The sequence below is a fragment of the Podarcis erhardii genome, assembly GCF_964252035.2.
Source record: "Podarcis erhardii genome assembly, chromosome: 10".
Taxonomy (NCBI): domain Eukaryota; kingdom Metazoa; phylum Chordata; class Lepidosauria; order Squamata; family Lacertidae; genus Podarcis; species Podarcis erhardii.
Window position 1 is genome coordinate 49,761,110 of NC_138500.1, and position 72,089 is coordinate 49,833,198.

Consider the following 72,089-nt stretch of genomic DNA (forward strand, 5'->3'; position numbering starts at 1 on the left):
TCATGTCCGACTCTTCGTGACCCCATGGACCAGAGCACGCCAGGCACGTCTGTCTTCCACTGCCTCCTGCAGTTTGGTCAAACTCATGCTGGTAGCTTCAACAACACTGTCCAAACCATCTCATCCTCTTTCCAAGGATGTCCAAACCATCTCATCCACTGTCCAAACCATCTCATCCTCTTTCTCAACCCTTCTCCTTGTGCCCTCCATCTTTCCCAACATCAGGGTCTTTTCCAGAGAGTCTTCTCTTCTCATGAGGTGGCCAAAGTATTGGAGTCTCAACTTCACGATCTGTCCTTCCAGTGAGCACTCAGGGCTTATTTCCTTAAGAATGGATAGGTTTGTTCTTCTTGCAGTCCATGGGACTCTCAAGAGTCTCCTCCAGCACCATAATTCAAAAGCATCAATTCTTTGGCGATCAGCCTTCTTTATGGTCCAGCTCTCACTTCCATACATCACTACTGGGAAAACCATAGCTTTTACTATACGGACCTTTGTTGGCAAGGTGATGTCTCTACTTTTTAAGATGCTGTCTAGGTTTGTCATTGCTTTTCTCCCAAGAAGCAGGCGTCTTTTAATTTTGTGGCTGCTGTTACCATCTGCAGTGATCATAGAGCCCAAGAAAGTAAAATCTCTCACTGCCTCCATTTCTTCCCCTTCTATTTGCCAGGAGGTGATGGGACCAGTGGCCATGATCTTCGGTTTTTTTATGTTGAGCTTCAGACCATATTTTGCACTCTCCTCTTTCACCCTCAATGAAAGGTTCTTTAATTCCTCCTCACTTTCCCTGCCCTAGGAGGCAAAAATGTCTATCCTTTTGACTTAATTTGATTGTAATGTGGTATGCGTCTACCCTGTTCTGATATTCACCTTTCAGAAGGGTAGGCTGGATATGTTTTTTCCATTATTGTTGATGGAAGAACATTCTTGTGTTTTATACTGTGCAATGGCTTTTAAATGTTTGATAAGTTGCTCTGTAGTTTAATGTTTTGCAAGCTGCTACCAGACATTCATCACTAATAATAATAATAATAATAATAATAATAATAATAATAATAATAAAGTATTATAATAATAATTTTCGTAAATAAGAAGTGTAAGTTGTGGCTAAGAAGTTACAGGTACAAATCTTTATTCTGCCATGAGGTCTTCTTCCTCAGCCCCCTCATCTGCAACAGAGGGATACTGACTGACCTACCTCACATGACTTTGTAAGAATTACTGAGAAAATGCATCAGAAGCTCTTTGCCCTATATAAAAAAGCCAAATATAAATACAAGGGCTTCTGTCCACACCCACTTCCTGGGGAGTAAATCCCATTGAACTCAATGAGGCTTACTTCTGAGTAATGTACAAGCATGTGCTGCAAATGATATTTACAGTTTGATTTGCATAAAACTTTTTGTTGTTGTTGTTGTAAGTAACAAAATGCTTTTTCATTGTGTTGAGGGCATTTTCACTTTTAAAACTGAATTTAAAACTGGATTCCCATTTAAAACTGGATTCCCATTTTTCTCTTTGCGCACCCTGGAATATAAGAAAACTAATAGGAAAAATATTGCTGTCATAAACCCAGGAGTATTGGCTGTGGGATGGTGGGGACACAAATAAAAGACCAATAAAGTTTGATGTATTATCTGTACCAGTATATGCAGTAGAGACAGCATGGTTAAGAAATATAAGTGATATTTTTGTGATATTCATTCTGACAAACGTTAGGATGGAATGCATACTTTTTTATTAAAAAGAAAAGAAACACAACAGCAGCCTTCAAATATTGTCTGATATTGAATTCTCTTGAACAGCTTGTGACAATTGTATTGAAATTGAGTAGGAAAAAACCTGAACTTCCACACACAGAGAGAGACAGCAGCATAATAAAGCAAATTAACACTGAAAAACTTCCAAAGGAATTTAGGCTTCCACAATCCTTTCGGTTTTAATCATCTGAGGGCCTCTCGCACAACACAAAAAGAAATGATATATGCAGTTGTGCAACCCCAGCTTCCTGACACAGAGGCCGTACAGTGAATCATCCTGCTCAATTACCAGGTGGGATTCCAGGGTGAGATGGAAAAAAACAAGCCTTAGAATTGTATACCTACTACTACATCCTTGTGCAAGCAAAAAGCACTTCCAGAGAGGTGAGGGGTGAATGATTCACAAGGCAGGGGGCATAATTTTTCCTCCTGGCATTAGATCTTCAAAGCTAAAGCTTCGGAAGACTCCTGACTTTGGGCGGGGGGGGGGGGCTGGTGCCAGAAGGAGGGAGCTGAAATGCTGTTTTGCACAAGAAGAAGTAATTCCCTGCAAGCTAAGAAATGGGTGAGGGTTCATTTCAGCTGTGATGACTAAACAATACCGTTTAGGATGAAGAACTTGAATAGGTAGCATCCTCACATGTATCTGGTTGATTGTTGTGGTTTTGACCCCTGCTTCCATGTGGTCCCTTCCTTCTTTTCAAGGGCTGGGGCACAGTGGTTGAGCACACAACATATCTTAGATTCAAGCTCCGGTGTCTCCAAGCAGGGCTGGAAAACAACTCCTGCCTGAAGCCTGGAGAGCTGCTTCCAATCAATGTAGACATTACTGAGCCAGATGGAACAATTGTATCTCAGTATAAAGGTAAAGGTAAAGGGACCCCTGACCACTAGGTCCATTTGTGACTGACTCTGGGGTTGCGGCGCTCATCTCGCTTTATTGGCCAAGGGAGCCGGCGTACAGCTTCCGGGTCATGTGGCCAGCATGACTAAGCCGCTTCTGGCAAACCAGAGCAGCACACGGAAACGCCGTTTACCTTCCTGCCAGAGTGGTACCTATTTATCTACTTGCACTTTGACGTGCTTTCGAACTGCTAAGTTGGCAGAAGCTGGGACTGAGCAACGGGAGCTCACCCCGTTGTGGGGATTTGAACTGCCGACCTTCTGATCAGCAAGTCCTAGGCTCTGTGGTTTAACCCACAGTGCCACCCGCATCCCTATCTCAGTATAAGGCAGCTTCAGATATCCAGCTATCTTTCCAACAAGCATATGATGGATCCCAAACCAGAATCCCACAGCACAGCTCTCAGACCCTTCCATCTATCAACTCTGCAATGTGTGAACAATTGTCATAACAGATTACGCAAATTGCTCCTAATGTTTTCATTTACACAAAGCAAGCTTTGTCATTCACAAGTGCTGCTTTCACTCAGTAGCCAGTAGTTTTCCTTCAAAAATCAGAGCTAGTGCACTCACTCACTATATAAGTACCGAACATATTTTTTAAAAAATGAACATGCCTCGAAAGGGGTCTCAGAGTGAACATCGTGAAATTAAACAGATAAACCAGACAGTTCAAGCTGATATGCTTAAAATTCGATTTTAACCAGTTTGCAGAGAAGCCCCTTTTCAGAACAGCTAGGGGATTGTCCTTAGCGACTTTGTCTCTGCTGGAGATTCCTCTGCAGTCAGGCAGTAGCAGACAACGAGAAACACAGGACGCTGCTCCAGGAAGAGAATATATCAGGGCTAGGATATCTCAGGGGCCTAGGAGCTGCCACAGTGTGAAAGAGAACGACCACAACAAGCACAATTTGGCTAGCATGTGTCGGGAAAACTGAATGGCTATAAGCACCAGGGCGGAAACAACGAAGCCTTTACAGAGAAGCACTTTGCTGCTTCCTTGAATCAGAACAAGCCTCCCAATGTGGAAATGCACTGAGAACTGGTGTGCATATGCTGCCAAATTGCAGCCAATCAGAGCTTTCCAGCAAGTGCAAGCACAGCAAAACCAAGCATATGTCAACAATAAAAAAAAAGAAGTCATGAGCTATACATGCACTTTGTGTTCACTCAGTCTTTACAGTCTTAACCAATTCCCTCCCCACTCCCTCCTCCCAGATAACTGCAGTGAGGTTATATTCCAAAGATGGTTAAATGGGGTCTAGGCCTTGGTTCTCAGACTGTGGGTTGGGACACCGTATCGTCGGGCTGTAGGCTTGGTGTGGGTTCATGAGACATCTGCAAGGGTTTGGTTGCAAGGCTTGCTGTTATGGGACTGATCCACTGTAGCTGGAAGACAAGTAGTGACTAAGGGAACCTTCACCTTGCCCCCCCCCCAAAAAAAAATTTTTTTTCAGCAATTGTGCAAGCAATACCAGGAGAAAGGAAATGTTCAGTTACTGTCCTGTGAGTTGATGCAAGGCAGGTCCCAGCAATACCAACTAAGGGCATGAGTGAGTGAGGGAAACTGATCAGCACTCATGCCAAAATTGTCTAATACTCCTCCTGTCATAGGCATGTTTATTTCTGGAAGGACCGTAGCTCACTGGTAGAACATCTTTGCATGCAGATGGTCGCAGGTTCAATCTCAGGGAATATCTGAAACCCTGGAGATCCACTGCTAGACGCGGAGCTAGATTAACCAATGGTCTGACTCAGTAAAATTCAGTTTTCTATGCATCTATGCATGTGGTTCCTGGGCCATACAGCTGGTATGGTGCAGGATTAGGGGTCCTGGACAAATAGTGGAGAGGGGGGGATGAGTTTAGAAGAGAAGGTAAATTCAAAAGCCTATGGAATATTTTTTAGGTGCCTAGCTTTTTCTTGTTTGTTTTTTAATGGCTTGAGGGGTGAAGCACGCAATCCCGAGACAAGTGACTAGCCGGGAACAAAACAACAGCCAAAGACCACTGCTCCGTCTGTATGCATTCAGGCGATGTGTTGCGCATTCGCCCTCCAGAGCTGCCAAACAAGTCTCCACCTGGGAGAGGATGCTTTTTTGTTGACATCTCAGGTTGCCCGCTCGCTGCCATTGGTGGGTGGTTTTTTCCCCCCCTGGAAGGGAGGGGTCCGCCTGCAAGCAGAGGCTGGGGATGCTGCCCCCTGTCACATGATGGAAATTTCCACTCTTTCCCGAAAGAGAGGAAAGGGAAGAAAGGCGAGGGAGAGGGTCTCTGCCCACACTTTCTTTGCGCGTCTTCTGAGCAACAACATCCTCATGTCCCAAGTGCCTCTACCTAAAAGAATTCGCCAGCATTCAAGGTGAGTAACTCACTGGAGATTAACTCTCTTTCTCGATGAAATACTAAACGGCTTTAAAGCCCCCCATGAGCCGCTCTATTTTTCTTCCTAAGGAATTACAGACGAGACGGCACAGCCAGATAATTGACGTTACCGATCTACAGGTATCTTTCTGTGTCCCCCGCAGGGAGGCTGCTGGGCGGCTGCAGCTTGGAAACGAGTGTCTCTCTCTCTCGGAATCCCGGGTTGGCTTTTCCTATTTCAAACCATCCCGCGTCGTTGGCGGGGTGGCCGCAGCTGCGTGTGTGTGTGCGCGCGTGTGGACTGCCAACCACGTCTGATCGAGGCTCTCGCGATCAGAGAAGGTGGCGGGGGGGGCGGGTGAGAAGAAGGGGCTTCCAACTGACAGGCAGAGCCCTTGTGGGTGCCTATGTTTCTCAGGCGCGTCGCTCCCCGCCACGAGAGGAGCGGGCGTTCAGACGTAATCGGTTCCGTGTCAACCCTTGAGCTGACGATTGCGCGAGCGTAGAGAGGAAGGAGAGAGGCGCGGAAAGTCGGTGTGGCAAGGAAATGGGGCCAGGGTGCTGGAGAGACGGGGTGCCAGGAACCCAACTCAGTGAGTGGAGACGGAATGGATATGGATGATCCAAAGTATATGGGGAAGCGTAAGGCAAAGTTTAGTTTCGGCCAGACGCTGCCGTGCGATTTAACTAAATACTGGGGTACAGGAAGGCGAGGAAGTCTGCAGCCTGAGCTTGCAGGATGATCCCCCCCAAAAAGCTCCGATTGTCCTTTATTCGGTAAGAAAGGCGCTCAAAAGCAGCAGCAGTTTACTTTGGCAACCAAGCGCAGCCGCAGCTGCCCAGGCTATATATGCGTTTCCCTCGTCTCCCTCCCTGGTCGTGACTCCCGCGAAGCGTGGCTGCCCGCCCGCCCGCCCGCCTTGCCTCGGCGGCTTGACCGCGGATCACGATGCCCCCGACGGCGGAGAGGAGGAGCCTCTCACGGGAAGGTCTCTTGCGCACGCGCTCCTCTCCCAGCAAGCGGGGAGCCCCCTGCGCCTCGCCGCCCGCTTCCTTTGTCTCCGCCCGGGAGACGCTCGCCGCTCGGAGGCCGAGCTCCGTCTGGGCGCGTGGAGCGCGCGGCGGGGAAGCCGCTTTGCGGGCGCGCGCGGCCACCTCTTGGTCAAGGGGAGCGCCGCTTTGCTCCCTCCAAACGGCCCGGGGCAAGCTGAGTTGCGCGAGGGGGCTTCTCCCTCGAGGGGGCGCTGCAGAGCAACAGGCGCCATTTGTTAAAACGCACGCATGGACAGAGGGCCTCGACTAGGGTTGGATGTGCTGCATATCAGCTCCCTCTTGGCCTTCAGGCCCCGAGGGGGACAAGCGGCAGGCTTGCGAGAGAGAGCTGGCTGGCCATTGGGATAACAGAATTCTGCAGGAAATGAGCCTCTTATGTTCTGACATGTGTGGCTTCGCAAGCTGGTAGCCCAGTTTTCATTTGAGTGGAAGGAATATTGCTGGCAAACTAGCTAAGCTTTCCTGGGTAAGAATTGCCCAGCTAGCAGCCTGGGTGTCTTTTCCCTGGGCACCTGAAGGAGAAGAAGGAGTGGAATTGGTGATCATGTGAAAGGTCCTATTATCCCCCACTAGCGATTTGAAGAAGGGACTTGACCTTGACTAGAAAGCAGGTGTGTTTGGGCATTTCCACATATACCCCTGTCTGTGGCTCTGATTTTGCATCAGTTGGTCGGAAACTTGTCCTGCAAGTTATAACCACCGGTGCGTGGTAGCCTTGTTAGATAGGGCCAGTGGAAAGGGCAACAAAAATAGCGCTGCTCCTGCGAAACTGAAACAAAATGATGCATTGCTCCTGCAAAAGCGGAAACAAAATGTTGCACGGCACCCACAAAACAAATAAATGTTGCTCCTTTTAAATGTTCTAGCCACCAAGCCATGTTTTTTCCGCACAACACCCCATTTCACCACCACTCAACAGACTGTCAGTATTTCCTGGCTACTGTACTTTGCATGATCAGTTCTCGCTGGGCTGTTTTGAGGGGGGGGGTCAATAAGTCGTCTCCCATTCCAATCCCACCCCCCACCCCGTTTTGTTTTTAACTTTTGCAAATTAATTGATGTACTGCGAGTCGGGGGGGGGCGGGGGGAGCTACTTTGCACCTGCCATTCCCAGAGCAAATAGTTCCGGAGTAAGAGAAGCTAGTCTTGAGGAAGACTTCTAATGCAATCCTATGCATGTCCTAATGGTGCTGTACCACTACTATTAAAACAATAGTAGCCCATATGTGCATTGAAGGCCTTCAAGAATCCATCCCAAAATACTCAAATGCTCTTCCAGTTTACTGCTACTTATTGTATCAGTCCATCCTGTCTGAAAGGAATTCTTCCTGATTTGCAGTACTAAATTAAATGTTAAGTAAATGCATAAATAGGGATGGAGAAATATGTGTATTAGTTTCTCTTAGTTTCTAATTTTTCCTTTATTAAATTCAGTTTTCCACATTTCCAAGCAATATGCCTTTAAAAAAAAGAATCCTCACAAAAATTCATCAATTTTTGGTACAATTTTCTCCTAATATATTTTTGTACGCAGTTTCAACTAATACACATTTCTGCAATCAGTTTTCCCCAATATAATGCATTTTTATGTAATTGTCATGAATATATGCCTTTTTATTCACACTTGCCCCTAATATATGTATTCGTTGGAGAATGAATAATTTGGAGAAGTGCTAATTTCAAAGGATAGTTGTGTTCACATTTTGGTTTGAGTAGTGCAACTTAGGTAGTTTCTTGTTAAAAGTGCAAATAAAATGGAATGTCTCCCCTGTCCCTATGCATATATAAGGGCATTTTTCTGCTTTGGAGTAAACCTTTACAGAAAAAGGAAACCATTGAGAAAATAACTGGTTCCAGAAGAGGAAGAGAGATAAGAAGGCAAGTTTGAGCCGCAGGATCACTGAAAAGAAACCGAGCCTATTTTTCTGTGTCATTTTTATCTATTTAGTCTGATAGACATAGTTGAAGGAACATTTTCAGGTGTGGTATTGCTATACAAAAGCACAGGTCTTAGCTGAGGAACTAAAATGACAGCAGGCTATATTTTGTTGCATGATGTTTGTATATGTGTGTGTTATATACAGTATCAGTGCCGGGCTCCTTTGACCCTATGCAGGGCTAACTGCTTGCCTCCCTGCAAAAAAATATTATTATTATTTTAATGCTAACTTCAATTTTCAAAAACATGTCTTGTAAAAATGATAAACTTCTTGTAAATTTAAAAGAAAAGCAAAACATTACCAGAAACTTTACAACTAATCGGTATAAAATTGCCCCTCAAAGATCAGTTTCTGCACCACTCTGGGATTTGCGCCCTAGGCAATGGCCTAATGATAGCATGGTCCCTGGTGATCTATAAAATGTGGAAATGATAGTGATCTTTCAAACAGTCCTCTATGTTTCTTCCAAAAGGTCCTCTGTTTCTTAGAAGCAGCATGGCAGCTATGTGATGTGGAGGTTGCTATGGTGAATCCACAGCCTTTATTGAATGCTGTACCAAAGTAAACAGCCACGCCATCGCAGCCATCTCTGTTAGTACTGTTATTCAGTAAGGCTGTCCGCACCACCATCGCTGGTTGCCTCCTCCCACCCCTTGTTTTGATCTGGAAGTTGTCTTCTGGGGAGGTCCAAGCAAAAGAAGAAGAAAGCAGTAGTTGAAAACAAAATCAACACTTTTTAATACAGCCATTATTTTTATAGGTGTTTTAGATATACTTCAGCTTAAAAGATGCAACTTCACCCACTGTTGTTTACGAGGAGACTTGTTCAATATCTCATGCCCCTTCAAATAAAGTAGGCTAGGAATATGATTTGATCTGGTTATATACATTTTTAAAAAGCTGGGTCCACGCTTTCTGTTGGTCCCCCAAGGTAGTGCTCAAGTTATTGGGGGTTGATGGGGAGGAAGAGAATGTAGAGAGAAGATGTAATTAAATTCACAAGCCACACTTCCTCCTCCAGTGTTGACCAACTCACAAGCCCTCCCCTTCCCCAAAATAGTGCCTAGGCAGGCCACTATGAGGGGAGGCAGGTTGCCTCTCCCCTATAATGTGTGGTGGGTGAAAACTTCCCTCCCCTGTGAGAGGATATTCCCAGATATTCTGCCCATTAATTAGCAGGAGGAACTGAACGTTGGGGGTGGAGATGCTGCTTCAGGTATACCTGAACGGTCAAGGCCATTTAGGGCTTTAAAGGTCAGCACCAACACTTTGAATTATGCTTGGAAACGTACTGGGAACCAATGTAGGTCTTTCAGGACTGGTGTTATATGGTCTCAGCAGCCACTCCCAGTCACCAGTCAAGCTGCCACAATGGCCTTTTCACTTCTGGGCAAAGGAAACACGCGCCCTGTCTTCCCCACAAGAGTAACCATAGGGAGGGACATAAAAATATATGAAGAGCACTGTATGGTCAGGCCAATGGCCTGTTATAGTCCAGTGTTCTTTCCCACCACGGCTAACCGTGCATCAGGAGTTAAGTACATCAGCACTCTCCCCATCTGTGATTTTCGGCAGCTGGTTGGAAGAAGAAGATAAACTGCAGTCGTTTTAATGGATACATACTTGTTAATCCATAGTACTGCTTATAAATTTGGATATATTGGGCCGCAATGGGCATGTTTTGTACCTGTGAACTGGCTGCCTAGTGCATATATGTAGAAATGTCTCCTGTGCATTTATGACAAACTTAAAGTCCCGAGCTATATAGAAACTTGAATCTTAAGTGTTCTGAGCTCCATTTGTTTCAAAGGCTCTGGCACAGTGGGTCACTTGGAGAAGTCGGCTGTGAGCTATTATGCATTACTGATACAGTTAATGTGTACTTTCAATAACTATTTAGGCTCTAGAGAACAGTCATAGATTAAATTACATTTTTAGAAAGAGAGCTCTTTATTAGAAATTTATTTTATTAATTTTGGATATGAGAGAGATGGGACATTTTTAGCCAATCCAATGATATTTCTGAGGATTTGTTTTTCTTTTCTGTGAACAAGAGTAAGAGCTGCATATGTTACACAAGTCTTAACAAAGTATTCTTTTCTATATTACCAATAAACATTATTACCAATAAATTTTCCCATGTGAGCTGACATGGGAATAGGCTATGGAGATATATCTAAATCTATCCCTGCTTTGTTCTGGAAAATCTGAATGGATGGAACATGTTGTTTGTTCCATCTGACTATATGGAAAGCTGTTGAAGATTGCTGAGTAAGCCATTCTTTCTCAGCAGTTGGTAATGATGAGCAGAATAGAAGTGGGGGGGGGGTAAGAGGAAGACAGATATTCAGGTAACTCAGGTTTCCCTGATGAAGTCACTTACACAGTCATTGTATGGTGGAACTGGGTCATATGAAGGTTCCCAGTTCCCAGTGAGTGCAGTTTTTTGGAAAGTCGCAGAAAACTACCATAGTGGATTTTTGTCACACCTCATATCGCTCCTAAGACAGGTAGCTAGGCATGTCTCTGGTACTCCTATACAGTCAGAAACATGCAGAATTCCAGATTCTATAACCTGGTCTAATTTACCTAGGTAGGAATCTACCAGGATTCTAGGTAATATTCACTCAACCACACTCACTGCTTCACAGGCACCTGACGTGAGGCTATGTCCACATACAGTATCAACCATGGTTCTTTTAGGGGTTCTGTTATCACTAAGGAATCATGCTACATTTATACAGGCACAAGCAAAAGTAATTTTTGTATTATGATAGGATTTTTGGAAAAGCGACTTCTAAAAATAGTAATATGTATTCTTAAAAATTGCACTGCCCATTTTGTTTTCCATTTTCTTAGTGAAATTTAAGGTTTTCTCACACTTTTTTTTTTTTTAGCTTAGCAAGTAAACCCCACCACACATCACTGTTTGGTACTTATCTTCAAAAAGCATTGTCTAGGATAAATGGTCAACATACACCCGTTAATGATTAGCTTTGTTGATTCATAAAATAAATGCATGCTCTGTCCTGGGAAGTTCATTGTGAAACTGATGGAAGAAGAGAGATGAATCTTGGGTCCAACACAGGGAACCCCAGAATATGACCAAATAATGTACTACACAGGGACTCAGTCATGCATTTGTTCAACTGACAGTGTGCATGTCTGTTCAGAAGTCCCATTGAATTTAATGGGGCTTACTCTCAAGCAAGTGTACATAGGCCTTCAGTCCAAATTGTGCTTTATCATGTAACTGCAAGCACATTCTTAATAAGATGCTGATTTTAAATAATAGATGAGTATGAACATAATTTGCATTGCATTACAATATATAAATGAGTCAGACCGTGCTATGATTTGTTCATATTTGTTAGCAAATATGAATTTAATGGAATAAGCTTTTAATAAATGCATTTTAGACACAATGACACTTGCCTTCAATAGATCATTTAATAAAGCATTTAGAAAAGTCACCATGCAAATTAGCTTATACCCTCTGGTGGCTAAAGATTGTACATTGCTAGTCCTGAAAAGCAAATCATCCCCTCCTGCCTATCCTTTCAGTTTTAGCAATCTGTTCTGATGCAAAACAGGAATGAGGAAGCTCCCAGCACAACTGCCAACCTGCCCATCAACAGAGGGGTACACTGAGTCTGCTACCAAAATAAAACCATCTGCAAATATCAGAGAACAGATTTTGAAGGAGGCCCATTCATATGTAGCCATGAGAACTGGCTATATCCAAGACCATGAAATGTAACTGTTCCAGCCTAAAGAGTCTAACCTCCACATTAACATACCAAATGCCACTCACAACATACATTCTTTTTTTCCATATTGTGGCAGTGATGTGGAAGAGCTTCCTAGTCCAGAAACTCTTCTTTGCTATTGTCACTTTCTTGCTTTCCTATCTCAACTCCTGCCACTTGGAATGAGAAACACATGCCATGTGTGATATTCCTATCACATTTCAAATTAGACACATGCAGCCCATCAACAGTCTCTATATACAGAAATCTTTCCCTTTCCTCACAAGCCCATGGTTCCTCTGTCACAAGCGTTTTAGAAATAATTTAAAGTAGGAATCCTAGGGAATAAAACAATACCTGAAAAATAAAATAAATTAATGAGTGGAAAGTGTATCCAACACACTAGTTTTAAAGCGAAATGTAACTCACCATGGATTACTTCTTGCTATTGATAAAAACACCTGTGAAGACTTTTTTTGATAGGCAGGCTAAGCACACACACACACACACACACACACACACTGGTGTATCACATCATATTTAAATAGTGCCTCTGAGAAAGGATTCAGGAACAAATATGTACCAAAGCACTGGGCAGACGTACTTGTGGAGTTCAAGCTAAGCAAACATCTGTTGCAAAGTCTCATAATGGGCTTGTTTTCTTAGATCCACCCCCCCCCCAAGGGGGTCATGGACACAACCTTGCAAATTGTGTTTTTGAGATTTACGAAATTGCAAATCAGCATTAGCACAAAATTACACCATTGTGTCATAAACGCAGTGCAAGGGCTTCCTGATACGTGAAAATGCGTTTGCTACCGAGAGATCCTTGCTCATTTTTCTACTTATTTTTTTGCATAGGTCATTTGAGCAGGGCACCCATTTCATGATGATCCATTGCTACATGACTACAAAAAAAATAATAATACAATTCAAAGACATTGGGCCTCTTTTTATTATAATCTTTCCTTGAAAAAAACAAGCAAACATTGTCCTGTCAAAATATGGAAAACTTGCTTAACAATAGTTGCAAGGGTGCATTTTCGTGGACATTTCTCCCACATGATCATTGCAAATATTATTGTGGCTTGGATGGTAGCCACAGGAAGCACACCTGCATCTTAACTATCTGGCTCCATCCTCTTTCCCCACCCTACAAATGTTTGCCAAAGCTGTGGTGGTGGGTGGAGGGGAAGTAAATATCGTGTGGCAGAAATAATGGATGGAGAGGGGCATGAGAAGGGTAGTAGGAGAGACAGGATTAGAACCCTCCTCCTCCTCTTTTCTTTTTTTAAAAATCCCCAGTTTCTCTGTAAAAAAAAAACGCTATTGTTCAAGTTCCTATACGCCTGGCACATTCTGCTAAGCGTAACCAGTAGAATTATTTTAGCCAAAAGGTTTTCTTAGTAGATTGAAGGCAAACATCATTTAGAAGAGTGCAACCTTGCCAAATTCAGGCTGCTCTCTAATCTGCCGTGTATTGCATAACACAAGGAGGGTGTTGCTTCACAGAGCTTACATCACTTTTGAGCTGGTCACTTTCTCCCCTCTCTGATGACGACCAAAAGCAAAGCCTCTGGTTCTTTATCGTTTATCATACACCTCTGGGCTGACCTCAGCCGAAAAGGTTGTCCCCAGGGATTTCTCACTGCGGTTCTCTTCGCCCAGCATATTGTCGGGCGGGTGCTGTTTGTCCTCTGCATAGTATTGATCAGGCCTTGCCGGGTTACGGCCTGGAGGAACATGGGTTCAAGTCGCTGCTGCCCAGCCATGAACTCTTTGGATGAGTCACAGACTTGTTATCAGCAACTGATCTCTTGGCAACGGGCTGGAACTTTTTACTGGCTCGATCACATTAGTCAGCACGCGAATTAAGCATTAACTTTTTCCTGAGCAGGTCTTCGTCTTCTTTCAAAATGCCGGGTCATATGCTCAAGAATCAAGCTGTGATGTTTCGCATGTAGGGGCTGGGATTGGGAGATGGGGTGGGGTGGAGGGGCGGGTGCCGTGAAGTAACAGCTCAAACACTTTGTGCTCTAGAAGTAGTTTCTCCCCATCCCACAAATGAACTATCTGCTTGAGGAGTTGAGGAGTGGTAAGAGTTGTGTCGGTTGTAGGTTCAGGGGTGGAGGTGGCACTTGGGACAAGATGCCCTCAGTGGCAAGATGTCCTCACTGCCATCACAACTGCCGAAGGGAATTCAACTCAGGAAAGGCTCCCCCTTTGCCTGCTTGTCACTTCTGAATAAAGACAGGCATTTTATGTCTGCTTTTCTGCAGTCAAATGATTCCTGCACAGCATCCATAACAATGGTATCCATAACATTGGGCACTATGTGATGTCAGAAATGCCCTTTTCACTGATGGCATGCCAGTTTTAGAATATCTTTCCCTTTAAAATAGGGACTTGGTGCCTAATCTTTTTCTCACTTCAGTGCCCAGTGAAAACTTATCTGTTTGTAGAGGAATTTGCCGAGGATATCAGTTTTAATTAGTTATTTTCTGCATTTGGAAGATTTTGGTTTTAGTTAGACTTGTCTTATCTGCTTTTGTAATTAAGTGTGTTTCTTACGGTGACTGTTTCATTTAAACAAGATGTAATCATATTGAGCTTGTTTATAATGAAGGACAGGTTAGAGATATTCTAAATAAATGTATAAATATAATAACAAATCTACAGAAAAGGTCGGCGTATTGGATAGAATGAGATGATAGAATCAGAAACCAACATTATTCTAAACTTATGTGGAATAATGGCTGACGCCAGTTTTTTTAAGTGAGGAAAAGTCACAAAATGAAGCTTGTTTGTTGAGTGTAAAAAATATTCTTTTGCTAGTGGTGCACTTAGGTAATTTTAGACTCTAGGTTAACAATGTTATAGGAGGTGCTTTTTAAAAAGATGGTAATGTGTGTTATTTCAGTGTGGAGAGTGAGTCTTGTTATTTTGAGGGGTGCACCTGCTCATTCTGCTGAGTTGGGTTCTACATATCCACCCCAATGTTCTGTCCTGGTGGCATTACTAGATATATCCTTGAACATTTTTTTGTATGTGTGCTTTGTGAAGTTTGCTTTTCAGTAAAATCATAGGTAAACTTGTGAAAATGACAGGGTGAAAATTTGGTTTCTTTTTGTTGTGCCACATTCCAAAGGAAATTGGTTTGTTATGTTTTTCATCTTCAAATTATTGTAAGGCTAATGGACAATAATTTTGGCATCTCTCAGTTTTTAATTTTTCCAGTCTTGTTCCACATTTCCACAACAGTTCACAAATTGCTTTTTTTCTGAAGTCCTCATGAAAATTCATCACCAGCGTTTTAGTGTGAACATCTTCTAATAGTCAAATTTTCATGAAATGCAGTTTAATGTATTGCATTTTTTATGTTGTCTTCACTATATATACATTTTTGGGCACGTTTTACCCCAGCAAATACATTTCTTGTCTGGAGAACTGCATTTCAAAATTAGGAGAATTGCCAATTTTGAAGAAGAGCTGTGTTTCTGTTTGCATATTGTTTCTGAAAGTGCAAATTAAATAGGTTTGCCTTCAAATGAGAACCCAGCTGAAGTGACTCAGGATAATGTATCTGGCAGAAGCCTTAACTTGTCAAATGCTAGATGTTGACCAAACTGCACTTCCCTTCTCATTCTGTGAATATTTACATGGCTTCCCCAGAGCCCTTTCCCTTCTCTCAAAGCAGGCATTTCCCCGAGGACACTTTTTCACAGCTGGAGAAGTGTTGTGTCTTCGCTGCTGGTACACAGAAGGAGCTTGTCTAAGGTAGATCTATACCCTTGAGGGAATAGAGTTTCAAGAGTAGAGTGTGATGTGTGACCGGCTTTAATGCAGACCCACCTAATCCATATTTTACTCTTTGGAATCAAATGCACATTCGGGGTGGAGAATATATTTCTACCTATAAATTTGTTTTTAATGTTGCACTGTGTCCAGCTACATGATTTCCCAATGGACAGTCAGAAATTGGCCTGACGCAAAATGGCTACCTTACCTGATATTTCTAAATTGATAGATTGTTCCTAAATCTGTAATCATCACTAGTTTTCCATAGAACCGGGATGGCACTGATGATAGATTAAAATTAGAATTATTAAGAACAGAAATTAGAATGAATGCTGGTATGCAGGTAGAGGACTACCCTAACTATTGATGTATCCTGGGTTTTGGTTATATCGTGGTTGGATTCAAAGGTGCTTGACTTGTTGCAAAGTTTCCCATTGATTTCCCCCTTTGCCCTGCAGCCCTTTCCACCCATCCCTCATAGTTCAATCTAGAAGGTCTCCTGGTTCTCAGAGTACAACTTCTCAGATGTAAGTCCCATTGATTTCAGTGGAACTGACTCCCAGGTGATTGTATATACTCTACACTGTATAGCATTAAAATCTCAAAAGCAGACTTTCAGAGGTAGTTGGGAGAAGCCCTGGAATAGGACAGCTTCACTGCACAAGAACAAGGTGGCTTGTGCTTCTCTGGCCCTGACGTATTATTCTGTATTGACTATCTGAAAGTAGATAACAGAGGTTTGTTTTTAGGTAATTTTTAAAAAATAAGATAAACCCAGACTTCAAATACTCATATTTCCTCTGCAGTATGGAATTAAGACAATAACTGTGGTTGTGCTTGGATCAATAAAATGATCCAATTCAGCATTCTATTTTCTGAGTTTGAGTATCCACAGGGAGGTTTACGTGTAAGGTATGAGAACAATATCAATACCAGATGCTAATGCAAAACCTCTGGGAATCAGGTATACTGCCACTGATCATGGAAGTTCACAACTCATATATTACCATGATTGGCTTATCACCCTTACAGTAATATTTTTTCCAGTGACGTGTTAATTAGTGGCTTCTTGCAGCAAGGAATGTCATCACTGATTCTGCATTATGTGAAAAAGTACCTCACTCTGTTGCTTTTGCTTCTCAGCCTCTTTGAAAACCTCTGCAGAGCATCTTTGTATTTGAGGCAAAGAGCAAGATAAAAGCAAGAGTAGCTGCTGACCTCTTGTAGTCTTGCTTTAGTCTACAGAAATTGTAATATCCAGAAAAAATACCTTATAATTCTCATGCCGCTTCTTTGAAAGTACAGATGAGTGAAATAGGCAGCCTACAGTTGCAAAAATCTATGTCAGACCTTCTACAGATGTGCATTTTGTACAACTTCCAAGTCCAAAAAGCAAATAGCTCCAGTAACAGTGATGTTTGACCTGAACGTGCACCAGGATTTTTTTTATCTTTTTCTTCTTTTTTTAAAAAAAGAGCTGACGCAAGTAGGACAAATGGAGGTGTTGGGTTATCTTCATTGATGATTGGTTTATCTGATACACTCCCATTTGCTTTTAAATCGTTGTCTAGCTCTAGAAGGTCTTAAATGAGAAAACTCTGAAAGACAGGTGCCATTTTTAAATTAATAAGTTATATCTTGGTGTGGAAACAAGAGAAGGAAAGAAAGAAAGAAAGAAAGAAAGAAAGAAAGAAAGAAAGAAAGAAAGAAAGAAAGAAAGGTATTTTTTGCAAGATTCATTATGTTTTTAAGAAAGGGGGTCTTAAAATGAATATGAAATTAACAATTCATATTTAAATAGAAAAGGGTTACAAAATATTCAGTAGCAGATTTCATATGCTTCTTTTTTACTGCCTAATGCTCAACAGTTGGAATTGACTTTGCGCGCATGTGTGTGTGTGTGTGTGTGTAGAAATTCCATACAATCTTTGATTCTAAATTCTGAGATAATTTAGCTATCATTGGCTAGATTCGATTTATGTAGCTAATTATTACATTCATAATTGACCAAAGAAAAGGGGAGGTTTTAATTTTGCTCATCTTACCATGGAGGTCACGGAGCTTTTCATCTTCAAAAACGTTAATGCTTTATTTCCCAGAAGGGAGTGCCTTTGTGGCTCTCATTGAAATCTTGTCTGCAGTGCAATTGGCAAATTAATGCACGTAATAGTGAGTTAAATTCCCATCAATCTATAAATTGAAAATGATTAAGTCCAATTCATTTGCTTCTCTGTTTCCTTGTGTTTTCTTCATGGAGCACAGGACAGTATACAGGAATTTCCTGGGTGGTCTCCCATTCAGTTGCTGATCAGACCAGAACCAGCTTAGTTTCTACAAAATTGCTGTCTTCAGGCGATACCCCAAACCAATGGAATTTAGTTCCATGGAAGTCCATACCTGTAGAAACATGCAAGATTTACAACCTGCAAACATGGATGTTATCAAATCTGTGGCTTGATAATTAGGTATGCTCTTCAGAAAATGGGGCCCAACTCTTCATTGTACTTAAAGGAATGTAATATTTCTGTGGATGTGGTTTCCACTAGGACTGGCCCACCCATAAGGCAAGGTGAGGCATCCGACTCAGGTGGCAGGATCCATAGGGTCAGCAGATTTTGCCTGCAAGGAATGCTTCACCCACTGCTGCTGCTGCCACCATGGTAGCAGTGACAGTTCCAGCGTTGTAGACCGGGTCTGCCTTCTCTTCTGCAGCACCCCCTCGTGCCACCTGCACAGTGTCCTCTTGGCAAATAGGAGGCACTGCTGGTCTCCTCCCAAACTTGTTCCCAGTGTAGATCTTTATTCCCCACTTGCTCCTGATGTGCCTCTTCACTTACCCCTTCTTCCCTGGTGGGGAGAGCACCATTTTGCAGTTTTGCCTGGATACCACTGACAGCTTGCAGAACCCATGGCCAGGGGCAGATTTTGGTAATCTTTGGTAATATGGCACCCTGAGTGAGGCTAAAATTTCAGGAGGCCCCCAATGCATCTTCTCAGTTATGGATCTTTTCAACTTTGCGCCCCATTGGCTCGGCTTCCTGTGTAGGGGAACGTCAAGGCTCCAGGAAAGCTATTCCTCCCCCCGGTTGCAGCAAGAGCAGAGGAATCAAAGTAGAGTCCTTTTTAATGAGTTTTATTCAATCCTAATATAAGAGACAAAAAAATGCAACAAGCCTTAACAACGGCGTTGCTCCAAACTGAGCTTCTCCTCCCTCCTCCCTAGCAACAGCATATTCGCTTACGGTGGCCACTTGTGATCAAATGTCTTTGAGTCCTTTGTTCCTGTACTCTTAACAAACACCACGTTCTGGGAGAAGGGGGGTCAGAAATACTCTTCAGTGACAACGTGTCATATGGCTGCCCTGCCGCGCCCCCCCCCTTCTTCTAACACTTCCCAACTTTTTTGTTGGGAGTCTCTGTGACTTTCCTCAAACCCCTCAAAGCTCTGCTGTATATCAAAGCTGTCTCCCTCTTCTTCTGCAACATCAGGAGAAAGGGGGGTTGGTTTCCACCATTCCACCTCCTCCATCTTGTCCTCTTGAGTCCAATCCCTGATAGGGAACTGCTTGAATCCAGTGCTGCCATGGCTCCAGATAACTCCTAGATTATGCAGTTTCAGGATATGCCTACATAATCCTTCCACCTCCTTTGAAACCAGATGGGGCCCACACACCTAGGAAGCTCCCATAAGCAAATCATTGCTTCGTGTTGGCACCTCTGTGTGCCATTGGCAGAAATATCTGCAGTACTGGGTGAAACATACAGCTCGCATTGATGGTACACAAACATAAATAATGTTATACCCCATTTGAACAGCTTCAGAGTTTGCACGCACCAGCAAGGATTGTGGAGTTGTTAAGGTTTACTCAGGCTTTCCTTGAATCTGTTTACACAGCTAGAGCATCCCAGGCAATTGTACAGCCTGTCCTATTCATGCTTAATGAAATGTAAGTCTCTATTTAATAGTGATGACATCTAAGTGAGGATTTTTATGACTGTATCCTTATCGCACTATTCCAGGGGTCAGCAAACTTTTTCAGCAGGGGGCTGATCCACTGTCCCTCAGACTTTGTGGGGGGCCGGACTATATTTAGAGGGGGAGATGAACAAATTCCTATGCCCCATAAATAATGCAGAGATGCATTTTAAATAAAAGGACACATTCTACTCATGTAAAAACACACTGATTCCCGGACCGCCCGCAGGCCAGATTTATAAGGCGATTGGGCTGGATCCGGCCCCCGGGCCTTAGTTTGCCTACCCGTGCACTATTCTCTAATCAGAAGGAAAGCCCATATAGTTCAATAGGACTTGCTCCCACATCAATGAGTATAGGATTACAACCTTAGTCGCATTCTTTGTTCACCATCTTGGGTCAATCTCAGGTCACCATGTGCCTGCTATGAGTTTTGAACTCTGTCTGATGGTCTTGGTTACACTGTCAGGGTCACCTCTCCTGTGATGGAGAGAGAATAGGCAAGTGACCATGTTTAAAAGAAGCATTTTACTTTCTTTGAACTCAGTTTAGTTTGATTCTGCAAGCCAATCCAAGATAGAAGCCATTTAAGTGTTTCTCAGGTTGGAATAACACACTATAGGAAACAAGTCCTCCGTTTCAATGTTGGACTAAAACAATATTGGCCTGAATCCAGCTTTAATTTTATTCAGCTAGTTGCAGAGACAACCACATATGGGGTGCACAACTTGCATCCACATTGCAGAATGCACCCAGAAAATTCAGTATGCCCCAGATGAGCATTGGGATATGGATCCACATCCAAGCGTGCATTGATTTGCAAGTAAATCGGATGTGCACAACAAAGACTGTGCAAGGATCTGCCTCGCTAGAGTGTAGTGATCATTTTGTAAACCAGGTTTCAGCTAAACTGGAAAAACAAAAAAAAAGACATTATAAATGCATTATAACATTGTGACACCAGATGGTGCAGTAGAGCTGAAATTGAAACTTCATGAAATGTTCCATTGTGAACTTTAAAACAGGTTTTCCCCCAGAGCATTTTAGAGTGTTTTTTTATAGCTATGTAGATGCAGGCCCAAAGCTATAGCAAAAAGGGGGGGAAAGTTGAATAAATACTAATTGTCTGTTATATATTACCCTAAATCTTTCTCTTGAATAATGTCAGTAAAAAAGAATTTAGCTATTTTTCCTCTGGAAGATTAATAATTTTTGTGGTTACTTGGATTTGGGAACTTTTTGGCTAGTTTTTCTTTATGTGATTTTAAACTTTCTTTCAGGTGACATTTTACTTTCAAATATGCTACTGTCCTTTTAAGTTCAGATACACATTTTGAATATGCATTGGGTCATAATGCAATGTCATTCTGCTGGCCAGAGGACAAAATAGCTTGCCAGAGGACAAAATAACATGGCAAAGACAACATAATTTTGTGTTGCTCTAACTGGAGTTCCTTGGATCTCAGCAATCAATCCTCTGAAATGTTAGCCTAGTTTTCTCTGACCTAATGCCAGATTAGGTGATCACTCTCACACGGGGACTGGAGTGATCAGACAGAAAGCCATATGCAGTTTGCCTGTCTCTGGTAGGAAACTATTATCAAACAGCATGCTGTTCTTTCCTTATTGTTTTCTTTAAAAATGATAGTGCATATTTTAAATAACAGGCTTTGCTATCTGCTTTTCAATCTGAAGTCTTTAACTTCAAGCCACTGGGTGGGTACTGGAAAATATGCTTATGTTCTCTGCACATCAACTCTTCAATGTTTTCATGCTATAAATAAATATATGACAGGACGTTTGTTGGGAACGGTATGTTTACACTCAACAAAACGGTGACAGTTTTCTCGTTGTCGAGTGACTAATATTCCTTGTTGAAAAAATATGAAATTCTTATTAATCTTGGGGCTAAATAAATTATAACTGCTTGTGTTGCTGAGATTTCTCATAACATTCAGTTCTGCAACATTTTGAATGCCATTTTGAATGCTAAAATATATGGGGGGGCTTTCAAGTTTATGGGACTTAATTTTTCTGGAACACTATATTAATGTGTTATACTGGCAGATATAGAGTTGAAGTGTTGATAGTTTCTTGGCGAACAACTATGTGATTTTGTTTCCTTGCCTCTGGTTATTCTCAGCAATAACCATGATTGTAAGTAATTGAATATTTCTTAATCCATTGAAAAATGTGCCGTTCAAATATTCTATAGGAATTAGAGTTTAGCTTGTATCTGTGCATTTGGATCAGGGATGTAAACTGCTAGCAATGTCAATTAATTACAAATGCTAATCAAAATGACCATGCCTGTAATAGATAGAGAAAGATATAGATATTAAAAAAGAAACAGATGCAGATAAGAATATATTATTTCGTCAAATAGATGATGGAAAGTTTTGTGCAGACATCTTGAGTTGATGAATTTGTGGGTGGTTTTGGTATAGCAGTTTTATTGCAATTGTGGTGTTGGTAAAATGGGGAGGAAGGGAATCAGGTGTGCCACCTTGAGCTCATTTGAGGAAAGGTGGGAATGTAAATGATGATGATGTCTTTCAGTCAAGTGCTACAATCCTATTTAATACAGGGCTTCACATGAATTCTGAAATACACATGGCGCTGCTGGGCATGTGGGTTCCCCATTCACATCAATGAAAGGAACGACCTGTGCAGGCAAAAATAATGTTTGATCTTTTCTGACTACGTCAGTCGCTACATCAGGGCAGCTATACTGCATCTCTTTCAGATGGATGATGACTTGTGTGACTTATCATTCATATTATTTCCTCTTTTTTGCTCACATGAGTTCTTATTTTTTGTGAGCTTCCTTGACCCAGTTTTTAGAAGAAAGGCTGGCTTAAATAAATAAACAAACGTGACATATTAATGATAATAATAATGCTGAAGAAAGCACCTTGATTATTGAGATATAATTCTTCCCTACGTCGTTTTGAAAATAAACTCTGGATAGAATTTTAATTTACTCAGAATTTTCCCAGAGGGGAAATGTAGTCTTAAAAAAAACAAAATGAAGATAAACCCGAGTGATGCTCCCACACATTTTACCTAATTTGAAGAAATTTTTAATGAAGTCTTTGGTTTTCTGTTTATAGAACGGAGTGTTCTGAGAGTCAACATATTGCGAAGGTGGAAGCTTTAAAGCAGAAGGTACAGTTCTGTTGACACTGAAGACGCCTCGGGGTTGTGTGTGTGTACTCGAAATCGCTGACAGCTCAAATGGATCGCATGGAACTGCGAAAAGTCAACACAGACCTTGACGAGGAGAGCAACAGCGGCGACAGCACTGAAGACACCTATACCGATATGGGAGATCCAGAAAAGGCCACTATTAGCAGGTACAATTAATTGCCAGAATGAGAAGATAAAAAAGGCAAGCCCACCCACTCGGTCGTTACTTGAGGAACAAACAGTTCTAAGTGGGTCACACATCACAAAATTTAATGATAATGTACACTGTTCTGCTTAGTATAGTTGCATTTAATGAGTTAAGCAAGGCATCCGTCTACATTTTTGTCGGAATTTTACATGTCAAGATAGGCTTTCCTAAACAAAACTGCTTCTAGCAGGTGCCAGAAATAGTGCGGTGAAGGCACCTGTCTGATGTCAATTGGCAAGGAGTTCCAAAGTTGTAGGCACAGCCATAATGAAAGAATGATTTCATACAAGGGAAAAATGAGTATCTTGGGGCACTCGTACAAGTGCCAGTTCTGCACTGCAGTCATTGTAATATCGTTGAGATTTCTAAATATTATTGGAAGATGCTTTGCGGAGAAGCTTTCTCAAAAAGTGGGGTATACATTTATTAAATAAAGCAATACCGGTGTAAAACCGCAGCCTGAATTTTAAAGTGCAAAGACATTTATTTCTTCTTTCCTTGCTTATTTCTTCGTTTCTTTGTTTTGTTTTTAGTCACTTTGTTGGTGATGATGCCGAAAGTCAGAAGTTCCTTACCAACGGCTTTCTGGGCAAAAAGAAACTGGAAAATTATTCAGATGAATATGTAAGTCCCTTAGTCACAGTTGAGTTGCAGCGGTGTCCTTGCAGATGCACAACATAACTAATGGCGCATTTTCCTTGTTCTATTCCAACAGAATCCAGGAGATATTTCATTTGGTATGTCATCATTTAACCTGAGCAATGCTATCATGGGCAGTGGAATCTTGGGGTTGTCCTATGCCATGGCCAACACTGGAATCATACTTTTTGTGTAGGTATCCACAATGTAGTTTGGGGAGGGATGGGAGAGTCTTAGTTGGAGCTATGATATCCCGAAATAAGAAACTCTGTGTGTATGTGTGTGTGTGTGTGTGTGTGTGTAATGGGTTGGGTCTAGACTTAGTCATGTTCAGAGTAGACCTACTTTTGTTGCAATAATGCAAGGACATTGGGGAAGCATTGCAGAACAACAAATACATCCACCACTAATGCACTATTAGTGGATCAGGGACACGGGTGGCGCTGTGGTCTAAACCACTGAGCCTCTTGGGCTTGCCAATCAGAAGGTCGGCGGTTCAAATCCGCAAAGTTGGGTGAGCTCCTGTTGCTCGGTCCCAGCTTCTGCCAACCTAGCAGTTTGAAAGCACGCCAGTGCAAGTAGATAAATAGGTACCCTTGCGGCGGGAAGGTAAATGTCGTTTCCATACGCTCTGGTTTCCATCACAGTTGCACCAGAAGCGGTTTAGTCATGCTGGCCACATGACCTGGAAAGCTGTCTATGGACAAACGCCGGCTCCCTCTGCCTGAAAGCGAGATGAGTGCCACAACCCCATAGTCGTCTTTGACTGGACTTAACCATCCAGGGGTCCTTTACCTTTACCTTTTTTTAGACCTAATTTTGTTGCAATAATGCAAGAACATTGGGGAAGCATTGCAGAACCACAAATCACATCCACCACTAATACACTATTAGTGGGTCAATGACACGTTGCAGAATACAGCTGTCAAAAAACGGGGGGGGGGGAGTCTGGAAGGGCACACGGGCTGTAGCACAATCCAGTACTGTTACCAATGCTGTGGTCATATTCAAGACTGTGTCTCCCTCACTCAGGATCCCATATCACACTTTGATACGTGCCTTAGATACTTAATCCAAAAATCTATCTAATGCATTTATTATTGGTCAACTATCCTGCCTATAACTTGGCTATATTAATTTATATTGGGGGGGGGGGGTCCATCTCTCTGTGTGTGTTCCATGACATAGCAGCAACGTTGCAATTCCAACTGGGACAAATATGCCATAGGAATAAATAACTCACCTAATTTGTATTTGTGGAATCGAAGTGATACTACCCCTACTGTGGAGACTGGAAGAGAATGCTCTCTGTCCATATGGCACTAAATCTGAAACTCTGTGAATAGAAATATGTCTATAGACACGCTGCCCCCTAACATCTGACCGTGCCAAATGCTAACTGTGATGGCATGTAGCTGACATACACTATCCATATAGCATATGTTTTGACAGGCAACAGCAGATGCTGCTGTCTGGGAGACATCTTCTTACAAAGCTTTCCAGATCAGCAAATGATTTTATTCCTTAAAACCTGTGTTGTGGAGCTTTCCAATTTGGAGAAAGGCTGAATGAAAAGTTTAGATCATTGTCTTGCATTACTTAAGAAGAAAAGAAGGAACACTTTTGGTGTTCTTCAAAAAAGTAGAGACCTGAGGGAAGCACATTGTTGCACTGGTAAAAGACACAAAATATAAAGCTTTTAAAAATATACTTGCTCTATTTGGCAATCTGTGGGTCAAACTGCATGCTATGTTAAATGTATTTTAGCATTTAATATGCCATAGTTTTAAGCATGTTTTATACTGTGTTGGATTTAGACTAGATAAGATATATAAAAAACTCTTAGAATACACTGAGGAATGTTGTCTTTATAGGCCTTTGAACCTTATAGTCAATGTCCTTAAAAATGAAAGTTCTTTCCCCTTTACTGAACTTAAAATGCCACACCTGAATTGATGTCTCTACAAAGGAATGGATAACTTATCTGTGTGGTTCATTTAATCCTTGCTCATGGATTTATAACTTCTGTTCTTCCTTACAGAATCCTGCTGCTCAGTGTAGCCATAATGTCTCTCTATTCGGTTCACCTGTTGCTGAAGACATCCAAGGAAGGAGGTATGCCCTTTATGATCTAGGTGGCAGGCGAGTCATTTGAGGAGACCACATCCCAGGCAGGCAGGCAAAAATTCAAGTTTAACTTGTGCACTGTTTGGCACACTAAAGACAGAAATAGCAAAGAACAATGACCCAGATCTCCTCAGGAACAATGACACTGTTGAATGACAGATAGGTAGCCGTGTTGGTCTGCCATGGTCAAAACAAAATAAAAAAATTCCTTCCAGTAGCACCTTAAAGACCAACTGAGTTAGTGCATGCACACGAAAGCTCATACCTAGAACTAACTCAGTTGGTCTTTAAGGTGCTACTGGAAGGAATTTTTTTATTTTGTTTTGACTGTTGAATGAATGAATTTTATTATTACGGTCACAGACCAGTTCCAGCTCACTTACGATATCAGGAAAATCATAAAACACAACAGGAATATATTGAATTGCAGTTGGGTATAACAGAGACAATTCAGATATAGTGGCAGTTAAAAATATATATTAAATCTTGATCACTAAAATATTATCATTTAAAACCTTTATCATTTTGGTAATACAGTTTGCTCCCTAAGTTTTATGGCAGTCGCACAGAATTTGGCCACCCTTAGCATGATGTCTAGATCCTTGTCCTCTACCAGTAGTTTTAGACATTGAGGTTCAGACCCATTTGGAGATTTTTGTATAACAGGAGTGATAAATGCCGAGCGTATATCCCCGTAGAAACGGCAGCGTAACAAGACATGCAATGACAGTGTTATCGCAAGATCATATTATGGCAGCCAGCTTCTATGCCTCACTGCCTGACTGGACATGGAAGCAGCCAATACCTGATCAGTCAGTGAGGCATGGCCCACCAGTGGGGCCTCTGATTGGCCCATTTGATTTTCATTTTTTGGAGGGCAGTCCCGCCCTTTGGCCCAGACAGCCAGGAAAATTCCCAAATGGCCAGCCAAGGGCTGTGGCTGAATGTGAGGGGCCACAATTCCTGCCCACCCAGGAAAGGAGTAAGTGGCCATTATAGGCACAAACTAGAATTAAGCAGCCTTAATTTCCATTGATTTCGGGGGGGGGGGGAGAGAGAAACAATCACATACTTAGACAATAGACATGGAAATAGCTTTCGGGTGACTGCACCTTCGCCCCATTATTATGCATGGTTACCCTCTGAATTTGCTTCCTTCAGAGGGTTGTGCAAAACTCAATCAATCAAAAGATATTTGAAGTAAAATATTTTCTTTCCTGTTGCTCCTAGGTTCACTAATATACGAAAAATTAGGCGAAAAGGCATTTGGATGGCCTGGAAAAATGAGTGCTTTTGTTTCTCTCACGATGCAGAATATTGGAGGTGAGTGGGAAATGTCTTTTTAATGAGAGGGTTTAAAATGACAGCAATTCTCTTATAATAAAGAAATGGGGAGGGGGGGTGTCTGCTGTTGGTGCCACAGCAGCCCTTAGTGCTGCACCATAGAAATAAACTCTTAATTATGGTGCCCAATACAGTAATTACCATACAATGATATTTCTGATACTGAAAGCTATTTTTAGAGTCATGTTAATGTCCCATAGAGAGAGGCCAATGCATGGCATTCATGATCTACTTAAAAGCCTAAATACAATATACAATGTAGGACCCTTTCCTCTGTTATATTTGGCAGCCAAGGTTGTATGCTTCCTAATTTTGATCCTTTACAGCTTACATCGGGCTGGGGAACCTTTTTTCTCCAAAGGGCCTCATTTCTTCATAGTGAACTTTCCAAATGCCAGTGGCGATGGAGCCCAAGGCCAAAGTGGATGTGACTCTTGCCTTGGGCCTGGTTCTAACCTATTTAATCCTGTATAATCTTAAAGCATAAGCAGAGCAGTGAAATGAAATTAGAGGAACCCAAAATATAATGGGAAGTACTTTATGTGCTGTGCGTTGCTAGCTTATCATTGTATAGTGGTACCTCAGGTTACAGATGCTTCAGGTTACAGACACCTGAGGTTACAGACTCCGCTAACCCAGAAATATTACCTCGGGTTAAGAACTTTGCTTCAGGATGAGAACAGAAATCACACAATGGCGGTGCTGCGGCAGCGGGAGGCCCCATTAGCTAAAGTGGTACCTCAGGTTAAGAACAGTTTCAGGTTGAGAACAGACCTCCAGAACGAATTCTGGAGGTATCACTGTAACAGGACAAAATGTACTTCATTTTTCTCAGGGAATCAAAGCCTGGTGGCATAGTGGGGGGGCAGGCACATTTTTTGAGGCGGCACCAGGCACCCCCACAACGGAATCCCTCATCGGAGCCTGAATCAGTCCAACACCACCAGCCACAGCAGAGAAAGGAGAGTCGCCACAACACTGCTGTTTATTCTTCTCATTTGTGCTGCGGCATGCTGCCACCGGCAGCTCTACTCCCAAGTCAGGCTTGACCCGGGGGTGCAGCGGGCTCCTTTTGTGCCCTGTCCCCTTGTGGGGGTCCCCCACATGGCTGCCCTGGGTGGAGCTAGCCTCTACTCTGCCGCTGTCAGAGCCAACCGACAATATCCTTTGGAAGAGCTGAGTTCAAAGTAGTTGTGGATGCTTCAGTATTAAGAAACAAGGCACTGTGGTTTTATCCTAACAAAGCAATAATTTAGAATGAAATACAGTGCCCTGTTTTTGAGTGCAATGGGAAGGTTCGGTTTATTCAAAAGCAAATGAAGAAGTTTTCAGACTCCTCCTTTTGCCCAAGCATGGAAGAGAGGAATGTAACAGCCTATGCAGGCTGTGATTGATTGTTAGGTCTGAACCAAGCCATATGAAAGCATCCTTAATGACAGAGAAGAAGAACCTCAAAATGAGCTGTAACTGTTCTGATCAAAGGGTAAGAAAGCATTTGGGCTTCTGGCTGTCACATATAGGAATGTAAGGGCCGTTGAAACAGGTGGGTAATCCCAGCACCACTATTACAATGATGATGAGAGAGTTCAGAAGCAAGGGAGGATGTTCCAGAGTTTAAAACTCATATTTTTCTGAATGAATGATTTCCCAATGTAAGGTGACATTAACAGCATTTCTGTTTAATTGAAAATTTAATGATCTGAATGTTTTGGATACCCTTTTTCAGACCTTGTCATCATACTCTGTTCATCCTTTCTCGTTTCAGCAATGTCTAGCTACCTCTTCATTATTAAGTACGAACTTCCAGAAGTACTCCGAGCATTTCTGGGGCTTCAAGAGAATTCTGGGTATGGGCTCGGTTACATTTCTTTAATTCAGCGAAGTCTCCTTATAACCTCAACAGATTTGATTGTTACATGGCTATTCTGTCTTCTCATTCTAGGGAATGGTATCTAAACGGGAACTACCTTGTGATATTTGTGAGCATTGGTGTGATTCTTCCGCTTTCACTTCTGAAGAATTTAGGTAAACCAATCAACTACCTTATTAAAATACATCTATAATGACTTACCTCTATCAAACTCTTAGAGTTGGTCGTCTAATTTCACCTGTGGTTTAACTGTGCATTCACTTTGTTGTTTTTGTAGGGTATCTCGGTTATACAAGTGGATTTTCACTTACCTGCATGGTATTCTTCGTAAGTGTGGTAAGTAATTATAGGAAATGGTGTAGCAACATTTGCAGAACAATGTGTGTATGTGTAATATATGTGTAAGTGGTAACAGTGTGCTTATATAGTGTGGACTGTGGCCAGGGGTGCTGTTAGAGACATATCACATTCAGGGCACAGGAGCAAACTGGTGCAAATTTGTTACACTTGCTGATTGAAATGTATAGATGCAACTTTAGGATTCTGAGCAAATTGAAGAAAACTGGGGTCTCACCTGTAAACAAAGTTTTTCACACACACACAAAGTTTAAAAGAAGGGGAAGAGGCAGGAGATCTGGGACCTCAGAACAAAAATACAAGACTGAGTCTACACCATAACTGTTGCAACAGAAGTTTGAGCCTGTGGTTTAGGAAGTGTGCTGAGTAGCCCAGAGTGATAAAAACGAGACAAGATCGCGGCGTGGCCTGGCCATGTTGCGAATGAGTTTAGAGAAGAAGCAGAGCAGGGTAACTCAACCACGAAAGGCAGAGCTGCAACAGTAGTCTCACCTCAGCAGTGTAGTTAGTTGTAGCTTACTTGGGGTGAGGGTAAGGGTCGAGGTGATAGCAAGTTAAGCGCTGCATAGCACACTGGTGTCAGCACTGGACTGGAGCCAGTGTGCCATACTGCAGTGACCTCACCCCTTGTGAATGGCAGTGATGATGATGCTGGAATGCTATCGCTGCAGCTCTGCCTCGCTCGGCAAGCAGCTCCTGGGATTAACCATGCTTCCAAGCTGCAAAGCAGACCTGCTAAGACATCTCAGGCAGTAGACCAAATAAGCATAGGAACCATTCAAATTCAAATCAATTTCCTCTTCCATTTACCTGTCTGCTTTCATCATCATACACACACGCACACACATCTTTATGATGCACACCCCTTTAGGAAACATCAACCAAAAAAAAAACGCTTTCTTGTGAAAATTTGACAGCTGCATGCTTCAGAATGTTTTCATCTCAATCTCAGTTGAGTTTCTGTGGAGTAAGCAGGATAAATATTGTAGCCACCTGCTGTCCAAAAGGACACCGGGGCACTGTAATATATGCAAAATGCCCATGAACAAGATGAATAAGCTTTGCTACAGAATCAAGGCTGTCGACCTGCAAGCCCTGCCCCCAAATGAAATCCTTAAAGCTCCCCATAATTTTTTGTTGCTGCTGCTGGAGAACAAAAAAATATCCCCTGGGGATTTTGGTGCACATGGCACAGAGTGTGGGGACTAGAGTGGCCCTTCAGAATGCTCTATGCTTTTTAGTGTGCAGAGAAGACCTTTGGAATGCTTCTCTGGGACCCGAGCTCTGTGGTTTCTTTTCCCAATCCCTCCTGACAGTTCTGTTGTGCCATGGATTGATCCCACTTTAGTGACTGCAGGGAATCAATCACAGACAGCACAAACAGGAAAACAGAAACATCACCTAATTAGATAAAACTTTGTTAGAGAACAATAACAATGTCTTGTAAAGGCATTCAATGTTTTAACTTATTATTTGTCATATTCAGTCTCTTGATATATATATATTTGTAATTTTAACTTTAGGTCATCTACAAGAAATCCCAAATACCGTGCCCTCTCCCAGTCTTGGGCAGCGGTGCTGGCAATTGGTCCTACAACAGCACCACAGCTCCATTGCATGTCGTGATGCTACCCAACGATTCTGCCAATTCCGAAGTAAACTTTATGTTGGACAGCACCTACAGGCAGTATTCCAGTTTTGAAGAAGCCAAAGACAAGATGCACCAGAGTGGAGTAGAATATGAAGCCCATGGAGAGGACGATGAGAAGTGTACCCCCAAATATTTTGTGTTTAACTCACGGGTAAGGTTCTATGGGACACAGGTGGTGCTGTGGTCTAAACCACAGAGCCTTGGGCTTGATGATCAGAAGGTCGGTGGTTCGAATCCCCATGACAGGGTGAGCTCCCGTTGCTCGGTCCCAGCTCCTGCCAAGCTAGCATTTCAAAAGCACATCAAAGTGCAAGTAGATAAATAGGTACCGCTCTGGCGGGAAGGTAAACGGCATTTCCGTGCACTGCTCTGGTTCGCCAGAAATGGTTTAGTCTGTACGCTGGAAGCTGTATGCCGGCTCCATTGGCCAGTAAAGCGAGATGAGCGCCGCAACCCCAGAGTCATCCACGACTGGGCCTAACGGTCAGTGGTCCCTTTACCTAAGGCTCTATTACGATTTTGCTTCCCGTAGAACTTCCTGCCTGACATTGTCCCTTGACTGACAGGAAGCTCAGAATTTTATTGCACAGAGTCATTCTGGGAGTTGCAGATTGCCCCAGATATTATGCCAGTCTGAAGCATTTACTGGGCTCCTCTTGATGACCAAAGACGCCCTGGGTGTCTATCTAGATTGAGATTATTTGTCTCCTTTTAATAAATACTGATTGGGACCGCTGGTTAAGGCAGATGTGATGTTCAGCAACATCTAGAGGGTGGCTACCCTCGAGTCAGCAGTACACAGGGGATGGCGGTGGCCAGTGACTATGCCATCTCTTTGCTGCGTTTATGGTTCCCCAAATTTATACACAAGATATCCTTTTGATAAGCCATTGCATAGCGTTCCTTCATTCGGCCCCCCTACTCAGGGCTTCCATCTTGTCTAGACCTTTACCTGGAACAGCTACAGTGTAAAGCCAGTCACTTTGCTCAGTAAACTGGCCCAGTGAGATGTGAAAAAAACTAACCAGCAACTGGGATCCTTGTTTTTTTGTTTTAGACTGCCTATACAATACCAATCCTGGCCTTTGCGTTCGTGTGCCACCCTGAAGTGCTACCCATATACAGTGAACTGAAAAAGTAAGATTGCTTCTCATCAATATACTCTACTTAAAATAGGCTCATTGTTGAAACCTTCCCCCCTCCTTTTCTAATTTTAGTTAAAAATATATTAATTGATTTCCTACTAATGAATTTTATTTTCCCCTATTAATTTTCCTCGTATATTTATTGCTTTTGCTATTATCTTTATATTTTTATACCTTTTAGTTCAGGGATGGAGAACCCCTGGCCCAAGGACCAAATTAATTCTGCCAGGGGCTCAGTTTCCCCCAGTCATGTCACTAAGACATTTGGTGGTGGTGGTTGGTGTGTGGACTACAACTCCCATCATCCTGACCTTTGGCCATGCTGGCTGGAGCTGATGGGAGATGGAGTCCCACAGTTCCCCACTCCTTCAATAAGAGAAATTGCTATAAAGGGAATTGCGGTATACACAAATACTTGAGCTGGTTAGTCTTTTCAAGAAAGTAATGGCTTCTTCATTCATTACATGTATTTTTAATTTAATTTTTTTCATTTTCCCATTCAGTCGATCACGAAAACGTATGCAAAGCGTTGCCAATGTCTCCATCACTGGGATGCTTGCCATGTACCTCCTTGCTGCTCTGTTTGGCTACCTGACTTTCTATGGTGAGTCAAAACTCTCTCAGTAATTGAGATGGGCGCAATTGCGGGCCGGAGTTCCTGCGCACGCGCTGAGATCCGACATTGGAAATCCCAGGGACTGTTTCCCAAGCAGCAAAGGAAGCCTCTGACTCCACCCACTTTTGCCTAATCAGCGAATCACGAGTGGGCATGGGCCACCAGGGAGCGGGGTCAGCCTGCCCCTCCAGTACGACACATAGGCCCTTGGCTTGCCCTGCAGCTTTAGAGCAAGTTAGGCAACAAAAACAACTGCTAGTGTTTAACATGGTTAAGTGTTATTTCTGATCTGGGCCTTCCAAAGCTAAATAATTGTCTGGTCTGTTAATTATAACTTCTCAAATTGCAATCACATGTGTCCATATATGTCTATGGCCCTGAGTGGACACGAGATTGCGTGAGAAAGCTGACTTTCTTCATTTCCTTTTTGCAGGCGAAGTGGAAGATGAGCTTCTTCACACCTACACCAAAGTGTACACTTTTGACACCCTGCTTTTGATGGTTCGCCTCGCTGTACTTGTGGCTGTGACCCTGACTGTGCCCATAGTCCTCTTCCCTGTAAGTCAAGAGGCTGTTATTAAATGATCTTTGAGCAGCCCATACCAGAGGACCTTTTACAGACTGGATATTGAACTGTTGCCATGTAACTGCTTTTCCATGTTATGGGGGATCTTTTGATCAGACCAGTCACAACCCTGGTTGAGTTTTTCAGAGGGAAATGAAACTCAAAGTTGTTGACACTATTTTCTGAGAAATTCCAGACATATGGCAACCCTTTTTCTAGTCTGGACTTGTGATTTATCCCTGTTGCCCCATAAACATAACATGTTATGAAAGTAATACCCATCTGTCAAAGCCACTAAAATCAAGTGATAATAATTATTCACAAACAGGGAGAGAGAGAGAGAGAGAGAGAGATACACAAAAAACGACCCCAATTACATCAACAAGAAATGCACCCTGTGTTTGTTTTTCCTTGTTACTTGGATTTAGCCACTTTACACTTACCCACACAAACCTCTTTTTGACAGAGCTTATAAGAGAATTTGAGGCATCCTCAACTGCCTGGTAGTAGCAGTTCCTATCGCTTTTTAAGCATTTAAGGGGAAATGGCAGAGGTGCAAGGAAAAGCCTCAGTGCCACTTTTGCTGTAGCTGTTGGTGACTTTGGGCTATGTATTTGTTGCTGTTCCTGTTCCCAAAGTAATAAGCTTTCTCCAGGGAGGTGACTAAGTATGAAAGCAGAGGCGCATTCAAGTCAGCTTGAATTGTTGACAGATCCCCAACAACGTGTGTTAGAGCCTCTCAGCTTGCACACTACAACAGCTATCAGCTCCCCTCAGTTTCTCAAGTTACAGTTACACAATGTCCTTAAAGGAATATTGCACTGCAAGGCTGAAGGCTTCGTTTTGTCTCATGCTCATAGGGTTCAGATAAGCTATGTAATCTCCCCCTACCCTCCCCCCCCCCAAATTCAGAGAGTAATAATATATTTCCCCATGGATCCAAATGGCATAATGCCTCTGTAAGCCTTACATTGTGAAGGTCATTCTGAAGTGCCAGAATCACTCCAAAAAAAGCTCCAGATAGTGTGGAAAAGTGTAACAAGATGTGGTGTGGGATTTAGTCTTCCAGACACCCATTCAAACCTCTTCCAAAACGCCATCCCATTCTCTTCTTTGGTTTTCCCTTCTCCACTAGATATTCTGATTTTCTGTAACTACAGAGCACATTTGATTCTCACTGGGCTATTCTGCTTTGGGTGTATGTGGGATTCTCCCCCCCCTTTTTTTTTTTTTTTTTTAGAATCCCCCCTAAAAGTTTCTTAACTCCTTCAAGCCTTCCTCCTGCGCTTGGGTGGTGCATTTTTGGCTATATAAGTTTGCTCCCAAGCATTGGTACTAGAGGGAATGTTTATGAACAGGATCAGATTAAGACCTCTAGAGTCCCCAGACACAGAAAAGATTATGGTGCCTTCCCCCATGTCATTCAAAATAAAAAACAAGCCTAAATCATAAAATACGGTTTTGTTCTTCCAAAATGTCACAAAACTTACATGTATGCTGAAATTGAAATAGCAGCTTATCGCTATGCTTTCTGGTTGCAAAATTCTGGAGAAGTTCCTCAGCGAAGCATGTCTGCTTCCCTACACAACAGGGAAAGTGAAATGAGTTTGTCCTGACACATTGTTGTTCTCTGAGGGCCTTTTTTAGGTGGCATAAGTAATATAAAGAGAGAGAAAAATGGGGGAAGTATGTGTAGCAGAGGACAAGGAAGTCAAACAAACTTCTGATTTTTCCAATGACGACTACTTTTGAAATATCAAGTGTCAAATTCTTTTTTTAAAAAAAACAAACATTTTTGGGTGCTTTCCTGGTAATTGGGTAATCCAGCATGGCTCTGAATTGACCCTGATCTGCTAGCCATTTTTGCTGTCCTGTTGCACTTAGAGATTTTTGCTTCTTCAGCTATGCGAAGGACTTGGAGTGTAACCCTATCCGCAGTTGCCAAGTGGGGCTGCCTTGACCTTTTACCTAGTTATTATCTCTGCAAGTACAAAAGCTGCAGGAAAGCTGTTCAGGTTTCGGTAGTTTGCAAGGTCAGGGCCAAACAAAACTGACATATCTCTGTCATTTATAGATTGAATGATCGAGTGTACGAGTACTTACAATGCAGTTTTTTCCCCCACTGAAAGCAAAGGTGTCTGCTTTTTTTATAACCTACAATAATTTTGAGAATGAGGAAAAAATCCCCCATGTACTTAACCATTACTGAGCTGGGAGGTTCAAAGGACTTTTGCATGTTGCATTTCTTTTTTACTAAAAAATAAATAAATAAGAAAGTAAACGTGTGCTATTTTCTTCTAGTAGTAGAAACATCTTTTCCTCAAAGTATTTATCTCCCATTTACATACTTTTTATCAATATTTCGAATTCTGCTGCAAAGTACACACATTAGTCATAAAACTATATTAGCATTGTTGGTTTGTTTTATTTATGAAAAAGATTTATATATTGCTGTAGCATTATAAATATCACAGTGGTTTACCACAATATGAAAAGATAAAACCAAACAATAAAATTGTGAAAAGTTAAAAACAAGTTAAAAGCAAAAAGAACTTAAAAATAAACATTGATAGACCATTGTGGGAGATGTACTCTTAACTGCCTGCGTAAGCCTGGTGGAATAGAAACATTTTCATCACTAAAAGGGAATGCTTATAAAGATGAAGAGAAAGACAGGATGCCTTTTTCTTTTTCCTTTTTGCTTCAGCATCAATTCTAAATTTAAGATGATAAAATATGCTGGTTAACATTTCCTTTTCTTTTTTCTTTAACAGATTCGTACTTCGGTTACCGCACTCTTGTTTCCCGGAAGGCCTTTCAGTTGGATAAGACACTTTTTGATTGCTGCAGCAATCCTCGCCTTCAACAACGTCTTAGTTATTTTTGTCCCTAGCATTAGAGACATCTTTGGATTCATAGGTATGCTTTGGAACAAAATCCTTACTTATCTTACTATGCCTCCAGGGGAAACAAATCATGTCTGTCGAAACACCTGTACTGTAGAATTCAGTGCAGTAGGAGCAAAGATGGCCATACCATTGGGCAGAGTGGGGCAGCTACCTCAGGCTACACAAACCCTGGATTTGGGGGGTGGGGAAAATGCTGACAACCTCCAGGTTGTTCCTTCTCAGTGCTTAGGCCATCCCCCTCAGTTGAAAGACAGAGCTATGTGTGCCACGTGGCCTTCTTTACAACCCCATAACTAACACACACACCAAAATCAGGCTGTTGGCAACCAACAAAACACTCCTTTTTGGAGGGTGAACACCACGCTCTGAAATCAGTTACCAGGTCTGATATGACAGATTTCAGGAAACCAGCCCTTTTAAATAAGACCTTTCAGTTCAGGCATGCCTTTTAGAACTAAAGCTTGCCTTCCGATACACACTTACCTGGAGGTGAGTCATATTGAACTTAAAGGTAAAGGCAAGATGAGCGCTGCAACCTCATAGTCACCTTTGACTGGACTTAACCGTCCAGGGGTCGTTTACCTTACCTACCATATTGAACTTATGATGCCTACGTCTTAATAGAGAGGCATAGGATTGAACTATTATATATGGTTTAACGCTGCAGTTTTGTAAACAATTAGCTGTGAGTAATTCCCAGTAAACTCAGGCCCCATCTGCACTATACATCTAAAGCAGTTGTTGCTGGCCTCTGCCTTTCTGGTCAGCATCTAAAGATATGTAATGAAGGCGCCAGGTGAGCTTCCCTGAAGAGAGCATTCCAGGGAGCTACCACAGAAAAGACTTGTTCTTGTGTTGCCATCCACTGGGCCTCTCATAGAGGTGGCCCATGAAGAAGGACCTCAGATGATGATCACAGGGTCCGGTTCAGTTCATATGGAGAGAGGTGGTCCTCTAAGGCTGCTGTCTAAACATTAACCATTTGTGTCTTCTGCTTCAGGTGCCTCTGCTGCCACAATGCTGATCTTTATTCTTCCTGCTGCTTTTTATCTCCGGATTGTCAAGAAAGAACCTTTCAGGTCCCCTCAGAAGATCGGGGTAAGTAGACTGGAAGCAATCAGCACCGCAGTTCAGTATTGCCAAATCATAAAGCCTTTCCCCCACTAATATGGGATTTTCTTTTCTTTTTCCTTCTCAATTACAGGCTCTGGTTTTCCTGATTGTTGGTGTGATCTTTATGATTGGAAGCATGACACTAATTGTCCTGGACTGGATTTACAACTCTCCAGGTTCCAAGCAGCATTAATCTGGAAGAAAAATAGAAAATATTTGTTTTTTCTTTCATGTTGGAAATGGTTGAATGCTATCATCCAAAACAAGAGGGAAAAAGACTTTTGACACATAGAAGGGGACATTGCTTCTAGTCAATAACTGCAAAATTCCAAAGACTTTTACTAGTAATGCCACTAGGAGGATCCTATGGAATATTCAAGTGCCCTTTAATAAGGGATTGTTATTTATGCATTAAAGCCTGTGCCAAACTCTTCTGGACCAGGATAGAATAAAAAAATGTGTATATAGTCCTTGAAACAGACTGTTACTGCTATTGTTGTTTTGATAACCACAGTTTCTAGAATACGGAGACAATGTAGTAGCTCAGAAGTTACCCTAGTGCCTTGTAAAATTGTCTGTGGGTATGGTTTATTACGGAATATGTTGCACCCTATTTAAAGATAGAAGCTGGAATATTTGGGAGTCGTTCAAAAGCTAAGACCATCAACATCTCAAAACTGAGTGTGTGTATATATGTATGTATAGTGTGTATGCATGTACATAGACACAGAAGGGAAGAGAAAATAAAAGCGACAATTGTGTTGAATGGTTGTTCATAAAGTTAACAAGTACGGTCAAGTTGTGAGCACCAACCCTTTGTAAGTATTTTACTTATCAAGCAATAAATTATATGGACAGCTGATCACAGAAGTGCTCTGTATTGAAGGTGCACATGTATGGTCAATTCTTGGCCATCATAACTTTCAGCAATCTCATTTTCCTGTTACAAAAACTGGCTGCCATTGCTTTTGGTGGGGCATAACTGTCCCATCTCTCTCAGCAAGTTGCAGCTACTGTCAATTACAATCAACAACTAGCCACACCAATAAGATTGTGTCTTGCCCTAGGGGACCTTCAAAGCTTCTCCAATTGGCAGTGATGCTGCCATTGTGAGCATTATATGAAGTCTCTATGCTCTTGTCAGGTATTCCTGGTGGCCTCTGGAGGATGAGTGGAACCCTTAGCAAGATGACAACAATCTCATAGCAAGTGCATCTTATCTTTGTCACTGTAGCACACTTACTTTTTAGAGGGAGGCTGGTTCTGGTAGGATCCCTGTTGTGAGCAAAATATTATGCCTATGCCAGACGGAAACCTGATCCTGCAATTATAATTCTGTTTTGAAGACCTTCTAAGACAAGCTGGATCTCTGTTTGCATTTTGTCTGGGAGACATGAACAGGAGAGGACTACCACACTCAGGTCCTGCTTGTGGCTTCCCGGAGGCATCTAGTTGGCCTCTGTATAAACAGAATCCTAGACTAGATGGGTTTTTGGTCTGATCTACCAGATCTCCTCTGAAGTTCTTAAGTCTTCCACTATAACTCAGATGGGTGTAAGGAGATCGCAAGGAACGTGAAAAGCACACTTACCAGTATTGTTAAATGCATTTTTGTTTGATAAATGGTCAGTGCAGGAAACAGTGATCATTGCTATATATGTACTATATAAATATTTATGTATATAATCTTATTCGCTATTGAATGTTGCTGTACGATACAATGTTTTGATTTTTATATATCTTATTTGTGTAGTTGTTTTCACAGTCACAACCTTTATACCATTTTGAAAGCAGGGGAGGGAGGTATTTTCCAGAGGGGCTCACTTTACATCTCAGTGTTTGGAATTTATCTGTGGAAGTCCAAAAGATTACCCAAGTAGAATAAGGCAGTCAAATGTTACCAAAATTGGATTATTACAATAAACTTCAAGAATTCAGGGTTATGACCTGCTTTTGTCAATCTGTTGTTCAACACTTTATTTTTAAAACAGACCGACCACGCTTGCAATTTAGGATTCAACACTACTTACTGGGAATGGGATTTGTTTCCCAGGTATACAGTGTTGCAGATTGTGGCTTTGCACTAAAGAGAAACATAAAAGCCCCAGCTTGAACTGCTTTGCCAGTGCAAAAGCACATTATTAGGTGTACAGTGGACGCTCGGGTTGCGAACATGATCCATGCAGGAGGCACGTTCGCAACCCGCAGTGCCACGTCTGTGCACGTGCGGGTTGCAATTCGGCACTTCTGCACATGCGCAAAGGGCAATTTAGTGTTTCTGCACATGTCCAGGTGCTGAAACCCGGAACTAGCACGTTCCAGTACTTCTGGGTTCGGCGCGATGCACAACCCAAAAACACGCAACCTAAAGCGTCTGTAACCTGAGGTATGACTGTATTTGGGTGGTAGACAATGAAGTTTTACTCAGAGTAGACCCACTGAATCAATGAAGTTAGGTTCATTTAATTTCAATGGGTCTCCATTCAATGGGTAAAACTTAGTTGAATACTGTCATCGATATGGCTGAGAAACCAACAGATAGCTGTGGACTTTCCTCTCCATGAGCAGGATGGGAGGTTGGCAGGTCAAAACCTTCCTAGTGCAGCAGTGGGAAGCTCTATCAGAACTGCTTTTCTATTAATGGTGCTCTATGGGTAGTAGAGCTGGCAATGGGACATAGTGGGGTAGATGAAAGAGTCTTTGCATCTGCAGGATCCAAAGGCCACTCATTCTCCCAACCCCTTCCCATCCTCAGAAGAGGGGGGGGGGAACCTACACCATTCAGTGGAGGGAGAGACACACAATAAGTGCCCTTAAATACTACTTCCTGCAAATCACAAGTTGGGGAGGAGTGCCGTCACTCTGCTTGCTGGTTATGGGCTCTACTTTTTAGTTTTCCTAAGTTAAAGACAGATGTTGGGACTACAACTGCTATCAACCTTCTCCATTGGCTATGGTGCCTGTGGCTGATGGGAGCTGAGAGTCCAACATCTGCAGGAGAACCATGTTGGCTACTCCTGGTTCAAGTCTTTGGAAACTTCAAATTGTTCTTAATAATAATAATACATTTTTATTTGTATCCTGCCCTCCCCGGCCAAAGCCGGGCTCAGAGCAGCTAACAACAAGTAAAAATAGCACAGTGTACATAAAATCACACAATTAATTAAAAGACATTCTAAAATCAATTCAGAATCAAATTAATGGCAACCATTGGGCTAGAGTTCTATGAGGATTACAGAAGGAGGGGGTCAGACTGTGCCTTGGCCAAAGGCCTGGCGGAAAAGCTCCGTCTTGCAGGCCCTGTGGAAAGATGTCAAGTCCCGCAGGACCCTGGTCTCTTGTGACAGAGCGTTCCACCAGATCGGGGCCACGACCAAAAAAGCCCTGAGAGTCACAGGAACTGTTCACAGTATAGTTTCCACTGGATCATATGACTAGCTTTTGAATCGAAGTGTGCAGCTTTTTCCATGCCCTGTTCCTTCGTTCCCATAGATTTCCACTCCTTTTTCACAACCGTAGTTCATTACTTGCACTCAGACATCAGCCTCACCATCTTGCAACTTCTTACTGTGAGCCATGGAATAATTCTCGACTGGCAATTCACAGAAATGGATTCTAGTCCAATATGTGCCTAGACAAACAATATACACACTAGGGTCCTACACAGCTCACTACAAACCCGTTCAGTTAGTCAATAATTCCATGGTGATGAAATATTGTGGAAACTTGTGAAACACACTGTAGAAATAAGTTTTGAAATGTACGCAGATATTGGCCTTTTAAAACCATCCTGTCCACTCATTCTCTTGGCTGATCACGTCAGACAAGCACTGAGGGGGAAAGGCAGACAGAAAGGAGTTTTATTCTGGCAGGCACACTGTTCCCCTCACTCCAGAGACATATTTAACCCTGAATTTGAAGACCTAGAAATACTTTTGAGGGGGACAATGTGTGGATGGGATTGATTTTAGGACCAAGTGTGGGTTAAGGTGGTATAAGAGCAATTTAAAAACATGGTGTGGATGTGTCCCATTAATAAACGAAACCTTCTTTATATTAACTATATGGACAATGGCCTCTCCACAAACGGATAAAATAGGCAAGAAAACACAACTGAAATTAGGCAGCAGCATGCACGCATGCACACACAAATTTCCCCAGGGGGTATATCCCAAAATGTACACTTGGAATGTAATGTATTATTTCTCCTTATTGTGAAGGGCATCCAGGTCAATATCGCAAGGGACAAAATTACACCTGTGTATATTTCAATAAGGGAAATATAAGGTGGCATTGTGGGTTAAACCACAGAGCCTAGGACTTGCAGATCAGAAGGTCGGCGGTTCGAATCCCCGCGACAAGGTGAGCTCCCGTTGCTCAGTCCCTGCTCCTGCCAACCTAGCAGTCTGAAAGCACGTCAAAGTGCAAGTAGATAAATAGGTACCGCTCCGGTGGGAAGGTAAACAGCATTTCCGTGCGCTGCTCTTGTTCGCCAGAAGCGGCTTAGTCATGCTGGCCACATGACCCGGAAGCTGTACACCGGCTCCCTCAGCCAATAAAGCGAGATGAGCGCTGCCACAACTGGACCTAATGGTCAGGGGTCCCTTTACCTCCCTTTACCTTATATTTCGATATGCAAATAATATGGTGTAGATATTCTTGAAATTCAGAACTGAGGTCAGCTAAATTTAAATGTCTGCAGCCATTTCACATGTTCATCTGCACATAGCTAACAGGGTATTATGAAATGTCTTCCATGTATGAAAATGCTACTATATTCAGCAGTCCCCCTTCTGTTTCCTGTAGTAACCTGCTGAAAGTTATAGATTATCAGTTCAGCTGTAGCAATGCTGCCCTCCTCTGGAAGTCATTGATAATTTCTGAGGAAATGTCTAAAAACATTTGTCTTCCATTCTACTTAAGAACTGATATATGCTGCTCCAAACTTTGCAATTATTTTATTAAGCATATTAGCCCACCCTTATAAAAATTAATTAAAGTCTTTTAGCTAATTAGTCAGTGTATGAACAAACACTCCTTTTTATTTTACTATTTATCTCTACAAGCTCCTCACAAATTCAGACTAGAGGTGCTTTGGTCAGGAAGAAGCTTATAACTATCTTTGACTACATCCACAGTTCCACACCATACATTTAAAGCATTAATATATCACTTTAATGGTCATGGCTTCCCCCACAGGTTTCAACTATTCATAAATATTCACTTTTCACACATCCCATTCACACAGCATTTCACATTGACCACATTCAATGCCTCCAATTCACTCACACAAATATATATCAGCTGACATCCATGAAGAACACCAGAGGGCATATTCATTCATCATTGACTCTCCATTCATACACATTCATGCTCTGTCTTAAATTCACAAATATCCACCAGCTTCTTTCAACCAGCTACCGAAGGAGAACTTCAACCAACTCACACCCACAAACATCAGCCTGCTTCAACCTTTCAGTATCCACCAGCTTCTGAATGTGAAGTCCACTGGTTACCAGTCACCAGCATCTGCTAGTTTCCATCACTAGACATCAACCAGTTTCTGACCATGGCTAACAGCAGCCTTCAAGCTGCAATCCCACTCACCAAGTGGCCTGGCCAGGGCAAAGGCCTCTTATATACCTGCTGGGATTGACAAGGCATCTGACCCTCACCTGAATCTCATAACTCTCCTGACAGGTGATTTGGTCTGCAGCCACAATGTGGAAGTAAAGGATGAGATTGCCCACCAGATACCAGATATTCAAATTAGGCCCCAGTGTTTTTGTTACAAACCCCTTCTCAGTTAAGTAATCAATTTTAATCCAGAATTTAAATTCTCAAAACTTTCTTATTTGTTAATTTGAGCAAGTAAACAACTGCTCTCACTTCATTACAAACAGTATTTCTACCTGCAACACATGAGCAAACCTGCTCCTCTTCCTTTCACAGATATTTTGTTACCATTTGCAACTGTAGCTGCCTCTGATTCGTTATCATTTAACTCTTTGGGGAAATAATTAGCATCACACATCATGTGCATGGAAGTTGCCAAACCAATTAACCAACTAGAAGGATTACTGTTAATAGCACCAGTTTTCCTATAACTTGATGTTGCTGGATAGTTTTGATGAACTGCAAAAGCATTTTTAGTTTGCTTTCTGTTGCCAGGTGAGTCTGACGCTGATTCAGACTTAGCAGCTTCATATACTTTAGCTCCCCATTCTCCCAAAGAGGAAGAAGCACCAGAACAAGAGGATCAAAGAGTTTTGGGCAGATCTGATAGAACAACCAAGGGTGTACCACCGAAAAGGTTTTCTGAAGAGTTCGCTAAGGCTGCGGTCACATGCAACTCTGGCAGGGTTTTTAAACCTAGCATGAAGTGTGCTGAGAGTAGTAGCACAAAACGCTTCATTTATTTCCTTACCTGACATTTGAAGGATCAGGATTGAAGGAGCAAGCATGTGTTTAAAGTGGTTTGTTCAAATCTGCCTAATTAGAAATGTCAATTTGTATCTGAGAGGAAGAAATGTGTGTGAAGATTTTTCCAGAAGCTGCTTATTCATTTGTGTATTCACAATGTGTATTTTGTGTGAGTTACAGGTTGAGGTTTATGTTTTAACTCTTTCCTAATGGACACAGAGTGGTTGCAGTAACTGTATAATGGTATTGTTAAAAGTGTCTTAGATAAAGGAGGAGAGAGATACCTACAGATATGTAAACCAAGGTTGTAAGCAGAGAACAAATTTTGGAGTGTGTGTGCAAATTGCAGTTATGTTAAAGATTCTTGAAATGGTCGGATGAAATGGGGGAGGATGAGGAGATTTCACCCCTCCCATATCCAAGAATCTCCTGAGGAGCCTGCTGATTCTACAGGGAGGAGGAGCAATGTTCTGCTTTCTACTTAATTTTTTTTTAAAAAAATATATTTTATTAAGGGTTTTCTTGTTTTACAGTGTAAGTGTAATGCCTCGTGTATTTTTTTTTCCCGTGTAACATTTTTACAAATCCATTTCATTTGTTGAGGCATTAGGGGGAGAAGAAAAAAGAAAAGAAAAAAAAAGAAGAAGAAAGGATGGTGGAAGGAGGGGAGATGGATCCAAAACACCCACCCACCTCACTCACACACGAAAACAAAGATCACCACAGCCAATCACAAACAAACAATCACATCCTAGGCCAACCCCAACCTCTCTCACCACCAAAGGAACACAAGTGAACAACACAAGCACGCTGACACCAAACTACATACATTAAGCATAATAGAAACACTGCTTTCTACTTAATTAGTCAGCGAGTGAGTCAGTCAGTGTATCGGAGAGAGAGAGAGTGTTAGAGATCGTATCTAGAGATAAGGTTGCTGCTAAGAGCAGCTGCAGACTCTCAGTGTAGCATTGATTTATGCTTAGATCTTTTAGCTCTGTATATAGTTTTGTATCATAGTTGTAGCTATAGAATAAAAGGAAGATATTCTACAGAGCTGCTCTCCGAGTGGTTTATACTCTGCAAGACTCTGCAAAACTCTGCTGCGCAACGACTGTGTTATTATGCAAGTGAATCCGGTGCTCTCAGCTCTAAGCTGTGAGTCCACAGCACGGTGACCTGTCCCTGTGAGAAAGGTGGTCGCTGGCAGTGCTACCCAGCTCGCCTAGCCCAGTCGGGGTTGAAGTGCATGAGTCCAGTTGGTGCACTGGCTCAAGGGCGATGCTGACACCGGGAACTTTTCTTTATTAGTGCCACTTTGTTTTGTACGATTCCTTGCAAATGAAGGAAAACAACTTTTCTGCTTGTATATGTTGATAATATGATTTTGGTTACTGAGAACAAACAGGATTGTACAAAAACAAGATTGGGCGCAGGCCTGGTCAGGACATAGGCGTCCTGGCTTTGACAAAGGTGACCTGTGTGCTTGCTTGCTTGCTTGCTTGGTTGGTTAACAGTTGTTGGGAACTTCAAGGTCCCTGCTCTCCCTTCTTATGGTCTTTGTACTGGACCTGGAGACTCCAGTAGAGAGCATGAAGTCTTGGGTTTGCAATTTTGGGAGATGGCAGACTGCCCACTGGGGAACGGGCGGGCTGGCGAGGCCCCCTAGATTTAGAGGCCCTAGGCTTCAGCCTACTTATCCTATACATAAATCCAGCACTGGTCACATGACTGGAGACCTTTCTTTCCAGCAGTATTTCAAGCCCAGGGGAAGTTTTGTACTGTCACTTCTATCCATTTCCTACAGAGCCCAAAGCAGCAGGAAAGGGAACTGGCAGCAGTGAAGGCAAGCCTGATTGTCAACAATGGGCAAAGCAAATAACCTTCTCCCCTCAAAAAAAAGTATTAGTTCCCCTAGTCCAAAAGTCCCTCATGGGTGTCACAATGTAAAGATGGTTCAGAAACTGCAGTTAAACACAGTGGCACTATTATTGACTTAAGTTTCTAGGCACAAGTCAAAGTTCCTGCTTTCAGATAAACCTTGCCCAGCCATTGAAATAATCTGCTGGAGTTTTCCTCAGTGTTCCTCCACTATATGAAATAAGGCTGGTGGTAACTGGAGACGAGCACTTCTTAGTGGTGGCACCCATCTCTAGCATTCCCTTCTAATAGAGATTTGATTGGTATTGTCTTTAGGTGGCACCCAACTAAGTCATACCAATGAAGCAATGGAATCAATGGACTTGACTAAATAATGGGTCTACTTGGAGTATTAGCTAGTTCAGGGATGGGGAATTCAGTCCTCCAGGGGCATTTTTATCTGGCTCTTAAGACTTGCCCTATTCTTCTGCCTTCTTAGGTGCTTTTGCCTGGCTGGAATGTGTCCTTGAACTGTAATACTGCCTTTTGCTTAGCTGAATGGAGAGATGTGTGTTATGTGGGGATACAGAAACTTATGACTTTTGCATGGCCTGAATATAGCTACTTTACAACATCCATTGCTCCACCTATTTTTGCCTCAGGAAATATGGTCCATGTTGTGAAGGAAGATGTACTCTTACCTGTGTTCCGTCAAATTCATCCTGAGACTTATGCCACCTGCACTATAGGTGCCATCCTTGCATTGTGGTCTGCAGGTCTCCTGAATACCAGGGACCCTATGGGTTCCACATCAGAGAGGGCACCTAGGAACAATCCTGTCAAGAGCTCCCGTCAAGAACATCAACAGGAGCACCAACCATATCAGTACCTCGGGGCACTCAGGAATCCATTAGATTCTGTGAGATGCTGAGGGTGGACCATCTTAATGTACTCCCATCACTGTTGTGGTTCCTGCCACTGTCAGACCACGACAACAAGCTTACTATAACCCCTCTGCCAACAGATTTCACACCCTGATGAGAAGATCAGATCAAGAGGATGTCCTACCACAGGTTGGACATTTTGTATATGTGATACAGCTCCATGTCGGGGGGGGGGCAATGAATTCTGGAGCTGGTAACGTAGAGTTGGTCTCAGCATAGATGTTAAAAGTACCCCAACACTATTGGGAAGCAGAGTGGGCGGTACCAATAGCTTCCTTCAGACTCAACATCAGGAACAGACCCTCAAATTCAGTCACATGGCAGGTCAGCTTCCTGGCAAGGACAACAGAAGTTTTATGGATGCTAGTAACTCCCCACCCTTCCAATATGAGATGGGAAGCAGCTAATAAATGTTTAAAACTATCATGAAGAACAATAAAATCAAATTCCACTGAAAGCAGGCAAATTCTCAATTATCAATATGTCTTACTTTTCAGATCCATAGTGTATTTGCATGTGTCAATGTGAAACTATTTAATCAGACTTTCCATTAATCGGAAAATCTGATTTCTGGAATGGTTTCTTTTCCTCTGGGCTCGCTGGATACTGTAATGGCACAAGAAAGCTTGATAAAAGCCGTACAATCAGAATGATGCCTATATCCTTATTCACTGTGAGGGAGAAGATTTAGTATCTCAATAACAATGGAAAAACAGCATTGAAAAGCTGGGCAGTCTAAATTATTCAAGACAGTGTTTTGATTTAACAAGTGCTTCTCTGGCATTGACTTTTAAATCATCTAATTACTACAAGATTTGAGTCTAATAGAGTATCTTAGGTTAAAGATAGAGAAATCCCCCTCCTATGTTATTCTAATTAGAAAAGAAACCTACTTTAGTTTTCCTAATAAGGTGAAAGCAATATGTGAATTCAGTCCCACCCCACAAGACCTCCCTAGCTTCCCTGTCCTTTCATCCCATTGTGTCCATATAGTCGAGCTTCTTGAAAAGAGGATATAGCTCTTCCTACTCCAAGACCACAGGTGAGGCATTTTCCAGACAAACTGACCTTTTACTTCACTGACAAAACTTGTACCACTTGTGAGAATTCCCTTGCTGAACTTTTCTCAAGATGTTCAGGAACATTATTGCCCAGAAGGTCAGCCACTGTTGAAATGAAAATGGGGTTTTCAGACAAGAAGTTGAGAAGCAGGGTAAACAACAAGCTGGATTAGAAACAAGAGAAGAACTGTAACACAACTCATATTGGAAGAGATTTGTGTAAGAAAGCCTTCCTACTTTCTAAAAGGCTCTCAGAAATTGCCAACACATTTTTCACATGTTCTACATAACTGTGAGAATAGTTAGGTGTTCAGGCCTAAACAATTACCGGTATCTTTCCTCCCTGCACTTGATTCTGGGTTTTGCATCTTTGAGCGGATGAACTCATAATAGCAGGTTATATTCTTGCCAGTGTCTATGAGATAATAATCTCAACTCTAGTGTTTCTTCAGGTAACTGGGTCATTGCGGTACATTTTCCCCAAACTCTTTGAAAGCAGATCTGCCTGTAAAATGCACATTTCACACATACTGTCTTTTGATCAACGAATCCCTTCCCACTGCAGGAGTCTAATTAGATACTGACACATATTAGTTGGGGCACAACACTGCCAGGAAATTAACAAGAGTGTCTTTTATCAAAAGTCCAACTCCTCAAAATCTCAGTTTAGGCAATCAACCATTTTGTCACAATGCTGTTGAAAATATAGGTAGATTTCCAGTTTCTATCACACCCACTAAATACTGCATGCACCAATTATAACATGTTTAACAAGAGTTGCTAAAAGAAATCCAGGTTTTGCAAACTCACAAACTTCTTTGGCGCTAGTGCTCAATTAACTTACAAATGTCTCTTTTGATGAGGAGCAGAATTCATTTTGGGCAGCAAGAGGCTGGAGACTTTGGCCAGAGTGAAGCAACTTGGCTGCCCAAAGAGGCCTCCATATTATTTTTTTAGGGAACTGTGTGTGAACATCCACTGACAAGGCTGGACCCAACCCAAACACTGTCAAATTGCTTGGCTATAAAGATTTCATAGTCCATCTGAGCACATTTAAAACTTCCAAGTCCCGAACTGCTGCACGTTGCTGATAAATTCATGAAGAGGAAAGGCAGACTATTCCTGTGTAAAAATAAGAGATCCATTCTGAGGGAGCTGCACTTTAAAATAGAAATATAAAATTGAAAGGGAGGGGCTGCAACACAGGCTGCATTGAAGTTCACACACGCACACCAAAAATCCTGGGAACTGTTGTTTGTTAAGGGTGTTGTGAATTGTAGCTCTGTGAGGGGTGAACTACAGCTCCCAGGAATCTTTGTAGGAAACAGCATGCTTGAAATGGATGGTGTGTATGAAGCCACAATGTTGTTGTGTCTCTCCAGGCCTAGGAAGAACGCTCCTGTGTGTTCATGGCTCCGTTCAGTCTGGAACAAGTGTCTTGTAGTGCTGTCTGGTCCTCTGGATGGGGGATAGGAGTGAGACTCAGATAAACAACACCTTCTCTCTCCTCAACCCCAGCCACCTCATCTTGTGCTATATATTGCTAGAGGGACGACAGACCTAACCCTGAGTGTTTTATAGCTGTATGGTGGGAGGGGATGCAGTTCTAGACAGCAGAAAAGGTATTCTTTCTCCTTTCCTTCTGAAGCTGCCCTTTATAATGTGATCCCTCCCACCAGCAGAATACATATTACATACTCTTTAAGTGTCCCGGTTTTCCAGGGATGGTCCCCAAATTATGAAAGCCATCCTGGCTTCTGATTTCCTCCTGGAATGTCCCTATTTCCCCCACCAGTGCTGTCGCTGCTGAGCTCAGGGAGCCAGCGCTTGTCCTGAGCTGTGACAGCAGTGGAAGTGACAACTGCAAGGGAGCATCCTGTGACCTCTCCTCCCTTAGGCAGCTTTCAGCAGCTGCTGGAGAGCAGGCAAAGAGGGCGAATGGCGTGATGTGCCAGCTCTGAGGGGCAGGCAGAGGGCAGGGCCACCCTGGGCGAGAAGAAAGGGGATGCAGAGTGGAGCGTGAGGAGTCTTAAAAAATAAATTCTTTTTAAAAAAAATGCTTTGTGCATCCACGTCTAACCTTGCTCCTCTCCAAAGTTTATTTATTGGTGTGTGCTTTTCTTTTTGTACATCTACCAAAGGAATAAAATAAAATCGGGATTAAAGGTTTTCTCAGGACAGTGGAGGGCATCTGCGCTGTGTCCCATTGGAATGGTGGTGGTAGCCCTTGCCCTTCCTCTGACAGGAAATGCAGGGTGGGGAGACACACAAAAAAAGGGGGTTCGAGGAGGGGGAGTTGGGGGAAGTGAGAAATGTCCCTGTTTTCATCTGCAGAATGTTGGGTGCTATGAAGAAGAAGAATCTTTATTTGCATCAGCCACTAGCCATAGCAATAAAATAAAATAAAATAAAATGTTCTGAGGTAAAAACTTAACTATACAAAATACATTTTGGAGGTTTACATCAATAATAAAATAATAGATTTTATTCTAATCGCCCCCGCTAAAAACCTTGCAGTTTTTGCTGTCACTTGATGTCAGAAGGTATGATATTACAAGCTGTCAGGGGGTTGAACAGGCATCTTCCCTCTCCCTTGCTGCCCTCCATTTTCTTTCCCTTCCCTTCAGCTAATATCCTAACATTCGGTGTCTCAACTTCAGCCATACTGCATAAAGCCTACTACAGGGGGCTTCTACTGGCATTCACTTGCTGATGCAGTCAGAAACCCCCACTTCATCAGGATCCCCAATACCGCACAGTGACTCACATTCAAGCAAGTGCAAGTAGAAGCCCTCTGCACACTTTCCCTGTGCAACACATGGAAGGCCACGGACCAAACAGTGCAAATACATTGGGGTGCTCCTTATGTGTACCACATAAGAGACAAGGGCCCTGCAGGACTTGACATCTTTCCGCAGGGCCTGCAAGACAGAGCTGTTCCACCTGGCCTTTGGTCAGGGCGCAGCCTGACTCCCTCCTTTGGCAATCTTTAAAAAAACTTTAGTTTATGGTTGCCATCAATTTTGATTTTAATTAATTTTTATAATGTTTTTATAATGTTGTACTGTTTTAGTGTTGTTAGCCGCCCTGAGCCCGTCTTTGGCTGGGGAGGGCAGGATATAAATAAAATTTATTATTATTATTATTATTATTATTATTATTATTATTATTATTACCACCACACTTTCAGCATTCACATGCTCTGCCAAATTCCTGAACACACAAATAGAAAACTCATGGTTTCTTTAGACCAGGAATAGACAATGCATTATTCTCCGGATGTTGCTGGGCTTCAGCTTCCATCAGCTCCAACCAGCATGTTTAGAGATGATGGGATTTGTAGTCCACAACATTTGGAAGGCGCCATGTTGGTTAACCCTACCTTAGACTCTTGTTTCCCCTTCTATCCAGCCATCCCTCTACGCATCCCCATAGCTGAACTATCACCTACATCCTGCTAGCCAGGAAGCTTATAGGGCCCTGTCAAGCTGTTTTGGATTGATATATTTAACAAACTTACATACTAAGGAGTCCCTCAAGTGTGTCGAGATTACTGCCATGTTTTTAGTGGCCTCCTTTCCAACCGGAAAGGCACTTGAACTCCACAGTTTGCTATTAGAGGGAATGCTTCTCTTAGAAGAGCCGGCAAAAGAATGTTTCCGTTTCATTAGGCCGAGGCTGAAGGTTTTCATAAAAGATAAATGTTCATTTTACTCGACATCAAAGAGAGTTATCAGTCTAGCCCTGCCTAGTTTATAAATCTAGAGATGCATTCGCATACCAAGATATCCCACCTACTTACGCCTGTCGCTGGGCCTCTTTTGATGGTAACCCTGGCATAAACCCAAACAGCATGGACAGACTCTGTCATCTTGCAAATCCACTGATCTGGAGCTTGTTTCACGGCATGTGAAAGTACTGTAAAGTCTCACTCTTATCCAGTTTCATAACCTTGAGACTTCACCTCTCAGCATGTGACTGCATTGTTTCCTAAAGGGGTGTTGTTACTGAAGACTTTTTTGAAATGGCGCTATCACAAGACACAAGTTCTGCCCGTCATTACCACAAAAGACACATGACGTCAAAAGGGGGGGAGAAAAGGAGAGAGATAGAGAAATGCCATTCAGATTTCGTGGGCATGTGGTGATGCGGGGGTGGGGGGAGTTGAGAAGCTTTAATATCATTTTCCCCAGAGCTTCCTGGACTTCTTTACTGTGGCCTATAGAAATCTGCCGGCTTGCTCTATGCCAGCCCAGTTTAAAACAACAGAGCTTTGTTTAAACATCTTTTGAATTAACGTTTAAACTCCAGATATATGAAGGCATCCTTTCCTTTTGGTCCAACCAGTGGCTATTTCATTTGATGATTCATCTCATGAATGTTTAAAATCACATCAAGCGAGAGGCAGATGGAGGCATGAAAACATAAAGTTGGAACGCTTTAGAAGATACTCACTCCTGGTGCCAAGCTTTTCCAAACTAATGAAATGTTCTTTCCTTACACCCACTGCTACCTTAATTTCCTCCTGCCTTACTATCTCCCAGATCAGCCTTTGCTGACTTGGTACCCTCCCTATGTTTTGAACTTAAACTCCTGTCAGTCCCAGCCAGCCCCAGTGATGACTTATAAAGCCTTACACAACCTGGGACCTAAATCCTTGAATGAGTATTTCTCGTATCTGCCTGCCCATGTGTTAAGAATCATCAGGGGAAGCTTTCCCAGATGTTCCCATGTAAGTTCAATTATGTGGTGACATGGCAGACGGCTTGTGAAACTCCCCTATTAGACTTCGTGTCCTCTATATGAATTTTCCAAAAAGGATTTTCTCTTCAGCACTATCTTTCTGTGGACCCCATCCTGAACCAATGGGGAACTAATCCATACAATGGAATATTTCATATAATGGAAAGTGGGTAAGAGAGGAAGAGGATACAGTGGTTTTAGAGACTCTAAGTGCTTCCTACCAGGATCCAGAACAAACTTGTCTAAAGAGCTGTATGAAGCTTTAAAAATCATGTATCAAGGGGAGCCAACATACGGCTCCCCAGATGTTGATAGACTCCAGCTCCCAGCAGCCCCAGCCAGCATGAGCAATAGTAAGGGATGCTAGGAGTTGTAGTTCAACATTTGGAGAGAACCAGCTTGGTCACCACTGTGCCATATGCTCTTTGCTGAAAAGTGTATGTACTTTTCAGCAGGGCATGCAATTCTTCAAATAAACCCCCAAAGAAGGTTTTCTGCACAAACCTCCCTTGCTCAGCATATTATGTCAAAGAAGCACTGCTGAAATAGCAAGAAAGTAGTATCAGCAATACCTTTTCCTTTGTTAGTGGCTGTTTTCCTGTTTGTGTTAAGGAAGTCACTACAAATCTAAAGCAGAGACATGAACTGGTGAGTGGCGTAACCAGTGGCAACTTTTGGGTCATGGGAAAACAATCATACCACCAATGGTATTCATTCATTTAAATTTTACATCCACAATGCTTATTACCAAAGATGGAAAGTGTTGTAAGGCTAGATGATGGAAAGAATATCGAATAAGAATATTGATATGCCACTGGCTTACAAAATATCAAAGATTGTGCTTATAGGGTGTGATGTTTGATGTTTCATTATGCTTTAATATATGCTGTAAGCCACTTTACCCCACCAGATGTAAAGGGTAAAGGTAAAGGGACCCCTGACCATTAGGTCCAGTCGTGGCCGACTCTGGGGTTGCAACACTCATCTCACTTTATTGGCTGAGGGAGCCAGTGTACAGCTTCCGGGTCATGTGGCCAGCATGACTAAGCCACTTCTGGAGAACCAGAGCAGCACACAGAAATGCCGTTTACCTTCCCGCTGGAGCGGTACCTATTTATCTACTTGCACTTTGACATGCTTTCGAACCGCTAGGTTGGCAGGAGCTGGGACCAAACAACAGGAGCTCACCCTTTCGCGGGGATTCGAATCGCCAACCTTCTGATCGGGAAGTCCTAGGCTCTGTGGTTTAACCCACAGCGCCACCCACCTCCCAACCCCACCAGATGGGTGGGGTACAAATAATGTTGTTGTTGTTGTTGTTGTTGTTGTTGTTGTCCAGAGTCATGCCAATGGGCACAACTGGATTTCCCCTTCTTGTCCTCCCCCTTGCAGCCCCCATCTTCCACATCTGTTCTGATGTGTCGCCCAAGCAGAGGTCCTATCTTCTTAAGAGGATTGAGGGGGCCCATGCGTGACACCATGTGACACCATGATGTCATGCATGCAACACCACGCAATGTCATGACATCATGGATGCAATGTCACACGACACCACAAGGAGGCAGGGAGTGGAGCCAAATGCCCCCTGAATATTGAGGGAACTCAGCCCCCTGAAAAAATACTTTTGGGGGGGCAAAACTGCCTTGGCCCCTAGGAGCTGACGCGCCTGCCTCCAAGCCTCCAGAGCAGATGGGGGGAGACTTGAAAGAGAGATGAGAGGACAAGGAAGTCCTATTTAGACAAGCAGAAGTCCATTTTGCAAGCTGGACGCTACAGTTGAATATCCTGAGAGAATGTACTGTAGATCACATATCCTCATATTCACTTTATCTAATTCCCCACAAGGTACACTGCATCACTTGTAGATTTATTACCTAATTAGATGCTGCCCTAGGATTCTTTGGAGGGATGTGCAAGATATAATTTTTATTAAAGAAAACAAAAATGAATATAACCCTCCAAACCAATATTTTGCCTAAGATATTCAATCTCTTGATACTAAGGAAGTTGGAGGCAGCGGAATTCATCTACCTCAACGTCTCATCCACTCATCTTCAACAATGATATTTCATGTTTGTTTAACTTTGGGATTCTTTAGCACTCTATATTTAGGCTTTATCCATTTGCCATTGACTCTTAGGAAACGCTTGGCTCCAGCAAGTCTCATTCCAGTTAAGCTAACTATTAAGACCTTGTTTTCCTAGGCCAAGTGAGTGCCAGCAATTGTGCAGTATGCAGTATATGTCAAGATCCTGGCCTATCTGGAGTGCTCATTCTGATAAATATGAAGAGATTTGGACCCAAATTACATTGCCCATAGTCTTTAAGCTGTTATTTTTAAAGCAATCTAGCTGCTTCGGCCAAAAAAACAGAGAGAGAAAAGAAAATAGAAATATTACTTGTATTTAAAAGGGCTAGACACAATCTAGTGAGAAGTTCTGTTATGCAGGCTCAGTTGAAATGAATGGAGCTTCGCAAGTTCCCTTGTACAATTTCAACTGGGTGTTTAAAGTTTCCATGGGGGTGTCAAATGTTTTGTTTTAAAATGGAAAGAGACTGCAAAATGACAAAATGTAACCAAACACCATGTCCAAGCCATAAACTTTGGCTTATATTGGACTAACCTCCTCCCTCTTTGCCAATCTGAATAACTATACAGTTATACAGTCGTACCTCGGATCTCGACTGCCTTGGCTCCCAAACAAATCAGCTCCCAAACAATCGAATCCCAGATTCGTTCAGGTATTCAAACGAATAGATATCTTGGGTCAAATGTGATTGCTCATTCATTAAGGCAAGGCTGGATCTTATAGCTGTGGCCCCTCAATTTTACTGTCTTTGTGTGGTGCATTCTTATTTTTTTTATTAGTAGATATTTGAAGTTGTGTCAAAATCCTCTGTGGAATTTTCCTCTGTGCATTTTGATGTAAAATATTCATTCTCCTCTTAAACATTTGATAAGGAAAAATAGTATTTGACATGCTTTTTGCAGTGTCATACACACTGCCCAGCCTTGTGCCCCAGGAAGGTTACTTTGGTGCTGCCAACACAGCAGTTTGATTTTACCCCCAGAGGCTGACTCCATTGTCTCTTGAGACAGATGGATGACAACAGCAACAGGATTTAATATTGGACCATGTCTGAGCACTAATATGCAAGAATATTTCATATTTTGACTATATTTGATAGCTGACATGCTGTAGCATTTGGCACCTGGAAGGGCAGGAGAAGTGATAACCAGTGGTTTTTTTGTATTTGAAAGATAAGATGAAATGGTACTTGGCATGTGGGAGTCAGTGGCGGAGCTTCATGCTCTGGCACCAGGGGCAGAGAGCAGGTGGGGGAGTGGCTGGTGCACGTCCCGGGGACATAGCGTGCATCCTGGGGGCGTGGTGCCCAGCGCAGGGGGGCAGCCACAATGGCAGTGGTGGCAGTATTTCTGTTTCAGAATTGTCACACACACCCCAATCTTATTTTACCACTAATGTGGTTCAGAGATAAGGGTAGGTTTCAGGGACAAGAATCCAGGACGACTGCAGTACATTGTGAAAGGGGAGGTGCCTCCTCTACTGTGTTAGAAACACAAAACTGACAACTTGTTTTGTGAGTTACAGCTGTGAAGCGTGTCATTATGACCACCTTACATTCTGCGTTCCATTTTCCCTCCAGCAATCCAGCGTATGCTAGGCTTTTCTAAGTGCCACAACACTTTGTGTTGTTGTTGTTTATCAAGTTCCTGTTTGACTTGGGGAAGGGTCATCACACAGTGGTTAGTGTTGGGATGCTCCCTTCCTGGAACGGGGTGCAGGATCCCACCCCCAATCCTCCATGCCTTGCAGATGCCACACACACATCCCTGCTGTGCCCTGCCTGGGCTCCAGGGAAGCAGGTTCCATAAGCGATGCTGCCTTTGACTCAGGGCAACCGTGGAGGGAAGGGCAATGTACCCAAAACGTCCCCCTGTCCCAAGAGTCACGCTCTGGCTCTTCTGGGTCGAACAGCAGCCATCAGCAGCCTTACTCTCATGTAAGTGCCGTGGATAAGGCTGATATCATAACAGTTAGAACAACATGCCTTGCATACAGAAGGTCCCAGGTTCAGTCACTGGCATTTTCAGGTAGGACTGGAAGAAAGCCCTGGCAGAAACCCTAAAGCGTAGCTGCCAGTCAGTGCAGTGCTAGATAGACCAAGAATCAAATTCAGTATAAAGCAGCTCCCTATGAGTCTGTTCATATTATAGCCTTAGAATACAGTGAAGTTCTGCAAAACTGCATTCTGCAAAATGCTCGTTTTATTTTTATTTAAAGATACCATCCAGACACACTTAGTAAACTTCCATTCAGCTGTGCTAGGTATAAGTGCCCTGAGTGATTTATGGTGAGCCGCATCAGACAATGGCTTCCTCTATTACATGATCAAATTTATATTTTAGCCTTTGGCCAAATGCAATAAACAGGCTTCAGCCTGTTGGAAATTAGCAATTATGGTGCAATATAGCTAAATGACATTTATAGGCTGCGCTGAGCTTTTTATTCCCTGCCGTTTTAGAAGTAAACAATGCAGGGTTTAATTCTCATGCCTGGTACTATGAAAGCAATATTCAGATAAAAGGGAAATTAAGATAGTCACGTCCTTTTCCTACACTCTCCCCCCGGCCCTATGACCACAACTCCCTTTTCAGCAACTGATTGGTACCCTAAAAAGTAGATCAGCACTGGTAGGAAAATGATATAGTCATAGATAATTATTTTAGACTGTGATTCTCAGGTGCAAACGAGGACACTTATCCTCTACCCTTTATAGTTATGCAGAAGTGGGATTTTGGCAGGTACAGCTTGTCACATAGGAGTACAAAATGTCCACCTGCCAAAATATCCTCTTCTGCACAACTCTTAAACAGTCAGAAGCTCTGTTCCCTTTTGCATCTTGTCAGCCTACTAACAGATGACATACAACATATCAATTGCTGTCCGTTAATATGTAAGTAGTTTTCATATTCTTCCACTAAGGAAGTACAACAAGGATTCTAGTGGTTCCTCTTTATTGGTTTTTGACTGGGCGGGGAGTCCATGGCATAAAAATTCATGGAAGAACACAACCATCCTGAGGGCCATGCTCTAGGCACAAGGCTGTGGAAGATAAGAATGTGAGAACTGTCAGTCCTGGGTCAAAACCAATGGCCCATGGAGCTTAGCATTCTGCCCTTGGCAGTTAGACGCCCCTTGGGAAGTTCACAAGAAAGAACAAGATGGAGCTATTTACTACGGCCCTAGGGTATTGTTCCTGGTCTGTTACTGCCAGTTCAGACCCCACATGTGAAATTAAAATTATTATTTTTTGCTCTGAGACACATCACCTGACACTTGCATTGAATTGCTTTCGCCATTTTGCCACCCAGTTTGGAGAGGTACTTTTGGAGCTCTTCACAATCTCTTTTTGTTCTGCTGACCTTGAACCATCTAGAATCATCAGCAATCTTGCCCAACTCACTGCTCACTCCTAACTCTAGATTGTTAATGAATAAATCTGGAGCAATACATTCGCTATCTCAGCCTTTCCCAGCCTGATGCCCTGCAAAGGTTTGGGACTACAGATCCCATCAGATAGGACCAATGAGAGTTGTTATCCAACACCTTTGAGAGAGCACCAGTTTGGGGAAGTAGCATGTTTGCTGGATGGCTATGGTCTTTGTCATTCATGAGATAATAAATACACTTTTTCATATTCATTTTCTTCTCACCACATGATTTTATAAGTGATCATTTCCCCCATCATCTTTCATACTGCTTTTCATGCTGCCATTGAGAACTTAGGCTCTTACATCAAAGCAACAAATGCTTAGAGATTAAACGCATATACTTTCACATTGTATTCCCAATATTGGCTACAAATGGAGGTGTAATTGGATGTGACTCAAGGACAGACGCAATTTTTGGTGCCCTTAGCTGCTGCTGTACTTTACACTTTGTTCCCAGTGCTGAGTTGCATGTGAACTTGCCTGGGTAGGATTTGAACCGCTAGAAGAAAGAGCTTCATGTTTGCTAATAGTCACTGAGGCCGAGCTAAAATAAGCTTTGTTGGAGGACCTGTTATCGGTCTGGACAATACGAGCAAGCAATCTCAACTCTGCAGCATGCACAGCTGTGAGAGATAAGCAGATGGAAGCACGCGTTTTCCATGTGTGCACATTTCAACTTTATAGGCACATATAAAACACTCTGTGTGTGTGTGTGTGTACCCATAAAAGTGTCATTGTGAAGCAGGTCTCAATATTGCTAATACTGCAGCGTTATGTGGGCCCTGAGGACTTGTTTGTATACCATGGGGGGGCGGGACATTAACCTCTTATTCTTCTAGGTAAATAAATTGTGAAAATCAAATGCTGCCACTTACAACATAGCCCTTCTATCAATGCTGTAAGCCCATAGACATCTTGAATTCAAGCTGTGACTTTTCTAGCTCAAGGGGATTGTATTCATAATGCTTCATAATGCTCAGGGAAATGCAGTACCCACTGTGTAGTTTGCAGTATCTACAAATAGTGCTGAAACATATGAGAATCTAAAAGTGTGGAAAAGAAAAAACGGTGAACTTTAAAGTTCCTGGCTGCTGAAGATGTGTGAAGGACTAAAAGCCAATCCCAGTACAAGCAGATTCCGATTACCAAACACAATGCATTCCCTGGAAATCATCCGTTAGATGAGCATTGGTAAAAACAAGTTGACAGTTTCCACTGAATTATTGTGCATTCCCAACTATGGAAGTTTGACCCCCAAATGCATTTTTTAAAAAAAGGAAACCCCAGAAAAAAAGGCTCTCTGAATATCCCAATCTCTCCCATCCATCCTTCCTTCCCTCTGTTCCTCAGTCAACCAGAAAAATGTTAAAAATGAGGTAAAAATACACTCTGTTTGGATGTCTGAATCTGTGGTGTACATAGCAAGGTTTGGTACTAATTCCACATGTTCGGAGAAGTGAATTTTCACATAACGAATGTTTGAAAAGCAAGACCTGCGTGTATCATATTTGTTGCTTACACAAACGCTTTTCAAAGTGATCCTCTAAGAACAGGACTATGGAAAGGTTACAATGGGGTGGATTATTAGAACCAGGGATGGGGAATTGGATCTGGCCTATTGGCCTTACCCATATGAGCCAACTCCTAGGGGCTCAAATAAAATATTTGAGGGGGCCGTCCCAAAGTTAATGGGGATTACCATTCAAATTGTGTGAATGCACCACATCTTGTGATTGATTATGTGGGGTGGGGTTAACCCCCCCATATTTTATTCAACTTTGCACCCCTGGTCTCAACCGCCTGCTTTGGGCCAAATCTGACAGGTGAGTAGAGTCACCCACCCACCTATCTTTCACCTGAAATCTGAATGGATCAGGTGAACCATTTTTGCCCACACAAGGCTTTACAGGCACCAACCATTAGCCAGTCAGCGTTGCCTCCAAACCTGCTTTCATCTTTACCTGCCCCACAGGTGGGTGTGGCTTGTTCAAAACAGCCTCGCAGGCCAAATAGTGATGCCTTGGAAGTCCACCACCAATAGAAATATTAGACAATATTTCTAACAGCAACGTTTCCTCCACTGGAATTTTTCAGATCCTACTCTGATAAGGCTTATTTTTGAGTTATTTTGGTTACCTAAACCAGAAAATCCCATAAGCACCTCTTCCCCCTTTTGGCAGTGAAAAATACAATAGAAATAGATATAATGACTCACACACCAGTCTCATGTCATGGTGTTGTTTATTCCCTGGCTCAGTAGACTAGAGAACATATGTTCTGGGGCAGCTATGCAAATATAATAAAGTAAACAAACAAATAAATAACCTCTGCCAGGCAAAAGTACTGCAGGTAATCCATACTAACTCCAGTAGTATTGTGGATTTAGCTTGCAGCATACTTGTTTAAATAGTTGGCCATAACTAGTTTTTGTGCTAATAGTGATCATATGAGTGCTTGTTTACCAGCAAACTGTGTTATACTACTGTATCCATATATTTTGTGGTACAGTAGTTGCTACTGATGATGTTCAACTATTATAGAGGATAGATTCTCTGGTAATCAGACACGACATTGACAAGAAACATATTTGTATGGCCTGATTCAACATTATCCAATGCTTCAGTTTTCCTTTACTGCATGGAAATGTCCTTAAAGTGGTATCTGAACCACCTGTCTCTTTTAAAATGAAAATTACTCACCTCTATTTTTATCACCTGACTACAACACCACTGCAGCTGACTGTGCTCTGCTAAGCTTCTCAGCTCCTGCCAAGGATACAGATGGTGATGTTGTGATTCAAATGCCCTTTTAAATTCAGCAAGGCTTGAGTTAAGACCAGGAAGTGCTATTCAAAAACAGGGGAATAAATAGGATGAACCTCACAACTGTATGTCAGAGAGGGGTCCTGACTTTGCCTTCCTTACATCATTCATGGATGGCTTTGGCATGCAGAACATAAACACCAGGTGTATACACAGGTCTTGAGAAATTAGTTTTCTGCTATCATGAAATAAAGGCACAGTCTCACATTACTTTTTTAAAAAATTATCCACTCCCATATTTTGCCTACATGTGCAAAAGTACTGTATAAATGAGTAAAATACATGTTGGACTCCTGGACAGGCCTGCGAGCAAATCTCAACCTGAGAAAGTCATATGATAGCCACAGGGATGCTACCTTGACAAGCAAGCAATTTCATGGCCTCTTTGATCTTGTGGGATAATTATAATGTGGGCTCATACTGCTGAAACTATGAGTCTGGTTTTTCCGATGTCAATCTCCACACAATTGTCAGGGCCTGTATCAAAGGTAGGTCTTGTTGGCACCTGCTGAAGGCCCTGCCCCACAAAAAGGTGTGCTAACAAGCCTTGGAGCCTCCTGTCCCTTCTCTTCACTGTGGCAGTGTGTTCCATTTGCTCTCTTGTGAAAGCAAATGAGAGGAGTGAGGAGGAGCAGGAATCTCCAAAAGTCCTGTCCTTGCTCTTTGAAAGGTGATGGTGACTTGGATTCAGAGGGAAAGAGAAGTAGCAACAGTAAAGGAGGAGGAGGAGGGTCTACTTAGAGAGGAGTCCCACTGAGACCATCTTGTCGAGGGCACCATAAAACCTGATTGTGCCTTACACCATGACAGAATTTGTCCATTCAGCTCAGTATTGTCTACACCAGTGGTCCAAAATATCTGCGTAACCCATGTTTCTCCAAGAATAGTAAATATCCCAGTGTCTATTTGTCTTCCATTTCTTTATTATGATGTTAATGTGGTTTTGCACTTGTAAACAACTTAGAAGCCCTCTTGGCAAGTAAGCAGTACATAAAATGATGATGATGATGATGATGATGATGATGATGATGATGATGATGATGAAGAAGAAGAAGAAGAAGAAGCTGGTCTTCTCTTTGTTTAGGAATAACCTGTAGTGTTTGGAAGGAAATGTTTTTGCCTTCCTTCATTCAATGTGTTTAATGGAGGTACTGTCAGTTTTGTTTTGTTTTTAAGAGCTGTCCAGTAAATTCATCAGCTTTATTGTTTTTCAGTCCATTGGTGATTTGGAATAGTTCCTCCACTGCTAAAATTTGTTGAATGCATTCTCCCTCCTCAGTTGCTGAGGAAGGCTTGTAAATATTTTTGTGGAGCACTATTGGTTTCCATTCTAACTTCAGCTATGATATATATTGCTCCCATTTCAACTTTTGCTGCTAAAAGTTTATCCTATTTGTTACATTTCTAGAATATTCTCTTGCTTGAGTAACTGCTTATTGCTATATTTTGGAAAAGTCACCACTTGTCTGTTGCCGCCAAGTTTAAGTTGCAAACAGAAAGCTGCGGCACAAGCTATGCCTACAGCAAAACATTACTGAAAGTGAAAGAGTGGGGCTAGGAGCTGTCCATCTGGAAATAGTTTCCTCCCAGGAAACACACTTTTCTTAACTTCAGTTCCATTAAACGTGTTACCAGAGGTGTACCTATATTCACTTGCAGCTTTGGCAGGGAGACCTCGAAAGACAGGAGATTCCGTGGACCAGAAACTCAAAGGGTTTGTTTTTGGTCGCCTTTTGCTCTCCACCAGTGACTTCATTCAGGCCATCAGGGGGTGGGTCTTCTCAGTTTCGCCTCCCCTCCTCCTCCTCCTCCATCTGTCTGTCTGCCTGTCTGTCTGCCTTCCCACCTTCCTCCTTCCACTTACTGCTTTCCCTTCTGCCTCCTCTCTTCCTCCCTCCCTCCTTTTTTCCTCCTCCCGGAACTCACTCTCTCTCAGGTTTTATTCCCTCCAAGGCCTACTGGGCATTCTGCTCACACTTCTAATAGTGTCTCTGGCAGACTGAGGGACAGGTCTTGCAGAGCTGCTACAACAGCCAACACCAGAGACTGAATTCCTACACTGAGGAGCCCAAAGGAGACTGTGTGCCTCGCTCAGCTGCCCACAGCAGCAGCAGCAGAGTAGCAGCCTAGGGAGCATGTAAGCTCCAAGCCAGAGTGGAGAGGCACAAATTTGGGGCTCTACCCCCTGGGCCTGTGTCCTTGGCAGGGGCCAACCTAGCCATCCCCTAAGTATGCCCCTGGGCGTTACACCATAGAAGGAGGAAGGCAGCCTAGGATCAAAATTGCTATTAGGGAAATGTCAGTGCTCAACTGCTCACAATCTGCCAGGATCATCTCATATTTAGGCCCGACTTGAAAGAAAGGGGTTTTCCACCATTCATGTTTATCTTTCAGACAGAACTCACTCACAACTCGGTCTTGTGCAACAACTGACATTAATTTTCAATGCATCTTGCACAGGAGAACGCATGAGAGCCATTGTGCCCATTCGTTGTGTTCAATTGGTACTTTCCTTCCCAATATTTGATTTTATCAGACAGAAGTACAGTGGTGCCTCACAAGATGAAAAGAATCCATTCCGCGAGTCTCTTCGTCTAGCGGTTTTTTTGTCTTGCAAAGCAAGCCCATTGACGGCTTAGTGGATTAGCGCTATTAGCGGCTTAGCGGCTTTTAGCTGATAAGCAGATAAGCGGCTTAGCGGCTTAGAAAAAGGGGGGGAAAGGGGAAAAAAGTCGGAAAAACTCGCAAGACATTTTCGTCTTGCAAAGCAAGCCCATAGGAAATTCGTTTTGCGAAGCACCTCCAAAACGGAAAACCCTTTCGTCTAGCGGGTTTTTTGTCTTGCGAGGCATTCGTCTTGCAGGGCACCACTGTACTGTAATAAAAATAAAAAGCATAGATGTTTTAAAATATCAGTGAATTCCAGGGGACACAGCTAGTGCCAATTGTTAATAACTTTAATATTATAGATATACATAAACAAACACACACACACACACACAGAGAGAGAGAGAGAGAGAGAGAGAGATCTGTAATACAGATCCACCATTCAATCAACTACAACCTCAGAATACCTCAGATGTTTTGTCATATATGTTTGTTTGTCTAGCCTTTTGGCCAGGCTGCTTAAGATGAGCGGTGGCCTGTGTGGAGCCACCGTTTCCTGTAATGTGTTGGGTACCTCATCTGTGGGCGTCCACCTACTTCTTGAGCAAAAATTCCACCGTGGTGACATTTCTTTCAAATCAGCTCTGAGGAAAAAATAAAGGAAATTCATACTATCCCCTCATATAACTCAGTGGGGCCACTAATCAAGGCACACAGAGGTTAGCTTCCTGACCCAGGCGACACAGGAAACCTACAACAGAACCAGGAATTGATTCATTTCCATGATACTTTGACACAAGACTTGTTTTTTTTTTTGTCCCCTTCTTCCCTCTGTTGTCTCGTTCCAGAATTCTGGAATGATCAACAGGCCAGTGATTTAATGGCTAGACAGCTCAGACAATTACTAATTTGTACAGAGGAATCGCCGTGGTTTCTGTAACATCTTCCGACAAATCTGATGCTTCCCATGTCGAAGATGACTAGCCCTCCACTAAAAGAAAGAAGGGTTTGCTGTTAGCACTCTGCTAAATTCTCACCCTTTTCCAGGGGAAGCAAAAGAAGGGGCATATGGGCTTCGTGGAATCTTAGAAGGAAGGAGGGACTCTACCATAGCTGTCAATGGGAAGAACTATAAGAGGAGAAGAGACAACCACAACATACCAATGAGAATTAGAAAGCTGGCCATTGTGGAACTACATAGAAAACTACCTTATACTACTGGTATCTAGGTTAGTTTTGACTGGCAGCTATCTTTCTGTCTAGAGATGTTGAGGACTGAAGGAACACTGCCACTGAACTATCAAACATCCCTGGTAAATGTATTGTTTTGTGGTGCTTCTTGCTTAATATGTTTATGTATCATTTTACAGCTGCAAGGATACTACTTGCCCAGAGATGGAAAGATGAGAAAATGCCAACAAAAGCGGACTGGCGGATGAAACCACTAGAATATGCAGAGATGGCGAGGTTGACAGGGAAAATCAGAAATCAGGAGGATCAAAACTTCAATAGGGAATGGAATAAATACAAATTGTACTTAAAAGAACACTGTAATCACTTGAGCTCTTTGGCAGGTTTTTAGTACTGTAACTCCTGCAGTGTTACAAAGACTTTGGATATTTTGGAGGACTATAGTGTGGACGAACCATAATATGCAGTTTTTCAGATATACAAAGGACCCACGGAGGGGAGTCCTAAGATTCAGAAGAATCTGGTTTGATTTTAAAATTTAAATGTGTTAAATGTAAGATTTATTTTGTAAAACTAGTACAATTATTTTTGCAAAAAGGATGTTTATGTATCATTGTACACTGCTTTGATAGTTTATATGAGTTGTTGGTGCACAAATATTTGTATTAAATTAATTATTGTAATGCCTACCCAGGAACAGCCAAAGAGAGCATTTGGGCTTCACAGCCCCAATTCCTAGAGTTTGCTCTTCTGCATCCTTCCTGGATCTGAACTGTTCCTCTGTGCCAAGGAACCTATCCTTGAGTCATTGTCCCTACAGATGCCTTGCAGCTGTTCTGAAAACACTACTCCTATAATGCATCTGCCTCAGAGTGATGTATGGTTGACCCACATGACAGATTCCTCTCCTGCACAAGCGTATTTAAGAGGCAGGTACAGAGGGCATAGAGACGCAGGTTGTGCTGTGGGTTAAACCACAGAGCCTAGGACTTGCAGATCAGAAGGTCGGTGGTTCGAATCCCTGCAACGGGGTGAGCTCCCATTTCTCGGTCCCTGCTCCTGCCAGCCTAGCAGTTCGAAAGCAGGTCAAAGTGCAAGTAGATAAATAGGTACCGCTCTGGCGGGAAGGTAAAAGGCATTTCCGTGCGCTGCTCTGGTTCGCTAGAAGTGGTTTAGTCATGCTGGCCACATGACCCGGAAGCTGTACGCCGGCTCCCTCGGCCAATAAAGCTGCAACCCCAGAGTCAGTCACGACTGGACCTAATGGTCAGGGGTCCCTTTACCTTTACCTATAGAGGGCATGCACATGCAAGTTACTTAGAAACACATGAAACTGTACACTATCTAAGATATTATGGGTCTTCTCTTGCTTTCTCAGCCCCAATCCCCTGGGACTCAAACACCTCCAGTTTCATTTCCATGATCCTAAAGAGGATCTTTTTCTTTGATCTCTGCTAGATCAAATATACGCAATATGGTCAGGTAAAAGTCCTTCTTCAAAATGTGCTAGCTGATGTCAGCACCAGTGTCATCATACTTTTGGTGCTTGTAGCAACTCTGGAAAACTCTCATCTCCATCTAGACTTTATTCATCCGGTAACCATTAACTCTGGATTAGCAACCTTCTGTTTACCTTGGCCAGGCAAATATCACAGACAGGAAAGTAAATCAATTAAAACCAGAACTTTAACAAACAGATTAGCCAATAGTGCAGTGGAGGCAAATGGAACTGTTATATCATTGAATTATTGGAGGAGATGGCCCTGAACATCACCCTAATCCCTCAATCAATCATCCATATTATAGCATGCCATAAACAGAAGGCAGAAGGTCCTGAGATGCACAACATTGAATGTGCCTATGGAACAAAGAGTACATTAAGGATTTTATACATCCAGATGACACAAGCAATAAAGCTGTTGATGTTCTGTGTACACACCATACATTTAAAGCTCTTGACTTCCCCCAGAGAATCCTGGGAACTGTAGTTTGTTAAGGGTGCTGGGAATGATAGCTCTGTGAGGAGAGAAACCACAGTTCTTTGGAGTCCTTGGGTGAGAAGTCTTGTGCTTTAAAAGTGTGGTGCACAAGCAGCCAATTTTCACCAAACTATTAGGTTTTTTGCCTATTTTTACATTTCTAATTCTATTTTCAATGCACTTATCCTTCCGTTTCATTGCTGTCTGTTTTGTGGTACTTCTCTCTGATGTCTGCCGTCTTGAGTATCGTTTTCAAGACCGAAAGTGCGGGTTAGAAATAATTTAAGGATCTGCGCTTCCACGCAGAGACACAAGGCGTCGACTGCATCCTTTTACCTCTGTGTTGTTTGCCTGGATACAAAAGTGAGCAACCGGGTACTTTTCCACTACAGTTGTTTTACCAATTGCAACTAGAAACCCTGAGTTACTTGATATCTACATTCCTTTGAGATGACTGCAAAAAGCGCCACCCTGGTGGAAAAGAAACATTCACACATCACACTGAAAGCATTGTTCCCTAGACCGTTCTGAACAATGCAGCAATCTCTGCAATGTGGCTGGAGCCTTGTGAACAAAGAGCTTGTTTAAATGCACATCAGACTAAGGTTCCCCCTAGCAGATCCAGGTCTGTAAAATATGGCTACTTCCTTCTTTCCTTCTCTCTCTCTCTCTCTGAAAACATTGAGACCATTAAATTTAGCCTGTGCAATTTGTTTTAAAAACCCAACAGTGCAACCCTAGACATGTTTACTCAGAAACAGGCACGGACAAATCTCTCATTTGTGGTTTCTCTCAGTTTCTTGTTTTTCAGGCTTCAGTTCACCACATCTGCACATCAGTCTGTAATTATGCCACCTTGAGCTTCATGGAGAAAATGGTGGGATATAAATGCAATAAACAAATAACAAATAAAAAGTCATCACACACACACACAAAATTGTCAGCATTTTAGGCCAGCATTTTCCTAACATACACATTTTTATGTGCAATCTAGCTGAATAATGATTTCTCCTAATTATAACACATTTTTGATGGTAGTTTACCAATAGATGAATTTTATGCACAGCCCCCCCCCCCATATCTGCATTTCAGTACACATTTTTGGGTTGAAAAAACTGCATCACAAGATTCAGAGAATGGCATTTGTGGAAACCAGCGCTTTTGGAAACTAGGGCTGCTAGAGACAAAACAGCTATGCTGTGCTCAGGCAAGCTTATGGAAAAGGGCAATTTATCCTTTGACGGTAAAACTTTCCTTAGACCTGTCGAGCGGGGTTGGGAAACATTTTTCAGATGGAGGGCCACATTCCCTTCGGGGCAACTTTCCGGGGGCCACTTATTTGTGGTGGGTGGGGCCAGAAGCAAAAGTGGGCAGAGCAAAAAATCTAAATATCCCCCCACATCCATGGGGGCAATTGAAGAAGAAGAAGAGGAGGAGGAGGAGGAGGAGGAGTTTGGATTTGATATCCCGCTTTATCACTACCTGAAGGAGTCTCAAAGTGGCTAACATTCTCCTTTCCCCTCCTCCCCCACAACAAACACTCTGTGAGGTGAGTGAGGCTGAGAGACTTCAGAGAAGTGTGACTGGCCCAAGGTCACCCAGCAGCTGCACGTGGAGGAGCAGAGACGCAAACCCTGTTCCCCAGATCATGAGTCTATTGCTCTTAACCACTACATCACACTGGCTTTCTTACACTTTTTCAGATACAGTGGTACCTCAGGTTAAGTACTTAATTCGTTCCAGAGGTCCGTTGTTAACCTGAAACTGTTCTTAACCTGAAGCACCACTTTAGCTAATGGGGCCTCCTGCTGCCGCCGCGCCGCCGGAGCACGATTTCTGTTCTCATCCTGAAGCAAAGTTCTTAACCCAGGGTACTATTTCTGGGTTACCGGAGCCTGTAACCTGAAGTGTCTGTAACCTGAAGCGTATGTAACCCAAGGTACCACTGTATAACACATTCCACCAGCTCTTCCGTGTCTCACTAGATGCATAGCAGTCCAGTGAGATCTGTGCCTTCTGGAAATCTATTGTACAGAAATCTGTTGTACAAATGTAGGGACTCTATCTAGCCAGACATCTTCAGAAGCCCCTCCCACAGCACTGTCTTGCCCTTCATGTTGAGAGGGGCGCTGTAGGCTGATTGGCAGTGCCTGCAAGCATCTTTTTGGCCAAGGCCTGCCCCATACCTGATGTCATGTGTAGGGCAGGTGGGCAAAGCTTGACCAAAATGCCCTTATGAGCCAAATAGAGAGGTCTTGTGGGACTAATTAGGTTCATGGGCTAAGGGCTCCCCACCTGACCTATGACATTTGCTGAGAATCTGCCCTGTTTTGGCACATTCTAATATTGTCATGTCTTGTTAATGAAATCCCCCTTGGCATCATTATAACTTGTGCCATCAAGTGTGTCACATTCATTTTTATTAGTCGGTCCCTGCTCCTGCCCACCTAGCAGTTCGAAAGCACGTCAAAGTGCAAGTAGATAAATAGGTATCGCTGTGGCGGGAAGGTAAATGGTGTTTCCATGCGCTGCTCTGGTTCACCAGAAGGGGCTTAGTCATGCTGGCCACATGACTCAGAAGCTGTACGCCGGCTCCCTCAGCCAGTAAAGTGAGATGAGCGCCACAACCCCCGAGTCTGTCCCGACTGGACCTAATGGTCAGGAGTCCCTTTACCCTTTACCTTTACCTTTACCTTTACCTTTATACAGGAAAAAAAATGGGACTTTGTATCTGCATAGGGCAGACTGAAAGAACATATAGAATTTATGGATTTGTGTTTGTGGTGTATTTTTGCAGAGGAGGTATGTAGATTTGGCATCCACCCAGTGCTTTTTTCTGGGGGACACAGGGGTATGCATACCCCTAAACATTTTCTGAATCTAAGTTTGGCCTCATTGAGGGGCAGTATTTCAATATGAGCGGTAAAATGAGAGTACCCCTAAACATTTTTTTAGAAGAAGGAAAAAAGCACTGCCTCTACCTACCTATCTTTAAAGGCCTTCAAGCTTTGGTGTGATTTGCGCCTGCTAAACATATTATATTGAGTACAGCTGTAGAGGCAACCATGAATTGTTAGGGACCCACAATATACGGCAAGTTATTGTTTAAGATGTCATGTTTTGTACAGAAATCAGGACTATTAAAATTGCAATACCCCGGACTGGTCAAAAGGCATATAGTTCTTAGTTATACATGAATATGTATTATGAAGGAAGTTGCTTTTATTGATTTGCTTGAGAGGGCCACTAATGGCAATACAAATCTTACAGCAATTTGTGTATATTTATTTTAGAGTGGTTTATTGGTTTCCTGCTTTTCAAATTTGTAGTCATAAAGTGTGTCTCATCGATTCTTAAGTTTTTGCATAACTTGGAGTTTTTGAATTTCTTAAAATTTATCCATCCCACCTGGCTGTTTGTCCTTTTCTTGTAGCCCAGCAATTTTCTCTTTCTTTTTTTCCTTTCCTTTTCCACTGTATTTTTCAGATCATGCTCATTTTACCATGTAGATTCACATGCTTTGTGGCACCAAATGAACTATACTGGATTTTTCCAGAGCAACATCCACTTAAAGCAAAATTTTGACATATCTCATTATACATTGATAAGAATGATATTGTTATAGATACTACAGAATACTTTTTGTGTGTATTAAACCAGTGCTCATTTTAAATACGATCAGACTACCCACTAGCACCAAATATCAGCTTAACAAATATGTAAATATAGTGGGCTGGATCCAAACTGAATTAGATGGACTTAATTCCCATCAAAAGCATTGGAACTTAAGCCATGACTAACTTTCCCATTGGTTTCAATGGGCATTTCATCTAATTCAATCCAATTATTTTTAGCATTGTACATAGAACATAAAATACAGGTGGTTAGAGCAATCTGAGACTAAATGTGAAGCACTTTGTGTTATTAGCTGCTGTGGATCACTAATGAATGAGGGTTATCTATACTGCAGTACTCAGTATGGTCCCACATTACTTTAGATACCAAACAATATTGTTACCCACCACCATCTCTGAGTGGCATGAAATTCTAGGCGTTCCATGTTTGCTTCAGAAATTAGAATGATAGAATTGTAGAGCCCAGTGATGGCCAAACTTGGCCCTCCAGCTGTTTTGGGACTACAACTCCCATCATCCCAAGCTAACAGGGCCAGTGGTCAGGGATGGTGGGAATTGTAGTCCCAAAACAGCTGGAGGGCCAAGTTTGGCCATCACTGCTCTAGCCCAACCCACTGCAATGAAGGAATATGCAGCTGTCCCAAACAGGGATTGAACTTGCAACCTAGGCATTATCAGCACCATGCTCTAACCAACAGAGCTATCCAGCTATTAGGCACAGCAGAGATGCTAGTGTCTTTATGAGATGTGGTTTTATTTATACACATATATATACAACCTGCACCTAGATGGAGGGATTGCAGAGCGTTCACATCCTTCTCCCATAGGGGCAGCGTTGGATCCTCTATGTCTCTTAGTTCCAGCCTGTCATTCCCAGTTCACTTGGAGTTCTGGCCGTGTTCTTCCCCCTGCTGAAGGACTCAAGGACGTTGCCCCTGCCACTGCCACCGCCTATGTCATTCAAAGATGAAACCCTAAACCTGGCCTTTGCTCACTGGCACTCAGCAAAGAAGGAGCCCCACTCCCCCCTTGCCTGACTGTCTTGCCCTCTGATGGTTCTCTTGCCAGGCCATCACCAGCCTTTGTCCCCTGCTAATGGCCCATCCATTAAGCTCTGCCAAGCTGGCTTGGCTCGTTAGCATAACTAAATCCAAAGGTTCTAGATTCAGGTAGATAGCCATGTTGGTCTGACGCAATCAAAATAAATAAAAAAATTAAAAAATTGTCCAGTAGCACCTTAGAGACCAACTAAGTTTGTTCTGGGTATAAGCTTTCGTGTGCTTGCACACTTGAAAGAGAAGTTGCTGAATTACAACTTATTACTAAACTGAAAACTATGGAGAGACCTGGTCTGAATAGAGATATTGGATTCTTGTCTCATTACATATGCTAAAGCTATTTTTGGTCATCTGCATACTATCCCTTGCTTTTTCCTGCAGGACTAATCACAATCATTAACAGTCATCAACAGGTTTACCATACCCATTGAGTCAATCACCCATCTCCCACTACCCTTCTGAGAAAAACCCCACCCCACCCTCCCACTATATATAAGGGCCTGGTGACTTCTGTTTCAGTGTATCTGAAGAAGTGTGCATGTACACAAAAGCTTATACCCAGAACAAACTTAGTTGGTCTCTAGGGTGCTACTGGACAATTTTTAAATTTATTATTATTGTTATTATTATTAAAATCCAAAGGGTTTCAATGTTTGGCAACATTTAATCCAACCTCAATCCTAACTTTCACTACATCCAGGAATTCTGGGGAGGATCTGTCACCCAGGAATTAAGGAAATCTTCCCCCACACAAACCCCTATCAATATATACTGTTGAACAGAACATCTGCTGAACAGGCATTAACCTTCACTCAGCATTTGATAGGATTTGATATTTGACATCTTCTTTGACAGCATTTGGTCTCTGAGTCACGTTTCAGTGCATTCTATTTGCATGCTGCCCTATTTGCATATAACATCAGCGCACTGTTAGCACACCCAGCCAGGCCACAGATTGCCAGCACTGTAATAT

General features: G+C 42.6%; 1 protein-coding gene across 4 annotated transcripts; it reads left to right on the top strand.

Annotated features, from left to right (window-relative positions):
* The first annotated feature begins 4,887 nt into the window (after positions 1-4,887).
* Positions 4,888-39,218, top strand: SLC38A4 (solute carrier family 38 member 4). Of its 4 annotated transcripts, none has more exons than XM_081877996.1 (16): positions 4,888-5,024; positions 22,656-22,898; positions 23,473-23,563; positions 23,655-23,770; positions 25,620-25,693; positions 26,936-27,028; positions 28,815-28,896; positions 28,992-29,074; positions 29,197-29,255; positions 30,800-31,078; positions 31,985-32,064; positions 32,576-32,676; positions 33,122-33,246; positions 36,028-36,172; positions 37,163-37,260; positions 37,367-39,218. In XM_081877996.1, exons 2-16 carry the CDS (start codon positions 22,780-22,782, stop codon positions 37,466-37,468), a joined length of 1,647 nt encoding a protein of 548 aa, XP_081734122.1. In that variant the 5' UTR covers positions 4,888-5,024; positions 22,656-22,779; the 3' UTR covers positions 37,469-39,218. The 4 variants fall into 4 exon arrangements, with proteins under 4 accessions (XP_081734122.1, XP_081734123.1, XP_081734121.1 ...); XM_081877997.1 differs by lacking the exon at positions 4,888-5,024 and adding an exon at positions 13,841-13,863; XM_081877995.1 differs by lacking the exon at positions 4,888-5,024 and adding an exon at positions 17,139-17,286.
* The last annotated feature ends 32,871 nt before the right edge of the window (positions 39,219-72,089 follow it).

Coding starts and splice junctions, on each gene's coding strand:
- SLC38A4 (XM_081877996.1), top strand. CDS start 22,780: ATGGATCGCATGGAACTGCGAAAAGTCAACACAGACCTTGACGAGGAG. Junction 28,897..28,991: donor GGGCTTCAAGAGAATTCTGG/GTATGGGCTCGG, acceptor TTCTCATTCTAG/GGAATGGTATCTAAACGGGA. Junction 37,261..37,366: donor GGTCCCCTCAGAAGATCGGG/GTAAGTAGACTG, acceptor TCTCAATTACAG/GCTCTGGTTTTCCTGATTGT.